This window comes from Alosa pseudoharengus, unplaced genomic scaffold, assembly GCF_046254945.1.
Source record: "Alosa pseudoharengus isolate Yale_2024_CS ecotype anadromous, Long Island Sound unplaced genomic scaffold, YU_APseudo_1.1 YU_APseudo_1.1_scf_3, whole genome shotgun sequence".
Classification (NCBI taxonomy): Eukaryota; Metazoa; Chordata; class Actinopteri; order Clupeiformes; family Clupeidae; genus Alosa; species Alosa pseudoharengus.
Window position 1 is genome coordinate 6,882,434 of NW_027468718.1, and position 72,089 is coordinate 6,954,522.

Genomic DNA, 72,089 nt, shown 5'->3' on the forward strand with positions numbered 1-72,089 from the left:
ACCACGAACGAGTTGTCATTAAGTTTTTGCGTTTGTAGCCTACAACTTTTAGGACGTGACGTGTCTTGGGCATTTAGCTTTATCATCATGTCAACATAGTTGTAACGTTATGCGCAATGCTCATCTAGGCTATGGATTTAAGTGGTTTAATTTTAAAAAGGGCAGCAAAAGTGGGATAAAGTGCAAACAATTCCTCCATAACTGTGGATTTAATCGTTTGATATGTGGATAACTTTCAGTGGTCTAAACACATAAAAGGTAAGATTTTGTTATCACAAAGCTAGCTGGTTCGTTAAAATTTAATATGGCGAAGCCTATTTACAGCCAACTTTGTACTTGCAACAGTGAAACTGAGTTTGTTGTTAACATTGTTGGCAGGGCCGGCGCTAGCCATTTGGTTGCCCTAAGCACAAATGCTTGGTGGTGCCCAACCCCCCCCCCCCACACACACACACACACACACACACACACCCCAACCAACCACCACCAAAGGAATAAAAACCATTCAGAATTTCTCAGTTAGTTTTTTATTTTTCTAATTGCAGTTTCACCAACAGATGTCGCCTTGGCCTAGTATGAACCTCTTGGAAATGACCGCATAGAACAACAACTAGTAAATTTATCTAAAGCTGCCTAATTTGGCAAAATCATATCATGTTCAGTTGCAGAGTTTTTCCAAAGTTCACCTTACCAAGAGTTGTTCCCAATCATCATTTCATTACGTTGTGAAAGTGTCACTTGTAGCGTTACTTTTTCACTACACAATTAGATCGTTTGATCATAATAACAAAAGCCAAAAAAGCGTCCTGAAATGCAAAGCAAACTAGGCTAATAGGCTAACCTTTTCCTGACTATATCTCTGATGCTAGCTAGCAACCTGAGGAAAAATTGCATTGCTAGTCTTACTGTATGCACCGATTGCTAACGTTAAAGTAAAGTGTTGAATTGCATTCAATAACCCATAATCCATATCCATATCCACAACGTAAAATAACTAGCTAGCCAGCATCAAATGATTTGCAATGTAGGCCTAACACTTGAACATGAACATGGCTAGTAGGAGCTTACGTTACAAAGTGTATTAACGGTAGTAGTATTACCTGGCATAGGCATGCATACACGCAAGGGCTACAAAACTTTTTTTTAATTTATTTAAACATTGTCTTAACTGCAAGTGAAGCGCGAGCATCATCCCGCTGTCTTCTTTTTCCTTTTATCCGCCCCGACTCTTAGTGCCTTTTCAAGGTGATGTCTACTGTCTGCCAAATTTGGGATTGAGGAATAATCGAACAGACCACTGGGAGGTGGGGGAGGGGGGCACCAGAGGGAGACTGGAGAGAGGGCTGCACAGGAGATTCACCTTTTTCTCGACTAATTTGGTCTAGGCCTATATTACTTTTGTATGGCTTTTGCATATTAACATGCTTTATACATATTTTATTTGTTATTAATACAAGTAGCCTATTGTGGTGATTTTTCACGACCCAGATTTATTGGTGCCCCCCAAGGCACTTGGTGCCCTACGCGCAGTGCTTGATGTGCGTGTGCGGAGCGCCGGCACTGATTGTTGGTAACGTAAACGTTTCTTCAGTTAGGAGAAGGACTGTTTTTTTTTTTATTTTGCATTCATTTTCATTGGCAAAAGCTAGCCTAATATGCATGAGAGAACCTAGATTTGAGGGAGCTGCAGCTGTTAGCATCAGCACACAAGGCTGAAGTTAGCACCACTTTCGTTTCCGCGGGGGAGACCACTTTCAGATCGCGGGGGAGTTAATTTTTCGTTCCACCTTAAATAATGCAATTTTCTACCTCGTCCACAAGGGGCCAGTGTTGACCGCAAATCCGCGATAACACAGGCATGTGCCTGTTGCAGATGAACAGGCATTGTTCACAGACGTTCAAAAGCCTGTATATCTTTTTTCTGTTGACTCCACTGCCGAATGTTTTGAGAAATGTTGCCTTTTGTGTTCTATTAAATAATTTGGTAATTTAGAGGGGGGGGGGGGGGGTTTGAAGTTTTTCTACAGTAAATGTATTCCCTACGGCCTACATGTCATTTTGCATCGGATTTTTCAACACATTCTAAAACTACACTCTCTCTTTCCAATGACACCCCTACTTGTGAAATTCTATGGTGGAAAATGGCATATTTAGCCCCTCTGAAAATATAATATGTATTTGTGAAATTGCAGAATTTCAGCACTTGAACAGGGACAGATATCCCATGAAGGATTTTGCAAGGGATATTTCACCACATTCTGAAACTACACTCTCCTCTTTCCAATGACACCCCACTTGTGAAATTCTATGGTGGAAAATTGCATATTTAGCCCCTCTGAAAATATAGTATATGTGAAATTGCAGAATTTCAACACTTGAACAGGGACAGATAGCCCATGAAGGATTTTGCAAGGGATCTTTCACCACATTCTGAAACTACACTTCCTCCCCTTTCCAATGACACCCCACTTGTGAAATTCTATGGTGGAAAATGCCCTTTTTTGCCCCTCTGAAAATACAGTATATATTTTGTGAAATTGCAGAATTTCAGCACTTGAACAGGGACAGATATCCCATGAAGGATTTTGCAAGGGATCTTTCACCACATTCGTAAACTACACTCTCTCCCCTTTCCAATGACAGCCCACTTGTGAAATTCTATGGTGGAAAATGCCCTTTTTTGCCCCTCTGAAAATATAATATGTATTTGTGAAATTGCAGAATTTCAGCACTTGAACAGGGATAAACATCCCATACTACATTTTGCATCGGATGTTTCACCACATTCTGAAACTACACCCTCTCCTCTTTCCAATGACACCCCCTATGTGAAATTATGTCGTGAAAAATGGCCCTTGAAAATAAAATATATTTGGGAAATTTAAGATTTTCAGCGCTAGATTTGGTTTAGACTTCCCATAATGCATTTGTCATGGGGAATTTATTTTGGCCTATTTTTCTGATTATACATTTTCAGCACTACATTTGGTCCCTATCACTTAAAAGTCAATTGCCACATTTCTGTCATTTTTGGGGCCATTCGTTTTTCTACCTTGTCTTATTGGGGGCCAAGCATTGAAGCTGCGTAGGGGCCCTATAGGGCTTGTAGGATTTGTTATTTTGCTTCTGTCTAGTGCCATAGGAGTCCATGGCAGCACATACAAATGTACATAGTAAAATGTTCAAACTTTGCACACTTATTCTACTCAGGCCACTGACCAATTTCACCAAGTTACTGCCCCCAAAACCTCAAATAACTAGGACCACCAACTGGTCAAAATCCATCAATCTTTTAACAGCATTAATGCAAATAGCTCTGCAATGCTTTGATCTATGAAGCTCAAACTTTATCAGTGGATTAAGGCAAAAGGTAAGGCCCCACCCATCAATTTACAAGACATTATCATGTGCACTGTAGCGCCACCAACAGACCAAGGTGAAAACTTTCCGAAAGCTTCACAGCTCTTGAATTTTGTCCATTTCTCTCTAAATTTGCAGCTCTGCAGCTATATTTGGGGGCCAAGCAGTTGAGCAGGAGCTGTCATGGCAACTCAGTTTTGTTACATTAGATGTATACACATCTTTCCACCATCAGGACAGTAAACTGTCATACTCTTCCTTCCTTTTGGCATTTGCATTTGCACACACCCTATTACCTGCTAGCCCTCTCATCACACTTACCCCAACCCCCCCCCCCCCACACACACACACACACACACACACACACCCACACTGATAAACCCTCTCCCCCTTACACCACATAACCTCTCATACCTATAGTTAGTTTTGATACGTTAAAAATTTGCTGAGATATGAGCTCATTTCCATAACTCTAGCACCCCCATAGTGGTAACAAGTCAACATAATATTGTATGTACATCCTCAGAATTTGGTCCCTAGCAGACATAGAGGAGTATACTGTAACCTCTTACATCACCAAGTGCATTGATGATGTGACCCACACAAAAGACATCATCACTCGGGCTAACTGGAAGCCATGGCTGACAGGGGATGTCCTCAGGCTGCTGAGGGCCAGAGACAAAGCCTACAGAGCTGGGGATGAAGCTGGCATGAGAACAGCGAGAGCCAACCTGTCCCGTGGCATCAAGGAAGCAAAAAAGGAATACACTCGCAAGATAACCAACCACTTCAAAGACAGAAGGAACGCACAAAGCCTATGGCAGGGCATTCAGGCCATCACAGACTACAAGCCCGCGCCACAGAGCTGTGAGAGCAACATCCCCCTCTGCTCAACAATCTGAACCGCTTCTTTGCTCGCTTTGAAGCACAAAACAGCACTTGCCCACAGAAGACCCCTCCCCCTCCACACGAGCAGCCCCTGTGCCTCTCTGCCGACAGCGTGAAGAGGACACGTGCTGCTATCAACACCCGTAAAGCAGCAGGCCCAGACAACATCCCAGGTCGTGCGCTGAAGGATTGCGCTGAGGAGCTTAAGGAAGTCTTCACAGACATCTTTAACACTTCCCTGAAGCAAGCCATCGTCCCATCATGTTTCAAAGCTGCCACCATCATACCTGTGCCGAAGAAAACTGCTCCATCCTGCTTCAATGATTACCGCCCTGTGGCACTGACACCCATCATCATGAAGTGCTTTGAGCGGCTTGTCATGGCACACATCAAATCCATTCTCCCCCCCACCCTGGACCCCTTCCAGTTTGCATACCGAGCTAAACGGTCCACAGAGGATGCAATCTGCTCTGCCCTCCACCCAGCCCTCACCCACCTGGAAAAAAGAGACTCATATGTGAGATTGCTGTTTATAGACTTCAGTTCTGCATTCAACACCATAATACCACAACAACTCATCTGCAAACTTGACAAACTGGGACTCACTACCTACCTCTGCAACTGGCTACTGGACTTCCTCTGTCAGAGGCCTCAAGTAGTACGTGTTGGCAACAACATCTCAAGCAGCATCACACTGAGCACGGGGGCCCCCCAAGACTGCGTGCTCAGTCCGCTGCTCTTCACCCTGCTGACGCATGACTGCACTGCAACCTACAGCACAACCACAAATACTGAAATGTGCTGACGACACAACTCTGGTGGGCCTCATCACCAAGGGCGATGAGACTCAATACAGAATGGAGGTCGACCTTCTGACCACGTGGTGCAGGGACAACAACCTCCTGCTGAACGTCAGCAAGACCAAGGAGATTGTTGTTGACTTCCGGAGAGGTCACACCCAACACCTGCCACTGACCATCGACGGTGCTGTGGTGGAGAGAGTGAGCAGCACCAAATTCCTGGGAGTGCACATCAGTGAAGACCTCTCCTGGACCACCAACACTGCATCACTGGCGAAGAAAGCTCAGCGCCGCCTGTACTTCCTGCGGAAACTCAGGCGAGCAAGTGCTCCACCAGCCATCATGACCACATTCTACCGAGGCACCATTGAGAGCATCCTCTCCAGCTGTATCGCTGTGTGGGGCGGAAGCTGCACTGAATACAACAGGAAAGCCCTGCAGCGCATAGTGAACACAGCTGGAAGGATTATTGGCGCTTCACTCCCCTCCCTGAAGGACATTTACACCTCCCACCTCATCCGCAAGGAGACCACAATTGTGAGTGATGCAAGTCACCCCGCTCACAATTTGTTTGATCCACTGCCCTCTGGGAAGAGGTACAGAAGCCTGCGCACCACCAGACTCACCAACAGCTTCATACACCAGGCTGTTAGGATGCTGAACTCTCTCCCCCCTCCACCCTCAGCCACATAACATCCTGGACTTTTGGACCCACAATGGCTGCCTTGCACTACTCCACTTGCACTACTCCACTTGTACACTTGCACACTTTGCAACTTGTTGTTGTCCTGTGTCCTGAAAACACTTCTGAACACACTGCTGCTGCTCTTACATAAACTTGCACCACTATGCCACTTCCATACTTAGGTCAAACAGAACTACCTCAGTCATTTATTTATTGGCCTGACTTTTGCACTATTATTATATTGACTGTCTACTTTATGCACAATTGCACAATTTCAACCCATTTTTTGCTGCTCTTATTTCTTCACTGTATGTGCCTTCTTATTTACTTTTTATATTGTTTAAATGGAATGTTATGTTTTGTCTGTGGACCTAATTGGTAAAATGTCTTGTCTCCACCGTGGGATAGTGGGAAACGTAATTTCGATCTCTTTGTATGTCTTGACATGTGAAGAAATTGACAATAAAGCAGACTTTGACTAGCTCTCACACCAAATATGCGTTAGCATACACAGCCCCATTCTCATCAATGGGACTGAGGTGGAGTGTGACACCAGCTTCGAGTATGATTCTATGTCTGCGTCACGACCCTGTATAACATCTGTGCTGTTCTTCTGAACATGGATAATGTAAGGCGCCAGTGTTGATATCACTTGTTGTTGTCTGTTTTGCGTCAACAGCCATTTGTGTCATAGATTAAGGTAGCCTGGATGATTCCTGACTTTGCCACTGTTACTGTATGAATATCTATGCTTTGCTGTATACTTAAACCCTGTATGATTCTCATGGATTTCATGTTTCACTTTGGTATGTAATATTTTACCAACAGCATCCCGGTGACAACCAACCAACTAAGCCAGCAAAGACCAGCTAAAATCAGCTTCCAGCATAAGCTGGTTTATAGCTGGGGGGTTTTTTTCAACAAAGTAACAGAGTACGGAAAGACCACATATGGATTAGCAATACATATATTAGATTTTTAATAAATGAATAGAACTTAACAAAATGGAGTGGAGTTGGATTTGGAAAATAAAAGTGTAAGCAATCAGTATAATGTGGTGCAGTGAATAATTTCAATTTCAACGTATATTTAATGTCACTTATAGAGCGCCAAAACATTACTCATGTCTCATGGCACTTAACAGAGTGTTAAACATTCAGAGTGTGCCTATAAGTAACAGGCACGAGGAAAAACTCCCTAGAATTGGAGATACATATAGGAAGAAACCTCGAGTGAATACAAGACTCAAGGGCCTGACCCATCTGCCTAGGGTCAGTTACAGGGCAGTAAGGTCTGTACTGTATACGTAATAAATGAATAGGTTAGTTAGGTGTACAGAATAGAACACAACAACCTGAGGTATGTTACAAAGAGGTAGGATGGTTACATAACCAGTATGATGTATGCATGAATCCTATTTAGTGTCAGAAAATTCAAATAGTCCAATGTAGGGCATGTGTTGTCCATAGGGATTAAGAATTGTCATACAGTATGTCAAGTACTGGGTAGCTAGGCTGCACGGGCCAGGAATCCAGACAAGGGGACTGCAATAGGCAATGGTAGGTGTTAGGGCCAGCTCGTTCCCAGACCGAAACATAAAGAGGGACACGGACAACAAGGTTCAAACCAAATATATTAATTTATTAAAGTAAAGCACAAGGTTACCAATAGCAAAATGTCTAGGGGGAAATGAATGGGAGTGGTGGCGTGCGTGTATAAGTGTATGGATGTATGGATGCAAAGAAGCTAGTGAAGTGGGCCTAAAGACAAAGAAAGAGAAAGAGAGGTAGAGTTACAAATGAGGGGAGAGAGCAAAGTGCAAGTGTGAGAGAATCAAAGTGAGTGCCTGCAAGAAGTAAGAAAAACGCCTAATCAGAAAGATAGGGAACCCCTTATATAGCCCCACCCTAACCATAGGTGTAATCAATGAGGGTATTAGCCCAACCAGGCCCAGCCCTTCCCATGCACTGACAGGAGAAGGCCTGAAGGGGCACAGGGTCATCACATAGGGCAGTCATAGGGATGGGACTTCAGGTGCGATGAGGGCCAAACACAAGGAATAGTTTCTCTCACAAGTGAGGTAAGAGGGAAGAAAGAGAGATAAATAGTAGGTATTACTATAAGTCATGATGGTTAGTATTAATAAGTATATCAATGTTATTATATAGTGTTATACTATAGAGACAAAAGGCAAGAGAGCGAGAGTTGAGAGAGAGAAGGAGAGAAGAGGGAGTTGAATGGCAAGACAAAGACAAGAGGTAAGGGGGGGAGTTGAGAGAGAGAAAGAAGAAGAGTTGTACGGCGTGACACATGAAAAGTCCATGACAGCGCTATGCTATGGCAGCATACCTAAGGCATGGTGAAGGGTAGTCAGCACCAGCGCAGGTATGGTCAGTTGCCACCATGACACGCATGACTAGGGCGCCAGTCACATGAGGACACAGCAGAGGTGGTCCATTCCAATAAAAACCCTGAGGTGGGTGAAGTTCCACACTACACAATACCTAACTATGGGAGGCACTAAAGATGTATGTGTTAAGTCTAGACTTGAAAATAGGGAGGGTGTCTGCTAATCAAATTGATGGAGAGAGTTAATTCCAGAGGAGGGGTGCGCTGTAGCAGAAAGCTCTGCCTCTACTGTTGGGATTACAAGTAATCAGGGTCGGACTGGGAACAAAATTCGGCCCTGGCAATTTTCTCCTGGACCGGCCCACTACTGGACCGACAACCCCCCCCCCCCCCCACATACACACACAAGCCCACCGATACCAAAATCCCCCCCTGACCCCCCCCTAAATAACAAACACACAGTATCATGCAGTATCACACAGTATCACAGTAGCAACACTTCATAAACTGAACCCAAACATTTAGATTTGGACCTATAGGTTATTATATAATCAGTATCATAATTTCTGTCAACTATGACGATCTCCATGCATGTTCTGTACCCTATATTTTTCATTTAGTCAAGCAGTGACATGTGGTTTAATCAGTGTTGGGCAAGTTACTTCAAAATCGTAATATATTATGTATTACTTAATACTGTCATTTCAAAGTAATTCATTACATTATAATATTACTGTCTCTGAATTGTAAGGCATTACACTACTATTGTATTACTTTTAAGTTACTTTTACCAAAATATCTGGAAATATGGATTTTGAATTCTAAATGCTGTTTATTATGCTCAATGCAGCTCATTGCACTTCTAATGGAGGGTGATGTGGTACAACATAATGACTGAGCTAGGCTTAAGGTTAACAACAGTAGAATGCAATAGGTGCAGTGATGGCTCATGATGCAATACAAGGAACAATCATAGCCAGAATTTTGTTAAAAGAAGACAAAAGGTCAAAGTCTGGTCAATTGTGATAGAAATGCTGTAACTTTAGGCTTAGGCCTACTCATTAAAATCAACAGAGAGCCCACTACCTGTATATTGTAACCCAAAACTTAAAGACATGTCAAGATAGGCTACACAGTGCAGCTACTGCATTTTTGTGCCCTAACTGGTGAAATACAGTATTAACCTAAGTATGTCATTATATGGCCAGCTATAAAGATGTAATCTGCCTGTTCCCAGGGATGGGTAGTATTTCTAAAACATGTAATATGTGTTTCAAATGTAAAATAGTATTTTGTCATTTGTATTTTATTGGGTTGAAGGAAATGGCTCTGTATTTTGTATCAAAATACTTTATTGATGTGTATTTTTGTATTTTAAAAATACTGCAAAATACTATATGTAAAATACACAAAAAAAGTAGATACTACAGACAGGTGTTATGAATAATTGGTAATTAGGCAACAATGGTTTATGTTTATCACAATCAGCTAATGTGAGAACAGCTGTGTTCAACACTTACAGCTTTTCAGTGACTGCTATTGCTGAAGCATCAGCTCTGGTCTGAAGCACTGGTGTGAAGTGGTACGCAAGTAAAGATGAGCAAGTTGACCTGTGCAAGTTCACATAAGGACACTGACAAGGGCAACCATGTCCCATTGTCTCCATGCCAATCTTTAACAGAAAAATGTCAGATATCTCAACCACAATGACATCAATAGATGGTAAGGTGTTGAGTGTGTTTGAATTCCCTTCCTTGTAGCATCCTTTACTGCATTCCACAGTGGGGAGAAGTTCACCTTGTTTAATTAAATAACAATTCTATTTCCTTATTAGCTGTATACTTGAGGTTGGAGATATTAAGGCACGTCAAGTCTCTCACATACTGGAACTTCAAGATACATAGCCGTACATAACCTGTGACGATATATGCTAGGCCTAAGTGACTGACCTATCTGGGTACGTTTGGAGATGCCTGACGAAATCAGACATTGTTGAATAGGCATAATTTATCCTGGTGCCACGCACCTTGCATGTAGCTGTTCGCTTATTTCCTCTGTGTACGAAGTTATTGTAACTGAAAGTAACGATAAAAGGCACAACTCCGGGCGGACTGCTTGTCGCCATGGTCAATGCATTTTTGTTCCAGTATGTGAGAGATGCACATTTTGCAAAATTAGGCTACCTTAGTTACTAACCTACCAGTTGATACTATTTACGTGCATCGACTCGCGATTGATTGTGCATCTAATGTAACACTCGGTGGAGAGACTTTCACTTTCCAAGTTCCACTTTCACTGTCGTTGTGAGCTAAAAGGCTACTATATGGGAAATACTTTGAAGTTCCAAAACATGAATATGTTTTCTTTAACCTGTGCTACACTTTTCCATCAAGTTGTGCGAAAATTGTAGGTACCCGGAGTTTTTTTTATGTTGACCAGCCAGCAGAGGGAGGGCACTTATATAGCCTATAGGCTACCATGCATGGACTCGTAGGCTATATTTCCCCACAAACCAAGCGGCTGCTTGGACCATAGACTGTATATATAGAACTGGACAGTGTGGTTGCATTCAGCAGTGTTCTATGGAATTGAAGCCGCCGAGGCGACGCCATCTTGGAAAATTTGCAACCAATTTGAAGTGCGGCTGCGCAGCAGAAGTTGAAGCATGCGCAGTGAAGAGGAGTCGCGGTCAGGCACGCCCACTTAGTTGTCACTCAGCGAGTTAAACACGCCCCTTGTCAAATGAAACCCGCCCCCTTCTCCTTTCCACAACGCAGGTCGACTCGGCGCCTGAAGGCTAGCTGGCTGGATGAATTTTGCGGCTGTGAGTTAGCTAAACAGTACAAACAACAATCGGTTTGTTCTTGTCTGGTAAGTGTTGCGTATTAACTGAAAAGTTTTTTTTGTCTATTGTTGTTCTTAAATACGTCTAAGAGAGCTTATTATGTTGATTATAGACTGTGACAATTTAGTATGGTGAATACTAATGAGCTAACAACAAAAATACGGACAGCGAATTACATGCTAACGTTAGCAGCTACATTAACGTTACCGTCAACGGGAGGCTAAGTTAGTCGTTGAAGTGAAGATTACCACACAGCTCCCGTAACAGTCGATGCATGATCTACTTGGTTTTATTAGTTGTTGCTGTTTTCAAATATCTCAATCTTAATGTATGCCATCTCAACATGGAGTAACCATTGACTGTACATGGGGATTAATAACACTAGACAGTCAGTAAAGTAGCAGCTATATGATGTGATAAAGCAACGGTATGATGTGATAAAGCAACGCAAGTTAACGTTAACGTAATGTGAAGCATGGACCTCATCAACCCATCATGTTAATGTAACTACTAGCCAGTTTGCCAGCGTTGCATTTTTTCTAACGTTAACGACAGACACCTCTGTTAGAGCTACTTCTGTGATGGTAGGTCGGTAGCATAGACTGTAAGAAATAGGTCGGTAGTTGTAGACCAAGTGAATGATCGATAAATGAAACGCCTGCATTAAACACTACGCCAAGAACCAGTCACTTCCCAGGGATATCGGTGAACATTTGAGAAAGACCTTAGTTTGTCATCTAACGTCCATGATCAGTCATACTGATAACGTTATTTTTCAAGCTGACGCAAGTTAATAACATTACCACCGCATATTTAAATGTGTAGTTAACATTAGGTAGGCTGTGAAGTTTGTTGCACACATATATTTAATTAATTGGTATTACTAGTGGTGTTGAGTGCCTGATTAGATGCTTTGCAATGTTGTAAAATTGTCTGACTAACTTTATTGTAACTTTCCTTTTTGCAGGTAAGATGGCTGAATGTACTGGAGGTGGCGGCAAGGTGGTCTCCATGGTCTACATTAGTCTGCAAGCAAGGGAATGCCTACGTGAAGTGGTTTGGCTGGGGTGGTCTGAGGTGGCATGTCCTCCTCCTTTCTCCAAGTCCCCTGACATCCATCTCCCTGACATCACCCACGGTCACTGGATCAACCTGAAGCCCCTTATACATGGGACATTGCACAGCACCACTACGTTCTGAAAACACATGACTTTCAATAACTTGCGTGGCACCAAGAAAGGTCTGCGGCTGCTCTGAACCTTCTGTTAATGTGACATCATTCATACTTGAGGCTGTACACATCCCTTTGTTTCTATTTTCTTTATTGATGTCACCCAAACTTCAACTTTCTGTATGCCCCTGAACTCACACAAATTGTAAATTGCAATGCGCCATTTAACCAGTGGTGTAGTCTAGTTAGTTAGTTGCAGTGGTGGGTATACTGTGAGCAACCCCAAATGTTATTGAATACGTATCCTTGCCTATTTTAAATGGGCATACTGAGATGATGATGCTTTTAAATGGGTTTACTGTGTAGTCCTGTGTATCACGTAGACTATACCATACCACGGTCATTTAACTGCCTTGATATTTAAGTCAGAGGCCATTGCTTAGTATTTAACTGTAGCCTACACAAAGATGTAGACGTTACAAGAATATTAATATCAGAATAATTATTGGTTGATACTAAATCAATATTGAATGTTTTTTTTAAATTTCTTTTGTGTGATATATCATTCAGAATGTTGCAACATGACTGGTCTTCAATCAGCCAAAGAGGACACATCGTAACTCCTCTCCTAGTTACTCTCCATTGGCTCCCTACAGTAGCCAGAATTAAATTTAAATCTCTCACTTTGGCCTATAGGACACTGACTGGATCTGCTCCTTGTTATTTTAATTCAATGATCAAGCTATACATCCCCAACCGCCCACTGCGGTCTTCTGATGAGCGTCTTTTGTGTCGACCAGTCTTAAACGCTAGGTCAAATTCAAGACTCTTTTCCTCAGTGGTTCCATGTTGGTAGAATGAGTTGCCCAGTGCTCTTCGTTCTTGTGATAGTTTTTGGTCTTTTAAGCACTTCTTATACATTATGGTTTGTATGCAGTAGTACTGTTTTATTTTCATTATAGGCTGTTGATTAATTTGACATTGTTTATTATTGATATTCTCCTTAATGTAGTCTTACCATGTTATTGTTATTATATTATTGATTGAATGGGCATTATTATTTATTATTGCTTTCCCCCCTCATTTTCATTGTTTATTTCATTAGGCTATTGATTGATCCCTGTTTTAAGTATTATATTGTTTTGTATTTGTTAAGGGTAACCATAACCATCATCATAATGTGGTATTTTCTTATGCACTTGAAACAAAGAATAAAAATGTTTCTTTAAACGTAGTACCACTTTAAACACATCACACACTGAACAGCAAAGTAGCTTCCTGATTATGTGTAAAATGTTTACGGAGTATCCTGATGTAGTAGGTCCATGTTCTCATATTTTTACAGCTGACATGAAGGCTGCAATATTACATTTTTGATTGAAAATGGAGCACCCTCTCTGACTAGCAAGCCTGTGGTTGAGGCATACGATTACAGACATATTGAGAGAGCCTATCAATGAGTTCTCACAGTTTTCAATTTAGACGTATTATTTTGAAATGATGTACGTCTACGGGAGGATTATACATCACTGGCAAGACCTGATCAAATCATACCAATGCAAAATGCTTCTCCAGCAGTGCAATCGCAGGTAACAACGATACCTTAACGCATTTTCAGATACCGCTGTTCTGAGCATACTAAGCATTTGTAACTTTGAATCCCTCCTCACGTTAAGCTATGGTCCAATAATGTGTTCACTAAAACACAAGTAACGTTATTTGTCGGGCTGATTCATAAATGGGCATACCGAGGTTGTCGACCTAGCAGGCTAGGTGGCGTTTATTGCCATTCGCAAAACTAGCAAGCAAGAGTTAACTATAATGAAACTTTGCTAAGCAAGAGTTAACGTTAATGAAACTTAACATCGCCTTCTCCAGTGACTTAAGTGTATTCAAATGAAGTTGCAACGATGATGGCGGCAATCACTGGTTACGTTAAACCATTTGAAACAAGTAGGACTGTAAATGATGGTGACTATGGCTAACGTCACTTCAATATAGCAGAGCCCTTTTACTTTACATATCAACTGGCTAATGCTAGCATGATGTAGCATGCTATGAGCTAATATACTTAGCATCTACGAAAGAACAGCACATATCTTTTTTCACAAAAGAATCTGTCACAACTAACAACGATGTCTCTCTCTTACAAACAACTACACAATGTATGACTATCAATTTTGTATTTAGTCAGACTGTGATAAGATATAGTCTAATGATAATAACAGCAACACTTATTTAGGTTAGATTATGTGTCGAAATCAGGTGTCGTTAAAATAAGTGAGCGATGACGTGGTAATGTCTGCAGCCTAGACGTTAAAACATAATGGACAAAGCGTCTTGTCTGCAGCCAGCCAGCTGTCAATCATAGGTGTAAACACGCCCTTTTTAGATTTGTTAATATAACATTAAAAAAAATTATTTCAGCGAGAAAAGAAAAATTGTGTGTATTGAAGCATCTTGAAAACTATTTTTTCGAATAAAAAGTTGTAGATACAAAAATAGTTTTAGGTGAGAAAAGTGACAAGGAAAGTTGGCTACTTGGCCATTGAAATACATGGGGATGGGCGGAGTTACACATTGTACTGCAACCAGCCACCAGGGGGCTCTGGACTAGCGCTCGCATCACTCTTAACAGACGGCACACTGTCCAGTTCTATATATACAGTCTATGGCTTGGACAAATCCACTTGAGGGGTGGGGCAGGGGGGCGCGATCGTAACACCCACTGAACCTGTCATGAAGAGGCCAAAATGATTGACCTGTCACCCCCCAATCCAAATGGATGCAACTACATTTATAGGCTAAGCCTAGGTCTACATGACGGGCCGCAAATAGGCTAAATAACTTTAAAAAAAAAAAAAATTCCCGGAGGTCACCGGCCCACATGTGGACCGGCCCACCGGGCATTTGCCCGGTTTTACAGATTACCAGTCCGAGCCTGCAAGTAATATTTTTAAGTCAATGAGACTTTTAACAGGTAGCCAGTGTAAAGATGCTAGGATGGGGGAAATGTGTTCATATTTTTTGGTCCTAGTGAGTGTGCGAGCAGCTGCATTTTGTAAGCTGTAAGTTCCTTAGACCGGTATTATTGCAGCCAGTGTATTCGCCTTATTCACCTGGCGGCCATTTTGAAAATTCGAACGCCGTTGAGGGGTACACAAACCCGGAAGTTTGACTCGGACGCATACGATTCAGCAGCACCAGCAATGGAAACTCCAGAATGGACCACCAAACTTTCATGTCTGCCCGAATTAACGATACAAAATGTGGAGCAGTGGGCCAGTACCGACTGCAACACCCCCCGGGTTGTGTTAATTAAGGGATACAGTATCGAAGGTTTTATCCACGACATTGAAGGTAAGAATGGACGCTAATTTGCCTCAATTTCTGCTAGCTTGGAGCAGCTAGGGGTAGTAAGCTTAGCTGTGATATGTTGACTGTCTGTACTATGTTAGATTTTATTTAACACTTAACATGTCTTTAATCGACAGTTAATAGGAGCCCATCACACATATTTGTGAGGGCTATGTATTTTCCCTCGGTGCAGAAAAATGAAGCACCTTACAACATAGCTATCAGGTTATCATAGTGCTAAGTGGACAAACTGCTCAGTTCGCATAGCAGTTAAACCAGCTTGCTAAATGTTCATTATGAGGTTATATCAACAATGTACCATTCCCTGTCTGACTGAAAATAACATGTCTATTTTATCTTATTAACATGTTATCTGTAGTTGATGTAATATCACATCAGCCTCATTGATATCTACTCAGATATCTTGTGTCAAATTAGCAAAGCCAGACAGGGCTAGGTGCATGTTGCTATTGCTTGTTGACAATGAATGACAGTTTAACTATTAGGTAAGTGATAAGGTAAGGTAAGTATTAACAATCATGTTAAGATAAGAGTTATACTCAGTTCTTGGAGCAGTGTATCTAGGGTTGTGGAAGGTTCTTCAAAATGTAATTAGTTTACAAATCACTTGTCTGTTTAAAATTGACATAGGATGAAATCCATACTGTTCAATCTTAATATGAGCTTTTCCACAACCCAGACTTTTTTGTACAATGAGTGTCCAAGATATTAGGTATCTTTCAAGTTGTGTTCGCAAGTATCACATCTGTAAACAACCTACCACTACCAGCATGTAGCTGTAATATTTTCATGGCAGATTATTTCAATGCCAGATGTACCTAATTCACTGCACACTCAGTGTATGTGCGTGTGTATATATATATATACACACATGTATATGCCATATATTTGTAAATAGCAAATCTGAAGAGTCAAGTGTCTAAAGTTTGATTATCTTGGAGCTGTCACTTGAGCAGCCATTGATAAGGGAGACGCAGTGCAACTACTTCTATGTACAGGGTTACTTACAAACCTAGACCATTGTGCCTATCAATGTTTTTTGAACGGCCTGTTTTCTGATGTTCTGGTTCCTTTTCCATGCTTACAGTTTACAGGCAGGCCTTTTTACATTATTCCCCATACCAACTTCTATGTACAAAATTACCTTTACAAACCTAGACCAGTGTGCCCATCAATGTTTTTTGAACGGCCTGTTTTCTAATGTTCTAGTTCCTTTTCCATGCTTACAGTACACAGGCAGGCCTTTTTACATTATTCCCCATACCAACTTATATGTACAAAGTTACCTTTACAAACTTAGACCAGTGTGCCTATCAATGTTTTTTTTATGGTGTCTGATGTTCTTGTTCCGGTATATTAAATTATAAAGTTATGAAGGACATCATCCATGTGTAATACAATTGTACTTTATTCTTTAGATAGATAGACATCCAGTAGCTTATACATACACACACACACGTAAACAATCAAATCACTCACAGGTATGTAAAAGTAAAGAGCATGAGAAGTGATTATACGGTCTGACAGGTACTGATCCTCCTGTGATACATTGACCATGATAATGTGCTATGGTAACAATACAAGTTCGCATATTGTATAGATTTGTAAAGATGAACAATAATATTGATTAAGGTTTTGTATTCATAAAGATGAACAATAATGGTGGTTAAGGTTTTGTATAGCTTCATAAAGATGAACAATACTGATGGTAAAGTATGTGTATAGATTAATAAAGATGAACAATAATGGTGGTTAAGGTTTTGTAGATTCGTAAGATGAACAATAATGATGGTAAAGTATTTGTATAGATTAGTGAAGATGAACAATAATGATGGTAAAGGTTTTGTATAGATTCATAAAGATGAACAATAATGATCCCACCATATTTTCTGCAGTAGGTTTATGGGCCATAAACACAGCTTTAAATGTATCATAATCTGGGAATCCTGTATGAAATCTGTTTATAGTCACCTTGAAAATTTGAAATCAAAAACTGTTTTTGTTGAAGCTCTAAAATGAAAAGTTCTTGATCACCGATGGTCTTGCGGGCTTCCCCAAGTTGATCTTGAAGTGAGGGAGGCAGTGCAGCATATTCATGGTCTGGGTGTGGAGGGGGTGTCTTCATTGGAAGTATAAGAGAAACATATTGATGGACACATTAGGTCTTTTACAAGGATATTCATGCTCAATTCATGTAACCAATTACACCATGTTGATCATCGAGATCCATGGAAACATTACTGGAAAACATCAACAGAGAAATACTGTCACTACACAGTTAATAAATGCATTACAAACTAGTACAACTAACGAATTCATCTAAACAACACTCCTCTCTGGTTTGACAGAACTCCATGCAAACACAGTTGGCACAGCTCCCTGTTTCAGCTTGGTCATGCCAGTCTTGCTTTTCACAAGGCAGTCTGGGAGTAAATGCTCCGAGCACACTTGTGTATGTGTTTATCTGCATCAGCAAATAAAATGTAATCATATAAGCATTTTTACATGTATAATTTTATTGATCAGACTCAATGTGACTCCTGTACATCCTCGTAGCTAGGAAAATTGATGTGACGTGTTCCCTAGGTTAGCTTGTGACTAGAAGCTAACAAGGTCACTCAGAATATGCTTATACTAGTGAATCTGTGGTGATAGATTTTAATAACATACTACTAATTTTGGACTAGGCTGTATATTTCAACAACCTGTCTCTCTGCCTTAATCTATCTATTAAAACGTGCTAGTTCTAGCTAGCTGCTAGCGATACAAGCTAGTTATGGAGACTGCTCAGCCTTACAGCACCAGACATATAATAAAATGTACCTTAAAATTACGACCATGATCCCTTCTGGTGTTTATTATCCATTGTCGACGTAGTCCCCGCTCCGGGCCCACGACCGCAAAGGGGGCCCACTTTTGGCCAAATCTATCTTGATTAATTGTTATATTTACCAATGCTTATTTGTACTAAAATGTTAGGGCTACTAAAGATGCCACTGGTCCGTAGAGTGCGCTCACAATGGGAGTTCGTCTGTCATGCTGCAGATTAAATAGCCGCACTCTCCCTCTCGCTACACTGTTGCGTTTTAAAAGCGAAACTGATGCCACAACCGGTCTGGGTTGAATGCAGGAATGAATGTTCAGCGCATCTACCCCTCCACGCGCAACAAAACATTGAAAGGCTTAATATTTGTCCGTTTCCCGGTTTCGTTCATGCATTGGCCACCTAAAAAGTAGCCTAGTACAAAATGCAATATACAACAATAACGCCTAATAGCCTAACGACCTATTCATTTGGACAACTTTATACGACCCTAAGGGTAAAGTTACCTTTAGTTTTGTTCTAGTTTACCGTTTTGTATGGCTTTAAACAGCGTTCGCGCTTTAACATCAGTAAACATTATAATGGTAACGTTTTGAAAAGCATTTGCCTACCTTGTTCATCTGAAATAACTCCTCTAGTTTTGCTGCCTCCATCCTTTGCTACCTCCACCCTTTCATTGTTTCCAAAAAACGTTTTATATCCATGATAGCCTTGAAGTCTTGAGTTAGTGAATTAGCTTAACATTGTGTGTTGATAACTGGCAACCATAGTAAAAGAAAGCAAGTAGCCTAGCCCACAACTTTTGTAATTGCTGCGTGCATAGGCTATTATTCCCTCTCCTGCTCAAACAACATTAAAGTTGATTTTGACAACGTGTTTACAAATTTTAAAGAAAATTGTAAATAGCCTATTGGCGAGCAGTTAATGGGATACTGCACAGTTGTGAAGCAGTTGGGAAGTTATGGTGGGCTAACTTTGTGTGAACACACACGGGAAATTCTCTCTCATTGAGTTGCCTGATAATACGCACAGCTGCACCGATGCATAAACTAAACGATAGACTAGGTCATCAGGACATAAACAAAATGCCTCAGCCTCTAATAAGCACAATATGAAGTGGGCTAAATAAAAACATGATGTTGGAATAAACACCGACAGTATAGGGGCCCACTAAAGATCGTCGCACCCCCTATAGTGAAGCATTAGCTCCGCCCCTGGACCACACCTTTGTTAAGATAGCTGCCATTGAGAAAACTTCAGAAATTACATCCTCGAAACTGACCGAGCTCGCTTCCACCGTGCAAAAGCTGGTCTTAAATGTCAGCGAACATGATGTTAAGATAAACGCAATGGAGCGAGAAATTGGGAAATTGAGAGATGAAAATTCTACATTAAAAGCCAATTTAGCAGATTCTCAGCGCTACACAAGAAAGTGGTCGCTCAAACTGCATGGTCTGAAGGAGGATGATCGTGAAGATGTTTGGGCACGTACCATTGAGGTCCTACAAAACGTCACACCGAGTATGAAAGCCAAACTTGAGGATGTAGTTGATATCATTCACCGGGTTGGCAGAAAGAATCCTAAAGCGAAATCGCCACGTTCAATTATAGTACTGTTCTCCATGCGCCGTCACCGAGACCTCATCTGGAAGGAAGCCAAAAACAACGCTTACCTGGTTTCTAAAGTTCTACGCATCTCTGACGCGCTTTCTCCGGAAGATCAGGCTGCCAGAGATCTGCTCTGGCCCTTTGTCCAAAAGGCGAGGTTGGAAGGGAAAAAGGCTTCATTTCGAGGTCCATTTGCATTCGTGGAGGGGAGAAGAATTAATTTGGATGGCTCTTATGCAGACGACTCAAGAGGATTGGCCCAGAAGCCAAGTTAATGGATCATCAGCACATATGGCGTTGCATTCCGTAGGTGAAGTTTTTTAGGCTAAGTCTAATCTCACTTCCTATCCTTTCTGATCCTTTTTGTACTTTTACTTATTATTATCATTTCATATGGTTCTTAAGTTTAATTCTTTAATTTAAGCATCTTTAAATGTCAGGGGAATTCGTGACAATATTAAACGGAAAGCACTTTTTCTTTATTGTAAACACTCTGATGCATGTATAATATTCTGCCAAGAGACTCATTCTATTGACTCAGATGTTAAGTTCTGGAAGTCCCAATGGGGGGGCTCTGCTTACTTCAGCCATGGGACCACTCACTCTGCTGGAGTTTTGATACTGTTGCACAAGTTCAGAGGGGTTGTGATGGACTCATTTACCTCAGAGGATGGTCGATGGATAATCTTGATTCTCAAAGTGGACAATGTTTTTTTTGTTGTTTGCAACGTTTATGGGTATAACTCTGTTTCTCAAAATCGAATCTTATTCGCGGAAATAACTAAGTTGGTGCAGGAGAACTCCTCCAAATACAGTGACCCATACATTATTATTTCAGGAGATTTCAATGAGTGTCTGGATGATTCAGTGGATAGATACCCCTCTCGCCCCAGGTTACATAGTATTAATAGCAATATTACAGATCTTTGCACAAATTTGTCTGTTGTTGATGCATGGCGTTTTCTTAATCCTGGAAAGGTGGATTTTACATGGGCTAATAAGGCTATGACTTTGCGTTCTAGAATTGACATTGTGCTAATCTCCGCCACTGCTTTGCCTTATGTTAAAGACATTATACATAAACCTTCTCCTTTGTCAGACCATAAACTTGTTAAACTGATATTGGAAGATGCCAGAGTATCTAATCAAAGAGGCTACTGGAAATTTAACAATACACTCCTTAAAGATAAGCTGTTTAATTCTCGAATTCGTGAGTTAGTTGGAGAACAGTTAGATGACTCTTCTGACACAGACATTAAACGTCAGTGGGAATTCTTTAAATATAAAGTCAGAATTGCAGCTATAAAAAGGAGTAAAGAGTTAAAAAGAAATAAAGCCCAAACTGAGTTGAATCTCATTGCTAAACTCAACATGCTCCAGCAGAAGGCACAAATGACTGAGGAGGATGTGAAGGAGTTAGCCTTTATCCAAACAGAACTTGATGAGCACTATTTGGAATTAGCGAAAGGTGCATATATCAGATCAAGGGTTAAATGGATGGAGGAAGGTGAAAGGAACTCTAGCTACTTTTCCGCACTTGAAAAGAGGAATGCCCAAAGGAACTCTGTTACAGCTTTAAATATTAATGGTAGCTATTGTGCTGATCCTAAACAAATCTCAGAACATGTCACTCAGTTCTATACTGAGCTCTATCAATCTAAACATACAGACATTGAAAGCTTTCTTGAAACAGTTAGAGGGAAAACACCTTTAATAGGACGTGAGTTTAGAGATTTATGTGACTCTACCCTATCTACCTGTGAAATTAAAAAGGCTGTTATGGCAATGAAAAAGGGTAAGTTGCCAGGTATAGATGGACTCACCACAGAGTTTTTTGTACATTTCTGGGATTTGCTTGAAAAACATCTCTGTGCCTTGATTAATAAATGTATTTCTGATAAAGAAATGACAGACACTATGAAACAAGGCATCATAACACTTATTCCCAAACCGGGTAAAGATAGTTTAATGATTGATAATTGGAGACCAATCAGCCTTCTTACTATTGAGTATAAGATAATAGCAAGTGCTTATGCAAACAGATTAAAACAAGGTCTAGACTTTATTATACATGAATCACAAACTGGGTTTATGAAAAATCGACACATTAGTAACAACATTAGACTTATTCTTGATTTAGTAGATTATGCTCACTTAGTTGGAATAGATAGTCTCATACTTTTCCTGGATTTTTATAAAGCATTTGATACCGTTGAACACAATTTTCTTTTTGAAACACTCCGAGTTTTTGGTTTTGGCGACAGTTTTATTAATGTGGTACAAATGTTTTATAATAATATAAATAGTCTAGTTATTCTTGGAAATAACACTTCACAAAGATTCAGTATCAGTCGTGGAGTGCGACAGGGGTGTCCATTTTCTCCTTTTTTATTTTTGATGGTTGTTGAGTTACTCTCTATAAGCATACGTGAAGAAAACAGTATCTCAGGGATTGACATTTTTGGTAAACAGTTGAAAATTTCTCAATTGGCTGATGACACCACCTTATTTTGAAAAATAAGGATGAAGTTCCTAAAGTCATTGCTTTAGTGGAAGAATTTTCAAAGGCCTCTGGTTTAACGATTAATTTGAACAAATGTGATTTGCTACCCTTACACAGAATGACAGAGACTTCTATCTGTAACATAGCTGTGCGGTCTGTAGTGAAGTATTTGGGTATACATATCACTAATAACAATATTGAAAGGCAAAATCTTAATTTTTCCTCCAGGTTAAAAATGGCTAAAATGAAACTGAATAGTTGGTTAATAAGAGATGTGTCCATTTTTGGACGAGTTCTACTGTCCAAAGCTGAAGGGTTATCACGTTTTGTTTATCCCTCTCTCTGTCTTTTTGTTAATGATTTTGTTTGCAAAGAGATAAATAAGTTATTCTTTAATTTCATTTGGAAGAACAGAACAGCTAAACTCAAAAAAGGGATAATCACTAACTGTAAAGGAGAGGGTGGACTTGAGGCAGTGAACTTTATTGACCTGAATTATTCCTTTAAAGTGAACTGGATTAAGAGGCTTTTGTGTAGTCCTCTCTCTATTTGGAACTTTATTCCGCATAATGTCTTTAGCATGGTTGGTGGTATACATTTCCTGCTACAATGTGATTACTCGATACCCAAACTTCCAATTAAGTTGTCCAAATTTCACCAACAAGCACTGCTATCTTGGAAAATCTGCTACCTGCACAATTTCTCCCCACATTGTGCCTTTCTTTGGAATAACTGTAAGATCATCAGCAAGAACAAATCTATCTTTCTTCAAAACTGGTATGAAAAGGGTATCAATCTTATTGTGGACTTGTTAGATGGCAAAGGGGATGTGCTGTCTTATGAACAATTCATGGCTCAACATTGTTTCCCTCTACCTTTCAAACAATATAAGTTGGTAACAAAGGCTATCCCTTCTGGCTTGTTACAGCTACTTAAAAGTCATCTTTGTTATAATGCAATTAATATTTCTCTCTCTACACTTTCTCTAAATGGCGTTCCAATTACTGACAAGAAGTGCAGTAACAAACATATTCGAGTTGTGCTTCAGGAAAGAAATAAGATCTCTCCTAGGGGGAAGTTCTTCTGGGGTGCAATAATTGGGCCCATTAACTGGCGTAAGTCCTGGTTAACTCCCTTTAAGTACTGCATAAGTAACAAAGTCAAAGAAGTGCACTTTAAAATCTTGCACACAATATATCCAGTACATTTTCTTGTTTCTAAATATTGTGATACTGACGATATATGTACATTTTGTAAGGGTCATAGCGAAACTTTGACACATTTGTTTTACAGTTGTCAGAGAGTATAAGAAGTACTTAGTTTCAATTATCACTAATTAAAAAGTGACAGGTGGGCGGGACTTCCGGTTAATGAAGGTCAAAGGTCTTTGATTTCCGGTGAGGGCGGGACATCCGGTCTTTGAACTAGTCATCAATTGAGTCTGACAGGTTGTTTGAATGTGGCGGGTTGCTTTTGGTAGGAGTCATGTGTCTGGGGGAGGGGGCTGTGTGTGTGTGTGTGTGTGTGTGTGTGTGTGTGTGTGTGTGTGTGTATGTGTGGTGTGTGTATGTGTGTGTGTGTGTGTGTGTGTGTGTGTGTGTGTGTGTCTGTGTGTGTGTGTGTGTCCAGGGGTGGGGGCGGTACACGGATGTGCTGGTAATGGGGGAGCGTGTGTCCAGGGTGGGGGTGTACCGGGGGTGTGTGTGTGTGTGTGTGTGTGTGTGTGTGTCTGTGTGCACGGGTGTGTGTGTGTGTGTCCAGGGGTGGGGGCGGTACACGGATGTGCTGGTAATGGGGGAGCGTGTGTCCAGGGTGGGGTGTACCGGGGTGTGTGTGTGTGTTTCAGTGTGTGTGTGTGTGTGTGCATGGGTGTGTGTGTGTGTCCAGGGGTGGGGGCGGTACACGGATGCGTTGGTAATGGGTGAGCGTGTGTCCAAGGGTGGGGGTGTACACGAATGTGTTGGTCATGGCTGTGGTGTGTCCTGTAGGGGGATGTCATGGGAGTGTCATGCGCGAGCAATTATGAGCGGCGCTGTTAGGGAGAATAAAAGCGGTGTAAAAGTATGGGTAAAGATAGCAAAGTAAAAATGGCTAGTTTATCAACTCCTGAAAATGCGGGTCCTAGTAGCGAGCGGCTAAGTGGTGCCCCTAAGAGAAAAAGCTCTGAAAATATTATTTCTCGCACGCAGGAGCCACCCCCGGCGCGGTTATGCGGCCGTGTGAGTTGGGAGGGTAAAGCTTTGTGTTACAAATTTCTGTTTCAGCTGGGCCAGCTGTGTCTCTACACGGAGGACGTGGAACTGGGTACTGAGCCTTTGGAGAGCAAGCTGCTGCTGAAATCATCGGATTGGAAAACGTGTCAAGAGATTGTACGGTGTGCATTGGCGGGTCGAGTAGGCCGCTCTGAGGCGGTGGGATCTGTGTGGCAAACTAGCCCCCAGGACCGTGTGAAAGTATATGTGCGCTGTTTCTGTACCGTGAGAGACGGAGAGGGTTCTTATGTGGTGGTCTCCAGGCAGGCGGGCGACGAGCTGGATAGGGCCCCGTTCTCCGACAGCATCCGGGTACCTCTGAATGTTTGGCAAGAAATGGTGGATCAACATAGTGACCATATTCAAGAATTATTTGCGAAAAGTCGCATTCTACGCAGTGTGGTGAAAATCAGTCGGTGTATTCTGCAGGATGGTGAAGAAGACTTGTGATACTATGAGCCCCCCCTCCTTAACCCCTCCCACACTCCAGCTACCGTATATAAGAACTCAGGGCCTTAAGAAAAACCAACTCATTATCCATCAACGGCAACCTCTACAGAGAACTCCCGCCATGGCCGACCCTGAAGTGTATAAGAACAGGCCTGACTATCTGCATATGGTGTGGCCGGTGAACCAGCGGATGATCGATACCGTCAAAGCTTACGTCCTGCCAATTGCGGATGTGGTGACGCGGCGCCGTCTGAAAGATCACTGTCAGGGGTGTGCCATACAACATCCTAGTCAGAGGCGTCATGAATGTCTGCAGGACCCCCCTCTTTATTACTTTTACAACAATTTCGAAGACCTGGTCATGAAGCTGTGGACCCCCTCCTTCCTGTCTAATCTGATGCGTCAACTAGGGAAGCGGGGCATGAAACCTCACGAGTCCAGAGTACGGGGTATGGCCGAATGTATTCTCAATGATCTAAAGGAGGCCCCGCTTATTGCCGAAAGGATCTTTGAGGATCTGGAGACTCTGGGTAAAACCGTTCCTGACATCGAAGAGCTAGGTAGCACCGCCGTGCGTATGTGGACTGTGGCCAGAGAGAGGGTTCTGAAGCATGAGGAAAACACCGCTCAGTATTGCAAACTCCACAGTGCCCGCTGCCTAATACAGAGCAAGGACATCGTGAAGAACAGTGCAGAGGTCTCGGACAAAGAAAATTCACCGCCTGTTCTGAAAATTGTGCATGAGGAGGAGGTGGAGACGGAGGAGGGGGAGATCTCCAGTCAGGACATTGTTGGCACCCTGGAGTATTAAACATGGGTTGCCTACTGTCTGCCATTTTCCACTTGGCTTTTAGCCGGTTCGTGGTGGGGCGTTTAATTCGCCTATTGAAAATGTGTTTAGCCCAGGAAACGAATGACGGCGCCGTGTACTCTGTCGGTGACTGTTCTGAGTCAGACTCGGCTAATGCGCAACGTCTCAGGCTTTTGCTGGCCGACGCGAGACATCGCTTGGAGTCAGAGGAGTGGAGGGGGCATGTGTCAAAAATGGTGGAGAGGCGGGGTGTTGTTTTGGAGAGTGCCTTTGATGTATTACTGGACCATTTAACCAATTTTAACCAAGGGCATCTGTTGTGTTTATATGTCCTAATTGTAGATGTGACCCAGGCGCAATTAAAATCAGGGGCTGCTACCTCTGATGATGTGGATAAACTGATTCATCATATTCATGCCTATCTGATTGAGAACCATAGGTCCCAAGGTGTATTTATACAATTAGCTGGTTCTGTAATGTTTGGGTTCTAGCTGCTGCTTTTTAAAATGATGACGTTTTTCATTTTTACTCTTTAACTAATATCAAATGACTATGTTTGTATCTATACTTAAATGATTTATTATATATGTAACGTGTATATAACCCTGTATGTTTTTCACTAACACCAAAAAAAAAAATAATAAAAAAAATATATGTTAAACTAATGACACGCCTCCTTACATTCATATGTATCAGCGTTGCAATAAAATCATTATACAGCGGTCATGGACGGGGGAGGTGGTAAGGGAAAAAAGCCCCAGCGGCTAACCCTCAGATTAATGAGTCAAACATATTACACGCCGGGCGACAGCGGGGCCTACGGCGGTAAAGAGCGTCTGCAAAATGCTTTGGAAGCAAAACTCGGGCATAAAGTGGATGGGCAGCGAGTGGCCCACTGGCTAGCTGAACAAGATGCTTATACATTACACAGACCTGCGCGCCTCAAGTTCCCTCGCAACAGAGTGTTTGCGCCTCGACCGCTCTACCAGTTCCAGGCAGATCTCTGCGATATGCAAAGCTTAAAAACTGAAAACGACGGCGTACGCTATATGCTGACCGTGATTGACGTGTTTTCCAAACGTGCCTACGCGCGCACTTTAAAAACTAAAACAGGGGCTGAAGTGACAGCCACCTTTGATGATGTTTTACAGCAGTCTGGGATACCTGCTAAATTACAAACTGATGATGGTAAAGAGTTTTTTAATAAGGATTTCCAAAAACTGACTGCCCGTTACAATATCAAACATTTCAGCACCGCCAGCGATCTAAAAGCTTCAGTAGTGGAAAGGTTTAACCTGACTCTCAAAAGTCGCATGTGGCGATATTTCACAGCGAAAAACACCCGTCGCTACATCGACGTTCTACCTGATCTTCTCCATAGCTATAATCACAGTTTTCACTCCAGTATAGGTATGAGACCCGTTGACGTGAAGCCTGAAAACACTCTCGAGGTATTTCAAACGCTGTATGGTGTGGACAGGGAGCCTGTTAAAAAAACAAAGTTTAAATTCCTCCGGGGTGACACCGTGCGTCTGTCTAAATTAAGGGGCGTGTTTGATAAACGCTACGAACAGACGTTCACCTCCGAGCTATTTACTGTCAAGGAGAGACACGAGCGCCAGCCTCCGGTGTATAAAATCCAGGATTTTGACGGTGAAGAGATCAAAGGTACTTTTTACGAGCCAGAGCTGCAGAAAGTCACGGTGGGGACCAACAAAGTGTTTTACGTGGATAAAGTTCTACAGACCACCACCAGGGGTGGAAAACGTTATTGCTTTGTAAAATGGCAAAACTGGCCTGACAAATTCAATTCGTGGATTCTAGCCAAAGAGCTCAAGGACGTAGGGTAAAAATACATTGTGAAGGGCGAGTTATGGGTGAAGAATATGACGGATTTTATTTAACATTACCCTCCAACAGTAGCCAGGGCACTTACCCAAACAATACGAGCTCCAACTATGTGGTGCACCTTGCTCAGCCTATTGACCTGGCCTCTGGACGCTGGGATGCGGCTTTGTGCGAGTTGAGTTATCCGCGAACTTGGAGATTAATTGAAAATGACGCGCGATGGATAAATGTCACGTTTATTCCTAATCCTAAAATACCTAATGTGGAGCATGTAACAAAGAGGATCCACATCACCTCCGGTCATTACAGAGACATCCCTAGCTTAGTGCGTGAAATTAACTCTACCTTTGAGAAGCAGACGTTGACTATTAGACTCGTCTACTGCCCGATAAAAAATAAAATTCATTTCAGAGGCAATGACGACCTATTCCTGGAACTCTCCACCACCTTGAGACATATTCTCGGGTTGCAAGACTTGGGACTTATCAGCACAGGCGGGGTCGACGCGCCCTATCCCGCGGATATAAGAGGCGGAATGTACAACTTGTATGTGTACAGCGACGTTGTACATAGTCATAGAGTCGGTGACACTTTTGCCCCTCTCCTCAGAACAGTAGAAATTAAAGGCCAGCCGCATGATATCGTCAACATTCAATACGATCGCCCGCACTACATGCCCGTCAGCCAGTCACATATAGAGAACATCAGAATTGAGTTGAAAAACGATCAGAATAAATTCATCAACTTTACTTATGGTAAGGTCATAGTTAAATTACACTTCAGACCGGCCAAGACATCTCTACGCCTGCCGACGCTTTGAAGCAGAACATCATCCAGCTCCGGTCGCCGGCCTCAACCTCCCCTTTACAACATGGAGTATGATCCGAAACGACTGATTCCTTATTACGTGTCACAAGCAGGAGGTGATCTGCCCGGATTCTCAGGGTCTAGTGTACAGTATGGCTACGGATTGGGGTCCACCTTAGCTAGAATGTTTCGTTTCTTTGTACCTCTGGCTAAAAAGGGGTTCGCGATGGCGCGCCCTCATTTAAAACAGGCGGCTACAAGCATTGCCTCAGATCTGACATCTGCGGCCATAAAGCGTATGACAGCCGGGCCGCGACCTGAGACTCAAGAGGGGCGTGGACTACTGACCCTGGCACGCTCTAGACGCCCCCCTGGTCAACGTATCCGTACCCTCCTTAAAAAAAAACGACAGATGTCAAAAAGCCGCAGAACCAGACGCCGAGGTACACGTCAGCCCGCTGCTCGTAAAACTCGAGGGAGGAAAAAATCCAGACGAGATATCTTCTAAAAGATGGCTTTCAGCGTGGGTCATGAATGCACCAGGTCTGATCTCGACCTATTTGCTCCCCCGCTGACACAGTTGTCTGTGGAAGCCACGAGTTATGTAGAAATAGCCCCTCTCGCCGCCCTCACTCATAATGGACCCCTGGAGTTTTTTTGCCCGGGTGACGGTTCAAAATACTTAGATCTTAATAACACACTTATTTACCTGCGTATGAAAATTACAGAACAGGATGATACGCCGATAGATAATACGGACAATGCGGGTTTAATTAACTACCCTCTCAACACCATATTTTCGCAGTGCGACGTGACTTTGGGGGATCGATTAATCAGTCACACAAGCGCAACTTACGCCTATCGCTGTATTCTCGATTGCTTGCTTAATTATGCGCCTTCCTCATTACAAGGACAGTTTACAGCAGGTATGTTTTACAAAGATACAGCCGGCGAAATGGATGCCACTCGCTCCCCAGCCGGTCCTAATTTGGGGCTCAATGCGCGTGCGCAAATCAGCCGCGACAGTCGGGAGTTTGAGCTGATGGGACCCTTGCATTGTGACATGTTCTTTAGCGACAGACTTTTGTTGAATGCGGTGGATTTGAGAATCAAATTGACTAGGGCCAAAGATGAGTTTTGTCTTATGGCACCTGCCCAGTCTACCTACAAACTGCACATCCTGGCCGCCAGCATTTTTGTCAAGAAAGTCACCGTTTCCCCGGCCGTACGTCTGGGTCACGAAGCGGCGTTGTTAAAGGCGAATGCTCTGTACCCCTTTACACGCACTGTGGTGAAAAGTTACTCACTACCTCAGGGGAGCCGTGTTTGCAATCAAGAGAACCTATTTTTAGGTACATTGCCCCGACGTTTAGTCTTATGCCTAACCGATAATCGAGGATTCACGGGGAGTTACACGCATAATGCATTTAATTTTATACATGCGAATTGTGAATACCTGGCTTTAAGCTTGGATGGGCGTCAGATACCTGCAAAGCCCTTCCAACCCAACTTTGACCAGAACATTTGCACTCGTGAATTCTACAATCTCATTCTGTCTACGGGTCGCCATCTGAAAGACCACAGCCTCAGCATTGATCTTGGAGAATTCTCGCGCGGATATGCGTTATTTGCGTTTAATTTGGATTCGGACGATGACAATAATGGTGCAGTTCTTTCACCACCCGCAAAGGGGAGCCTAAGACTAGAAATGAGATTCCGACAACCCCTTGCAGATACTCTGACCCTGATCGCTTACGCCTGTTTTGATTCAGTGTTGGAAATTAACGCCAGAAGGCAAGTGCTGGTGGACTTTTATTAGCTTAAAAAGTATATGAACATGAACACCCTTGAAATAGAAGCTTTATTGAGACCTCTCTTAGGATCTCATTTTCTCTGTGTCTTCGCCTGTGACATGTTACCTGACCAGCATCGACGCTCAGGACCCCGCTGTTTGGTGGTAAATACCCACCCGAGTTCTCAAGGGGGTGAACACTGGCTGGCTCTGATCATCGAGTCCCGGGAGAAGGCCGAATTTTATGATAGCTTCGGATATCCTCCCCACTATGTTCACTATCCCGAAACCATTACCCCCTTTTTATTGAAACATGCTCGAGAAATCCACTACAACACGCGTCAAGTTCAAGACATAGGGTCCCAAGCTTGCGGTCAACATTGTGTATTTTACTTATCTCAAAGAATGAGAGGCGTGCCTATGGCCGATGTGCTGGACATGTATTCTGCAGACCCGCTTAAAAATGACATTATGGTTCACAAATTTGTCAACCGCTATCAACGGTGTCTAAGGACAGCGGGGGCTAAACCTGCAGGCCAAAATGCCTGCTCTCTCCTTAGGTTTAAAGAATGTCATAATTGTTAATGCATGATGTTATAAAAATAGACTAGAATGAAACTCAGGGGGATGTGACGTTGAGCTACGTTTTTTAGAAATAGTTGCCAACCTGGGGGTCTTTGCCCCGCCATGCTTTTGTTGGAGACTGTCAAGTGTCTAATGAGATCTACCATGTGTGAGCCCGCCACTGCGTGGCCATGGTCTATAAATTCCCCTGTAGGGGTCCATGCCGGGCCTCCGACCCCCCCAGTGTCCTGTAGTTTAGCCAAAATGGACCTGGCTTTTGTATTTAAACGCTGGGGCAGGTGAGCCAACACGTCGGCTATAATTTTGTCTTGAGGCTCAACCGTTGTTACCTCTTCAGCCGGATCGCTAGGTACACCGTCAGACAGGGTAAGCTTAATTTCCTGCTGGCCCTGAAAGCCTTGCTTTTGAATATTCATATACCTATGAAGCAATTGGTTGTACAGTTTAAGTTTATCGTGGAGGTCCAGGTCCGTGCGGTTTAAAATCTCGCGCATGCGCTCGTCCAGAGTCCCCATAACAGACTGTCGGAGTATTTCGCTCTCAGGTCTGTGAGTCGGCGGTTGTAACCTTTTCATGTCAGCGTCTGAAACTAGAAACATTTTCTGACCATCTCTCATCTCCGTTTCTCTCTCTCTCTATTTCCTCGAGGGGAATAGCAAGCTTGTCAGGAAAGGTAGAGCAACGCTTAGTAAAGGCACTAGAAAACCGCCTGTCTGCAAGACCAATTTCTTTTTTTTTTTCAGCCCAACGTGTTTGTCCGATAACACCTTAATGAACTTTTTATTTTGTTTTAGTTTCTTAAACAGAGAGGTGTTGAGGGGTATGTTGCCTTTCAGCGTATTAAGTGCTATTTCACATAAGGCACGCAAAGCATCCGATGAACAGTGTGCCAACAGCTCTTTACGCTCCCGAGGCTTAGCGGTGATTAAGGCGTGTAAAAAAGTTTCTTTTAATCCGTGAAGACATGGCCGCTTACTCGGAGGGCACGTAAACCACTGGTGTCTCCCCCGTGGTAATACCTGAACGCAGACGTAGTTTATCTGGACAAGTTTGAGTCAAATCAACCAATAAATACCCGTAGGGTTTTCCCGTTGCGTCTTCATAGGCCTGTAAAAAGAAAGACTTTTTGCGAGGAAACATCTGGCTGGCTAGAACGCTTATCTGCAGTTTGTCACGTGGGTTTTTGAACAGGAACATGTACTGTGTGTTCAGACTGAGAGTCCTGGAATGTTTACCCTGATGAAAGACATTTTGAACCAGATAAAACACAGATATTAACCGATGATGAGCGTACTCCGTGAACAATTTGAAAACCTCGGGGTGGTCCCCCGCAGTCATTAGAACATCGTCTAAAATCAACAAGTGATGTCGGCCTGGTGGGAATAATTTGTCATCATTCAGAGAGTCCGGGATGTTTTTCACAAATGTAATGTTTATTTTTTGCTTCAACACGCGATACATGGGTTGAAAAGAAGAATATATCCATACAATGTTGTCAGGTTTCTGAGACAATACCCGTTCACAGTTTTCCAAAACAGTTTTCATGAGATAAGTTTTCCCACTCTGACTCGGTCCTACAACCAGCGCTGAAAACGGTAACTTGAGGCGTAAATCATAATTCACTTCAATATCTGCTCCCCAAGACATCCTAGATAATTCCTGCAGGTCTCCTGAATATCCTCAGAAAATAGTTAATATCCAAAGGGTAGAGTGGAGTAATCAGGCATCAGACGTCTTTTATCGTACACTACTGAAAATCTTTTTTCGAGTGTTTGGGTATGCAGCGTGAAACTCCTTTTATTGCGAGTGATGCGCCGTTGTAGCGTGTGTATGGAGCGGAGTCTCTGAGGATCGCGCACATATGCCTCCACCATCTCACAGACAGAGTCCAAATTAATTCTCTGACAATTTTCGAAATTTTTAGTGATGCCCTTAACTTTAAGCACCACCCTGCCCGAATTAGTTCGGAAGGCATAAGATTTTGGCCCCGAACTCACCCATTCACTGATGAATTCGCCCGCCTGTAATTCATTAGTCAATCCCCCCAGGTAAGACGACAACTCTAGACCCTCCTCGGATTGGCTGCTTCGGTATACTACAGAATCAGTATCATGATAAAATACACGATCCTGAAGCTTATGCAAATATTTGTAGAGTTCTAAGCGGCCGTAGGCGGTGGTAAAACTGCCTATGATGACATTAGCTTTAGCGGGAGGGTTGACATATTTAGAGGTACGGCGCCACTGTACCAGAGCCACATCCTCATTTAAGAAACTGAACTCGGTCACCTCAAACTGATCTGAAAAAAGATACTGGAAAAAATCTTCGGCTTTGCTAGCAAAACTGGTCTGCACTAAATCAGGTCTTAAACTTAATCTGCCCCATGCAGAATTGCAGAGCTGCTTAGCCAGCGAACGCTTGGCTGCATTGTATTGAATTTTCTCGGGGCTTAAAGACACCCCCTGGTGTCGTTTATAGTCTGCCACATACTGCTGTTGCAGCGCGGGCGAAGTAGCCCAGTCAGGGTAGCCCGAGGCTTCCTGCTTGCTTTTCACAAAAGAAAGAATGTAGTCTTTGAACAGCTCAGAGCTTCTCTCTGGAAAATGCCACACCTCAAATATTTTGACCACTCGGTAGCCCATATCTAGGGCTTTAGTCAATTCAGCAGTCACCCAGATACCCGTGAGGGACCTATCTGCCTCCGAGTGTTGGCAAGAACGGTCTTGTACATTCAACTCAGCGCAAGTGCGGCATAGCGTGAACATGAGTTTACCGGTACTTGTTTTATAGGGTAGAACAGGAAAGAAAAGCCCTCGGGGTGGATACACTGTAGCTTGAATTAAGCCAAAGTATTGGCGAGGGTCCTCAAAGTTTTCCCGAATAATCACGGGGTGGCCTATAGGATAATCAAAGTAGGCGTTAACGTAGGGATACAATGATGTGACATCGACATATTCCAAGCGCTCGCCCGGCCTGGCTGTGTAGCGTAGACATATAGCCGAGGTTCGACCGCCATAAAGAGAACTGCGAGGGGAGAATGGCGGCGGTAATTCTAGCCGCTTTAGAAAATCTGCCACGTCGGCCTGCTTACACATCTCTCGCCAGGAGTGTTCCCAAATAAATTCAACGCGGCAACCGTGGATAGATCTCAAAGCTTCAAGTTTTACCAACGTACGTTGGTACATAGTACCGAATGGGATTTTGGTGAGGGGGCATATGTCTTGAGCTCTGAAACACTCGGGGCAGGCATGATAAAAGCAACCCAGGAATTCGTAACAGACCCTCTCCCCACTCTGCACTGAAAACCCGTCCACAAAATATTGGCCTATTTTAACCTCTCCGCCATTTAAGGCGTGACGAATAACCACCCTCTGTGATTCACACAGATAAAGAAGCCATTGTATGGAACTGTGCGAGAAGCTCTTGCTTTGCCTGCTGTAATTGTCTGCCGGGGGTATGGCTAGAGTATTAGCAGGTAGGAAATTTGTACGCAAGATTTTTAGACAGAGGGAAGACAGGGTGGTGCATGAGAAGGGGTCTACCCCCGTTTCAGCTAGAGTTTCCTCCCTAAAGCGCATCATTCCCGCTTTCAGTATAGAAACGTCATTATCACAGTAAAATCTCAATTCCTTACGGAAATCAAACGTCTGATGTTTCACACCTTCGTACCATTCAAAGAATTTAAGCCTCTCTGATTCCTGCATCTGGTCTACACCGTAAGCACTCGGTTCGGGGTAAGGTCCTACATATGTCATCTTACTCAAAGATGAAAAATAATGCGGAAAATAACCTTTCGCAGAATCACTCACCCCCATTGCTTTCGGTATGTCACTTAATTTCATAGTGAGGAAAGAGAGGCTGTCGATGTAGGTCTGTCTATTAGCTCCATCATACATTCTAATTAATTTTGCTCCGGTCATGATGAGTTCAGGGGTCACGCCTTGGGACACCATATGATTCAATATCAGATAGTGATCGAAACCTCGGGCGTTATGCGCCAGAAAGGTGTAGTTTCTGAATTTGGGGCGACGAAAATGCTTGAGAAACTCGGCCACACACTCTCTGCCTGAAGCCCTAAACCATACGTTACCACAGGTCAGAGCACTGACATAAATGGGTATGTGTAGACCCCCCTGGTCTTGGCATGTTTCAAAATCGTAGAAAATCAGTTTACACGGGGCTTTGCCAGAGGGCATTATAGGCTGTATGAAGCATTGGTGCGCGCGGAGTTCAGCCTCAGTCATAGGTCGCTCAGAACCATCATCATCATTGCTTACGGTCAACTTTTCAGCGCAAGTTTGACAAGCCCTAGTCATGCACTTATGCGCCGCTCCGGTTGTGCTGTACACAAAACCACAATCGCTACATTTCTTGTGGAGGGCACAATTGGATAGGAAGGGTGCACGACTAGTTTGAGGTTCCTGGTGGCGTGCGAAACAGGCGTCAGAACGACAACACCTGTTACATAGCCGGCAGTACCGCGGCGTCACCCACTGACAAGAGGTATCGCAGCAGGTAGAACATGTCATAGCGCAAGCGTGAGCCCCGGGTCTTTGGTAGCCTTTGAGACAGTACGCACAGAAGTGGACACAACCTAAAAACCCCGTGACGGACTTAACCCCGTAGTAGTGGGCCTTAAATAGAAAAAAATAGTGCGTAGTCCTAGGGACATGCGGGGTCTGATGGGTACGAAAATGCTCTAGGTCGTTAGTGCCCTCCGTTCTAAAGAAAACAACAATGTTACATTGCAAGTGACGCTCAAACAAGACAATGTCGGCGAAAGTAACGCCCTGGTCACTGGCCAGCCCTACTGCAGCGTGAAGCTCACTCCCCTTCACAAAAGCTTCTCTGTCACATATGTCAGGATACATCAAATGCGCTAGACACACGCTGAAACACATGTTATTTGTTTCGTTGTGCACTATAAAGAGATGACGGGCCTTTTTATCTATGATGTCTTCTAAAAACACATCGCACAGTTTCCGCTTCATACCTCCATTTGGAGGGGAAACGATAGTGGCCACCAGGGTAAATGAGTTTGACCTCACTAGTAGCTCTGCATTAGACTGGACCAGTCTATCTAACATGTCATACAGGTCAGAAAAATCTTGCATATCACCTCTCAAAAGTACTGCTGGTGCGGCTGTCGAATCATCAATCTCAAGTCTAACTTGAATTACGTCGCCGTTATTGACTAAAGGTATTAATCTCTCGATTAAACCATCTAAACCAGAGATCACCCGTATGTAAAATTGGGCAAAGTCGGGAACGTCCTGTTGAGGTAACGGTACGACATAACGTTGTTCCCTAGCGTTAAATTTAGTCAGGTGTCGGTCAGATGATAACACCAATTCAGCACTCTCTACGTTATTTTTGGGATCATTTCCCCCGGCCCCCGTCTGGTCTGAAGAGTCCCTATGCATAGAACTGGTGCCTTCCAAAGGGTCTGTTTGGGCATGATGTAGGTCGGTCGATTCTTGTAGGTGCTCTAAGATAACGCTGTCTGAGGGCGACCAACACTCTCGATAAAAATCATCTGATGCCTGGAGTAATAAGCTATCGGATGGTGACCATGCATCTTGACTATGTAATAAGCTATCGGCTGGTGACCATGCCTCTTGACTATTCACCTCTACCTCTCGCTGGTCACGGGGTAAAATTACACTTGGCGGAGGCGGTCCCGAAGGGTTTAAAGTTTGTATTTCATCTATGACGCGTCTATAATTTTCAGGGATATTAGCTAAGTCAATGTCCTGATCCATTTTCAACGCTGGTTGTAGACCCAATATACATGCGTGCACTAAGTACAATAAAACCCAAAACAATCAAACTAAACAAACAAACAAACAAACAATCCGCTGACCATACATTTTTTCAAATCAGATCAAATCTCCGCACAGCGGCAGCACCCCGCGCCCCCTCCATATAGTCACCAATACAATCTCGGGACACTTGCATAATATCACGTATTTGATTTTCAACAAAGTAATCAAAGTACTGGTGTAAATGATTTAAAGCCGAACACAATTCGAAATACACGTGGGGGTCTCTCACACTTAAACGAATAGTGTTCCAAACACCATAGGTCAGTCGTTGGAGCTCAGCATGAGTTCTGAATGATAACGCGTACAGTACCGTCTCGTTCATTAATGACAGCGTCTCCTGTATGGCACCCCACGCGGCTCGGGGGGAGGCGGGGCTGTTTGGTGGGACTCCTCTGGGGGCTCCACGTTCGGGCCTGGGCACACCACGTTCGGGTCTGGGGACCCCCCGTACGGGTATGGTTCTGGGGCCACGTTCGGCTCGGGGGACTTCACGGTCTCCAGGTTCTAAAGAGCAAGCGTAGAAAAAGATACAAAATGACAATTTATCTCTCTCTCTCTCTCTCTCTCTCTCTCTCTCTCTCTCTTTCTCCACACACACGCACACATAGACCCTACCTCCCCCTCTCCTGCAGGCCAGCAGACATACAACCTCCCCCTTCCCCCTCTCTCCAGCAGGCAAACAGAGACACCCGCCTACTACACTCTTTCAAGCGCCCCTCGCATGTCCCGACCCTACGTCATACAACATCATATTCTAAAGGGGAAAAAGCAAATATTTACACTACCGCAATGGCGAAGGTTGGTGTTGATCGCACCCGTTATTAACAATAGCGGGAGGTCCCGGGATCAAGACCCGGTTGCGGTAACCTTTTATCTTTTTTTTTTTTTTACTTGAGAAATTTTTAAAACATTTTAAAAATTTTAGATTGGAAAAACTTGAAAAAAATGTACAACATTTTTAACTTGTAATCTTTATAAACGTCCGCGCCTCGGCCTCACCGCACCCCCCACACACATACACACTCACAAACGCTCTCTCCCATAATATTGTGTAGGTACATACCTTCGCCCCCACTTTCGTGAGGGGTAGTTGGCCTGTACAGCTCTGCATCAGAGTCTTTTAAACAGAAGAAAAAACTAATTTAGCACCGCATAAAACAAAACATTATCACACCTCCAAATTATACGCAGGAAGAACTATAGCCTACCTTGGTACAAGCTCAGGGTTGGAGAATTCGGACGACCCCTCTGGACAACATCGGGATCTTCTATACATAACAAAAAAAAAACAAAACACATGAATAATGCCCGTAGACATTCTACACTGTCCCTAGCAAAGTAGATAAGCAACTACGTACCGGGGTAAAAGCTTGGGCTCGGGGATGCAGGGCTGTAGTTGTCACCGCTAAGGCCGCTGTCAGGTGAGGTACTTCGGATTTGCAGGAACTAAAACAAAAACCATTTTTTCAGATACCATGACATGTTTATGGCAGAAATGAAATGTGTGAAATCAAAATGGGCAAGCTTGATCTTCTACTTACCCTTAGATATTCCAGCTCATACTAACAAGACAAACAAAAAAAACATGTATTAAATCAGAGATAAATCAACGAAATAGTAGAAAATGAAAAAAAAAATACAATTTACATACTTGCCTGGTCAGGTTGCTCTGCCATGATGAATCTCTTCACAAAACCCTCTGCTGTATGACGATTCACGGCGATAGATGATGTCAGTTATGACTATGTCCAGACCCCCAAAGTTTTATACCTCATTTCACCCCCATCCCAAATTTTGGCAAAAAAGATGCATTGTTCTAGGTCATTAGGCACACCAGCTTAGGTATTAGACACGCTTACCCCTGAACATTACATTTATGATTTATTTTTTATTCTAGTTCACAGAAATATGAAAGAAGGTTCTGGACAGGATCAGATCATTCATTTCATTCACATTCAGTTTAATCATCCTAAAAACATAAACATAACTAAACATTCCAACCTTTCTCCTTCTCACTCTCAAGCATGCATGCACACACACACACACACACACACACACACATCCACACTCACAACCTACGCCCTCAGGGCCCTGGAGCCGTGACATTAGACACGCTTACCCCTGAACCTTAAAGTTCAGCTTAAATGTAGGATTTATGTTTTATTTTAGTTCACAGCCACATGACTGAAACCTTTTTAGACTCTTGGCATCATCACCTCCTTGATTCTTTTATTCAGGTTCATATCACTAAAACTTGAAGCATACATACAGTCATACAAACCCCCTCCTCTCTCTCTTACCCCTCTCTCAGACACACATACACACACACACACACACACACAGACAGCACCCTCCCCCAGGCACATGACTCCTACCAAAAGCACCCCCGCCAAATTCAAAGGCACCCATACTCAACAGATACTTATACTGTTGCCTATAGCTTTCTCTTGTGTCTTTTCTTAATGATTTCTCTTAATGTTTTCTCTTAGGGGCACCACTTAGCCGCTCGCTACTAGGACCCGCATTTTCAGGAGTTGATAAACTAGCCATTTTTACTTTGCTATCTTTACCCATACTTTTACACCGCTTTTATTCTCCCTAACAGCGCCGCTCATAATTGCTCGCGCATGACACTCCCATGACATCCCCCTACAGGACACACCACAGCCATGACCAACACATTCGTGTACACCCCCACCCTTGGACACACGCTCACCCATTACCAACGCATCCGTGTACCGCCCCCACCCCTGGACACACACACACACCCATGCACACACACACACACACACTGAAACACACACACACCCCGGTACACCCCACCCTGGACACACGCTCCCCCATTACCAGCACATCCGTGTACCGCCCCCACCCCTGGACACACACACACACACCCGTGCACACAGACACACACACACACACACACACACACACACACCCCCGGTACACCCCCACCCTGGACACACGCTCCCCCATTACCAGCACATCCGTGTACCGCCCCCACCCCTGGACACACACACACACACAGACACACACACACACACACACACACACACACACACACACACACACATACACACACCACACATACACACACACACACACACACACACACACACACACACACACACACACACACACACACACACACACAGCCCCCTCCCCCAGACACATGACTCCTACCAAAAGCAACCCGCCACATTCAAACAACCTGTCAGACTCAATTGATGACTAGTTCAAAGACCGGATGTCCCGCCCTCACCGGAAATCAAAGACCTTTGACCTTCATTAACCGGAAGTCCCGCCCACCTGTCACTTTTTAATTAGTGATAATTGAAACTAAGTACTTCTTATACTCTCTGTTGTCCAATAACTACTAAGTTATGGGCAGACATTGTGAGCCACTGGTTCTCAGGGAAATACCCTAATCTTCAATTTTCTTTGAAAGATGTCTTTATGTACTATGAAAATAAGGAAGACACTAGCTTAGAATTTATTTGTAATTTTGTTATTTTGATGACAAAGTTTTATATACACAAGCAAAAATTTGCTTTAGCCACCCCAAATGTACAACAATTTAGCGCTGAACTTGAGTCCTTTCTTGAAATTGTTAAAAGATTGGATAACAAAAAAGCTACAACATTGCTTAAACATTACAATAATGTGCTTGTTAATTAATTGTCTTTTTCCTTTCCCTGTTTTTCTTTTCTCTTCTTTTTTTTTTTTTTTACTTATTAATTGTTTTGTGCATCTTGTAATTTTATTTTGTATAATTGTAACCGTACCTTTCACTTTTGTATGATCAGTTTCTTAAATGAGGATCTTCAGTTGTATATTTGTATTATGTCTTTAATAAAATGGAAAAAAAAAAAAAAAAAAGACGTTCGAGGTGAATAAGGCGAATAGAGCATTGCAATAGTCTATCCTTGAAGTGACAAAACTGTGGATTCATTTTTCAGTGTCTGGTAAGGATAAGGACTTCCTTATCTTTCAAATGTTCCTTAAGTGGTAAAATGACATTTTGGTGATTATTTATTGATAGGTCCTGGTCAATTATAACTGATAGATTTTTAGCACTTGTGGATGAGGTCAGTGGAAGATCACTATACGTAGCCTGTGATGAGGATAGGATATGCCTCATCTTTTTAGGACCAAAAACCATCCGAGTTCAAAAGCAGGATGTTTTGTTGTATATATATGTGTGTGTTTTTATATCTCTTATACATGTAACATACATACAAGTTTGTTTAACAGGGTTAGTTAATCGAGCTTTATGGAAAGGTATAATTGTGTATCATCTGCATAACAATGGAAATTAATGCCATGCCATGTTTTCAAATTTCAGAACCTAGGAGAAGCATATAATGGGAAAATAACTGGGATCCAATGAGCCTTGAGGCACTCAATATTTCATCATAGTCTGGGTATATGGTTCATTATGGACCTGTACAAATTATTAACGGTTAAAAAGGTATGGTATAAACCAAGCAAGTGCTGAGTCTTTGATGCCTATGGAATGTTCAAGCCTATGAAGTAGTATGTCATGGTCTATGGTGTCAAAGGCAGCGCTGAGGTCCAGGAGGATCAGTATTGATACATATCCATTATCAGCAGCAATGAGGAGGTCATTAAAAACTTTAACTAAGGCTGATTCAGTACTATGGTGAGCTCGAAAGCCAGACTGGTATAATTCCTGGATTTTGTTCATATGTAAGAAGGCACAGATTTGTTTGGACTCTATTTTTTCAAGTATTTTTGACATGAAAGGGAGATTAGATATAGGTCTATCGTTAGCCAGCTTGTAAGGATCAAGACTAGGTGACACACTAAGCTAAAACAAAATCCAAAACGGTGCTGTAGAGACGGAGCGGAAGTGGTTGACAACCCGGTCTCCATTGAAGCGCTTTTAAAAGCCCTGACTAGGAAATAATTAGCGTGCCTCCAAACACCTCCACCCAGCTCACCTGTAGGAGAGAGAGACGCAACACAGACAGGAGGAGGAGCCAGGCAAGGCTGTCACAATATCTGTCTATATGGTTCATACTGACTTTCCATATTTATTGAAATGTTCTTATAATATATTCCGTTAATACTCTACATAAGAAAGCAATATAATAATAATATGATATTTGGAGTATAATGTCAGGAAACATTTCAGATTTTATTCTTTCAATGATGCACAAGAACATCAAAGGAGAGACACATGTTTGTGTCATCCCAGCAAGGGTTTCACCAGAATTCTAGCCACATCCCTTACCTATTTGCTGCAGGCAAGAGGGGGGAGGCTCTTGTTGTTAGGATCCTGTCTTGTCTTGTTTTCCCGTTATGTCTGCTCCTCTTGTGTCTTCCTGTTTGCTTTGTTTACTTTCTGTGTCTTGTGCCATGTGCTCCTTTGTTTGTTTGCCATAAGCGCTTTCAGACATACGTGTAAGACCGGAGGTTCTGCCGATGTTAAACGGTGGGGCCGTATATCTGAACGACATAACCGGTCATATGGAAGTCCGAATTCACCCGGTGTTTATACTACCCCCGACCTAGTATTTCTTCCGGACATTATGTAAATGTGCTGTGTCTGAACGAGGAGTAGAACATTCGGTTAAAATCACACCTAGTGAGAGGGCGTGTTGGTGACGTTTCTTTCATGCGTCCATGTGGTTAGATCTGACTTAAATGCCAGTGTTATGATGGAGTGGCATAGTGCTGTCCAGAAAATCTCCAACCTGGAAAGATGCAGACATCACGGAGCTACTGTCCATGAGGGCATACAACATTTTGATAGAACACCTGAAAGGAACGTTAGAGACACGTTAGGCTACAACTGCATGGCAAGGAGAAACGAATTCAGAAGACTGAATCATCATAAGCAGAAGGCGCTGAAAAGGCAGTAGCCTATAGCGACGTCGTTGACGACAATAACAGGAGTATTTAATAAATTGTTAGCCAACACGGTTTTCTGTTCATTGATAGCCTTCATGACCTGCTGAGCTCGCTGATATTTGCTGAGCATATATGCCTAGAGAAAATGAAAACGAAGAAAACCCAACTTTGTTCCAAGCTCCTTACGTAAATGCTACACATGGGGAGAGGATGCTTTTGGAAAAAATAAACCATGAAAAAACGAACAACTTCACTGTTATTAATGTTAGTATTTTGTTTGTTGCTTAAAAACGTTGTATGATCTTGAAGTCTTGAGTTAGCCTACTGAATTGGCTGGTAGCCTACCATAAAGTTTGTGCATGCTCTCTCTCTCCAACGCAAACCAGATTTGGGGTTCTATAGCCTAGCTAATTCTGGTACATAACGTTGAAAACAGATAAATGTGTTTATTTGAAGCACACATACAAATACTGTAGGCTAGGTAAATTTCAAGTGCCCACTTACGTGACTAGCCTACTTCAAGTATTAGCCTTTGCACAATAGATTTCTTTTTCTTTAGCCTACATAATGATAGGCTATATTTTGTAAACAAGAAGCAGCTGTGACAGGCAGCGGCCGCATATAATCTGCGTCATGTCTCAGCATCTTGTGAACTCTACAAGCCCCCACCCCTCACTCGACAACCACACGGAGATTCTGTAATGTGCGTGTATGTCGTTCACACATACGTCCGTGTAAGGTCAGTATTAGGTCCGCAGTTTAGCATCATATCTGAATCATCCGAATTCAGTCTGACGAATTGTGGCCGCTCTATTAGGTAGTCTGCAATCCAGGATACCAGTTGAGCATCCACAATCATCTGCAGGAGTTTTTCACCCAGTCTGAGGGGTTGGATGGTGTTAAAAGCACTGGAGAAGTCAAGGAACATGATACTCACAGCACTCTTCCCCTTGTCCAGAGGAGGGGGGATGAGGGGTATTTGGTGGCTGTAGACTGGTGGCTGGTGAACAGCGTTAGCGTAGTCGCATTGTTCATGATCACTTTGTGGGGGAGGGGTGCATCAGCCTTTGATGGTGGAGGTGCACGTTGCACTGAGAGTGAGGGGTGAGGTGTGAACCGGCAGGCAAGCAAGCAAGAGCAGTGTCTGAATTTAGTTGACTTTGTACTCTGCACAATGACAATAAAGTTGAGTCTAATCTAATCTATCCCTAGTGGCCAAACATCACCAGCATTATTGTGTGTCCATGAACCAAGTCTGGTTTCGGTACGAGAAAGCATTGCCAAGATATGAGCTCATTTCCTGTAACTTTAGTACCTCCTAGTGGTCCAAGGTCACCAAATATATTGTGTGTCGTCGGGATGGGGTCCTAAGTCCATATACCAAGTTTGGTTTCGGTACGCAAAAGCATTGCTGATATATGAGCCTACATCCTGTGATTATAGCGCCCCCACAGTGGTAAAAAGACTCCACATTATTGTGTGTTCTTAGGATGGGAAAACATATAAACACAGTGGGTGCCTTGCAGCTTCGATGCTTGGCCCCCAATAATAGGAAAATGTACAAACACAATGGGTGCCTACATTGCATGGTCCCGAATAATAGGAAAGCGTAAATATAGAATTGGGCTTTGCTACTGGCCCAAATAAGAAAAGGTAGAAACAGTAATGATGCTTCGCAGCTTCACTGCTTGGCCCCCCATCAGAATAATAGCTTGTGGATTTTTAAATTAAAAAAGCCTATTTTCTTGGATGGAATTGCTCATGGGGGATGTCATTGGAAGAGGACACACTCAACTATTCATCTAGGGTGGAATTGTTTGCAAAAAATCAGTCTTGACCAATAGGGACCAATTTTAGTGTATAAAAACTGCAAAAATGTTTTTTTATACACTAAAAATGAGAGAAATAGGCAATGGGAGTTCTAATCGAAAAAAAAGCCATTTTATGTGATGGGGTTTTCACATGGGGGTTGTCATTGGAATGTGTGTAGCTGTTCAAGTGCTGAAAATCTGCAATTTCACAAAATACATACTATATTTTCGAAGGGCCAAAAAGGCCATTTTCCACCATAGAATTTCACAAGTGGGGTGTCATTGGAAAGAGGAGATAGCGTAGTTTCAGAATGTGGTGAAATATCCCTTGCAAAATCCTTCATGGGATATCTGTCCCTGTTCAAGTGCTGAAAATCTGCAATTTCACAAAATACATACTATATTTTCGAATGGCCAAAAAGGCCATTTTCCACCATAGAATTTCACAAGTGGGGTGTCATTGGAAAGAGGAGATAGTGTAGTTTCAGAATGTGGTGAAATATCCCTTGCAAAATCCTTCATGGGATATCTGTCCCTGTTCAAGTGCTGAAAATCTGCAATTTCCACAAATACATACTTCATTTTCAGAGGGGCTAAATATGGCATTTTCCACCATAGAATTTCACAAGTGGGGTGTCATTGGAAAGAGGAGGAAGTGTAGTTTTAGAATGTGGTGAAAGATCCCTTGCAAAATCCTTCATGGGCTATCTGTCCCTGTTCAAGTGTGGAAATTCTGCAATTTCACAAAATATATACTGTATTTTCAGAGGGGCAAAAAAGGGCATTTTCCACCATAGAATTTCACAAGTGGGGTGTCATTGGAAAGGGGAGAGAGTGTAGTTTCAGAATGTGGTGAAACATCCCTTGCAAAATCCTTCATGGGCTATCTGTCCCTGTTCAAGTGCTGAAAATCTGCAATTTCAACAAATACATTCTACATTTTCAGAGGGGCTAAATATGGCATTTTCCACCATATAATTTCACAAGTGGGGTGTCATTGGAAAGGGGAGAGACTGTAGTTTTAGAATGTGGTGAAATATCCCTTGCAAAATCCTTCATGGGCTATCTGTCCCTGTTCAAGTGCTGAAATTCTGCAATTTCACAAAATATATACTGTATTTTCAGAGGGGGAAAAAAGTGCATTTTCCACCATAGAATTTCACAAGTGGGGTGTCATTGGAAAGAGGAGAGAGTGTAGTTTCAGAATGTGGTGAAATATCCCTTGCAAAATCCTTCATGGGATATCTGTCCCTGTTCAAGTGCTGAAATTCTGCAATTTCACAAATACATATTATATTTTCAGAGGGGCTAAATATGCCATTTTCCACCTAATATGGTGGTAATTAGCCTAGGCTATTTAGTAATGTCATTTAAGCGTTCAAATTGCCAATCATTTTTGATAATTAAAAGCTGGCAAAGAATTTGCCTCTAAATGGCTAAGATCTATAAATGGGTAAGCATGGTGGTGTCCAGTAAGCGACCAACTAGGCCTATGGCAGTGATCCAACGTGTCCTGGTGTTGAATCAAAAACCAAATTATTTAATAGAACACAAAAGGCAACATTTCTCAAAACATTCGGCAGTGGAGTCAACAGAAAAAAGATATACAGGCTTTTGAACGTCTGTGAACAATGCCTGTTCATCTGCAACAGGCACATGCCTGTGTTATCGCGGATTTGCGGTCAACACTGGTCCCTTGTGGACGAGGTAGAAAATTGCATTATTTAAGGTGGAACGGAAAATTAACTCCCCCGCGATCTGAAAGTGGTCTCCCCCGCGGAAACGAAAGTGGTGCTAACTTCAGCCACAGCACGGTGAATGACAAACGATGACAAAATGCTGTTCATGTTTATGAGTTCATAGCCTGGTTATTTATCGAAGGACTTACATGTCACGTTTTATATTTTATTATGATCACTCGCATTACCATGGAGTTACTTAATAGGTAGGCCTAATGCTACGGTTAACTTAAGAATGCCCACTATTACACTGGAGATGTTAAAAAACGTTTAAACTTTTTTTATTCTCCCGCGACGATAGGCTAGGCTTGGCTAGGTAATTCGCTCATTAGCTCAGATCAGTGACTACCAGAGGAAACGCGGGGTAGAAAACTCAAACAAGTAATGTTAGACTAGCTGTGTTACAGTTTCTCGTTGCAAAATCAAAATTTCACAGGAGCTCCATGCGCTTTTGTAGGCTACACGCAGTCTCAAAAACACTGTTTACAGCTTTTCGAGTCACTGTACGAGGTCATTTATTTTATATAGCAATAATTTAGATACACTTATGGGGTGGGTGCAATTGCGTTTTCTAAAGAATCTCCCGTCTTGATTTTGTACAGAAATTAATATTAAGTGACACGTAAAAGGGCGGAATAGCAGGCTAAGATATAAGGTCTGGAATTTAATTTAATGTTGTTGTAATGGTAGGATAACTACATAGTTTACACAATAATTACACTGTGTTATAAATATTGTATATCAATGCATTTATTGACTGTCAATTACCCAAAATCGTGGCTCTGTCTATCATTGAACAGTAGCCTATAATGTATTCTAATCCATTGTCAATCACTTCCGGGAACTAGTTGAGGTTTACACAAACCACGTGACCAACGGAATTTTGAACACCCATTGTCGCAACTCTACCTTTATATGGCTCTGCCCTGGACATTTCAACTCAGACTCAGCACAGTTAATAATAAATCACTTTTTTGCAGTACCATGTCCCTTACATGACATGGCCCAGTGTCCTTGTAACATGCATGCAGCAAACCTAGATATGAATGTGATTTCCACATTTCTTTCAAGAAGACATGTAAACCACAAAGACCCGTAACGAGGGGTCTGGAATGTTGGTTACCTAGCAACCAAGACGCTGTCTATTGAAAAGGGAACTATTTTTTGATGCGTAAGAACGATGTCGAAATTAACATTTTTAAACAATAATGGGGTGTTTTCAGATTATTTAGTTTGTGGTAGAATTGTTGTATAAAAGCAATATAGCACTCGTGATCGTGGGATTGGTCATGGATATTCCCACGGCTGTTGTTGCCTGCGCCACTCGGCCTCCGGCCTCATGGCTACGGCCGAACAACACCCGTGGGAATATCCATGACCAACCCCACTCTCACTCGTGCTATATTGCTTAATTACTAAGCACCAGGCGGTAAGCTCTCTCTTAGCGTTGTTTGAGCTCTCAAGACGCTAGTCGATGCCACTGCAGCAGTCTTTAGAAATCAGCGCAGCGCAGTACAAGTCAAACTATGGTAGGCCGACAGTATGTTGACAATGTTGTGGCTCAATGATGATTTTATGTTATGGACATTTTAATACTAATAATAAAATATGTTCGCAATGGATGCAGGCCTATTTATGAAGTTTACTTTATTTGGTATCAGAACTAATATGGTGGTAATTAGCCTAGGCTATTTAGTAATGTCATTAAAGCGTTCAAATTGCCAATCATTTTTGATAATTAAAAGCTGGCAAAGAATTTGCCTCTAAATGGCTAAGATCTATAAATGGGTAAGCATGGTGGTGTCCAGTAAGCGACCAACTAGGCCTATGGCAGTGATCCAACGTGTCCTGGTGTTGAATCAAAAACGGCGCCGGTCGCGGAGCCGTGTAGTCCATGTCACTCCATAGCTCTTTTTTGCTGCTGTTGCACAAGTTATTCCGAAAGCTGGAAAACTGTGTCACCTTGTGCAAGCTCACCTCGTCCAGCAAAACGTCAAGTTCCTCTGACGAGAAGCTTGGTGCCCTTTTTTATGTTGCTTCCCCACCATACTGTATCTAAATCTCTCTCTGTTCATTGTAGATAGGTTGCTTTTTATTGAAAACATTAACCAATGGCAATCTTTTTTTTAATTTGAACCTTGAACTTCCCCTGGGGATCAATAAAGTATCTATCTATCTAAGTCCACATGGCAGTCCAGTTATTGTCCTCAGATGACAGCACACCAGTCTAGAGCTCCTGACCCCACCTCAGTCCTCCCTGGGGATTAATTGGACAAAAGCTGGAGAATGGAAGGGTGCCCCGTGTGGAATCCTGGCCCACGGTCTCCATCTCAGTCCGCTGTGGTAGGCTAGAAATAGGCAGGGGCAAAAGTGTTTGAGCGTCGATAATGCTATGCACAGCAATCCTCCCACTGCTTAGGCACATTTGAGATAGAAGACGTTTATTATAATCACAGCATACGTGAAAAGCACAACATCTAATGCCCGCTACCCCCACTAAATGGCTACTGAAGGTAGCGAAACTTGTATCAAGCACCAGTGTGAAAGGTAAACTTCATTCACAGCAACCAATATAAGCACTGCAAGTAAAAGGCTAAGAATCAGCTGCTACTCGTTACAGCAGAACATGCAGGGAAGTCGCTACGACCGTAGTTCAGCAACTAACACATCAGCTAAGTACAATTTAGTCCAGGGGTGTGGCGCGAGTGCGCAGTCACGAGAGAGGGGAGGAGAAGCAATAGAAGGGAGAACAAAGACAACGGACGCCACAGGGCTGGATCAAACATTTAAAAGTGTTCTCTTCTCAGGCAATACGGTCGACCTGCAGGGGAACCCTGAGGTACAGAAGGGCTACTTAACTCGGCGAGGGGTGAACGATTTCACCCCTCCATCATCTCTCAGAGCCGTGATCACAAGGGGATTATCCCAGGCTTCGTAGCGTTCGTGGCTCGTAGTGCTCGTAGCTCGTAGCGTTCGTGGCTCGTAGTAGTCGTAGCTCGTAGCGTTCGTGGCTCGTAGCGTTCGTGGCCCGTAGTGGTCGTAGCTCGTAGCGTTCGTGGCTCGTAGTGGTCGTAGCTCGTAGTAGTCGTAGCTCGTAGCGGGCGTAGCTCGTAGAGCCCAGGCAGCAACACTTCACACTAGCCTCCATAAGATCCGTTTCCACGGTCCGCGGCTTAGCCGCTGTGGGCGACACGTCTTGTCCCCTTCCAGGCCTCTCGTGCACTGAAAGCCTATGGTTTAAAAACCCAAGCCCACAACACATGCACCAGTCACCACCACCACATTTGCCCGCTACACACCTGTAAAAGCCCGGTTATACTCGACGCACCCGACCTGTAGCGCGACAATGTGACGTCACAGAAGCGCCGTAACCATTTATACTCGCGCGTCGTGGTCACGACACTAGTTGCAATATTCTCCTGAACAGAGGTGTCGCTGTTGTGAAAAGACTAACGTTAACTACTTACACAGCAGAAGAAGCTGCAGTAAGAAACACCAGTAGCTAGCCTCTGTGATGGTACTTCAGACTTTGGTTGCTACTATTCACAACTACCATCATCATTATCATGTAGTTTCCAAGGTGTGTGCACAGGTAGATAAATAGATAGATAGATGGATATATAGATAGGTACTTTATCCTCCCGAGGGAAATTTTAATAATTTAAACAGTTTAGTTAGCTGGCTAGCTAGCTAGCAGCTGGCTGAGTTTGTGTAATTTCCTGAAGTGGAAAGAGATTTTGTTCAGGCCTTAATAGATATCCTTTATTTGAAAATAAATCGTTTCTATTCTTTCCTCTTAATTCCATGTGTTGCAACTCTCACTGGTAACTTTGTTAACTTATCCAGCAAACTATTAAAAATTCACGACTGTAACAAAACACTGCAACTGGCTTGCCCTCGAACTAGTCCATCATCCTGTTTCCGCCTGGTCGCGCTCGTCTGAAAAAAAATGAGTGGTGCGCTACCGTGTGCTACACGGCCAAAACCCTGGCGCGCCAGCGAGATCTACGTCATTTTGACGTCACGTTTTCGCGCTACCGGTCCGGTGCGGCGAGTATAACGAGGCCTTAAGTCATTAAAAACAATCACCCTGCTAGGGAGCGGCCATCTTTGTGTTCCCCCAAAAGTGTCCCCCACGGAAGCTCAGTGCCAACCCACACTCAATTCCTCCCACACTGTTCCTTCCCCACTTAGTCACCCTGTGACACACACTTAGGAACATAAACAACTTTGGTAAGATATATCTTTTGAGTCTTCTTAGCGCGCAAAGAGTGATCGTATTGGGGAACCGGCCCCAGATCATTTGCAGCAAAATTGAATTGTATGGGACCGCGGACTGAGAAAAAAATAATTTGGTGTGATCAATTAGACATAGCCCAGTCAGCACACATACATCTCCAAGACGCTTTGAAAAGATCTGAACAGCTTAATTACATCGCGTTCCATTTAGAACGTCTTATTTGACTGTTAATTGCATTTCACTGTCAATGTGTGTCGTAGTGCTACATCTACTGGAGATCTTAATGTCTAAAATACGATCGCGTTCCATTTAGAACATCTTATTTTGATCTTACAAACGGCGACGTCAAGACACATTTGAGTTATACATCTGGAACTATGTTCCAGCATGTAGAACTCAATAGAACGCTTATGAGCGCTCATGCAATGTGTGCGTCCCTGCAGCAAGTGAAACTGGAGGTAACGTGGGTTAGAAGCAACAATAGTTTAAACAACAACGTGGCTTCTTCTAACTATCAATGGAAAAACCATAGAAACTGCTAATCATAATCTTTAAATTGACATTAATTAAGCTGGCTATAGTGTTAATTTTGTCACCTATTTTTAATTTAGTCTTAGTCTTAGTCTTGTGATGAAATGCCTTTTTTAGTCTTTGTTATATTTAGTCATTCAAATATCATTTTTGTTAGTCAAGTTTTAGTCGACTAAAAGTCTCGTCATTTTAGTCTAGTTTTAGTCAAAAGAAAACTAAAGGTATCTTAGTCTTAGTCAGTTTTTTTTAACAAATTATTTCTGATTACCATTTGAGTCAAATAGTGTTTCACACATCTCAATTTAACAATATTGTGTGTCCACAGGGCTACTCGTCTGTTATAATTACTCATTCTGATTTTTTGTCAGTCAGTATGTTTACATGCACAGGTAAGTCGAGCTACTATGTTCCAGCTCGTTAGCAGTTATAGCTCGGCTGGGATTTGACCATAGACAGTAAAAGATTTGACTGGACCACTGTCATATTCGTAGACCAGTGTTTCTCAAAGTGTGGTCCGGGGATCACTGGTGGTCCGCAAGCTATCCCAAGTAGTCCGCGAGCAGACGTGGTAAAATATAATATAGATGAGTTGTTTGCAATATTGAACCAACTTGTATGTAAAAACAGTTCTGCAACACTGTCTATGTAAGATATGCCAGTTTAAATCATACAGTATGAATCCACACAATAAGCAAAGTGCAAAGACAATAAGCAAGGTGGTTCAGTGAGTAGGCCTATTGTGTAGACCAGTGTTTCTCAAACTTTTTCAGACAAAGGACCACTTATCCAATAAAAAAAACCGTCACAGACTACCTAGCTAAAAAAAGAGTAGTACCTACTTCAAAAGTATATTACACAATAGGCCTACTCACTGAACCACCTTGCTTATTGTCTTTGCACCTTGCTTATTGTGTCAGATGATTAATATGATTTAAACTGGCATAGCTTACATAGGCAATATTGCAGAACTGTTTGGATTTACATACAAGTTGGTTCAATATTGCATCTATACTATATTTTACTACCTCTGCTCGCGGACCACTTGGGATAGCTTGCGGACCACCAGTGGTCCCCGGACCACACTTTGAGAAACACTGGTGTAGACTAATTATAGGCTACTGTTGAAGTAGGTCTAATCTTTTTTTTTTTTAGCTAGGGTTAGTTAAGTGGTCCTGAAACTGAAAAAGTTTGAGAAACACTGTCATAGGCCAAAGTATTACTGTAATGTTTTACCCCGCCTTGCTAGATGGCGATATGCGCCCAAACACAACACAATCCCCAAACAGACTCTCCATCTTAGCCATAGCTAACTTGCTAGCGAACTTTCCATATTAGCTTACTTGCTAGCAAACTTTGCATCATCAGTCTAACTAGTTAAATTGTTGACATTACATGATGAACATTTTCGTATGGACATTCTGGGGGATGTTCATTTGTATGAGAGAAGCTTCAACTTCTGGGTATGTAGCATTGTGGCATAAAGCTTAGGTAGTTAGCTTGCTAACTCTGGCAGAAATCTCCAGTGTTCTTGTTCCATGTAGTTTCGTGTTACAGACACAGGGTTGCAGCAACAGCACGTAGACTAGCCTACAGGAAAGCTGTTGCATGAACTCATTCGGAATATTTTGAAAACGTAACAGCTAGATATTCTGTCTTCTCATTTTGTAGACGAAAATGAAGAGAGATTTTATCTTAGTTTTTATTTCATGCAAAACATTTTAGTCTCGTCTTTTTTCGTCAACAATAATGCATCTTTAGATAGTCTTAGTCAGTGTTTCAGGACATTACTGCTGTCTCGTCATTGTCTCGTCTTAGTCATGAAAAAAAAGGTCGTTGACGAACATATTTCCTCTCGTCTCGTCTGACGAAATTAACACTAGCTGGCTACAGTATAACACAATTTATTTATTCCCTTTGCATATGTTTGGGTAGACTTCAAACATTTCTGAATTTGAGCTTACAGCTGTCACTATTCTGTGTCCTTTACATTTATTTAATAGGTATTAGTGATACCTCGAAATTAGGCTGCTGTCTGTTAGGCAATTTATTCTAGCCTGCTAACCCATATGCACAAAACATAATTTCTGAAATGATTTCTTGATTTATAACATAAGATATGTCTCCATGTAGGGTAGTGTCAAATAGTGAAGTGATAGCAGGTAGATCATGTAGGCCTACATGTCACATGAGCCACACATAGGCGCTGCTTCTTCTATCCCTCCCAAACTGCATTAAAATGGTGTGCAATTTTTTCGGGGGAGAAACTCCCGGACACCAATATAGTCCACACCCCTCTCAGAAAATACTTACAACATCCCTGTAGGGAGTTATTTATCATTTGGCCAGATTGTTTTATTTTCCTATCCCACAACCCCCACACTTTTAAAAAGCTTGATACGCCTCTGCTAAGCACAAGTATTATTCGCAAGGCAGCCGTCCAAGTCATCTTCTTGCCCTGACTCTTAAACATCAGGGGCCGTATTCACAAAGAATTTTAAGGCTAAAAGTAGCTCCTAAGTGGCGAATTTAGGAGCAACTCCTAAAAATAATGGCCGTGTCACTCCTAACTTTAGGACTCCTAATTTTTTTCACTAAAAGTAATTCACGAAGCATTTTAGACCTAAAAGTAGCACCTAAGTCTGGGACAGCTTAAAAGAACTCAAGAGGACTCCTAACTCACTAAGACCTATTCACAAACAGCTTTTTGCAGCATTTCACGTCGCGATGTTTTGAAATGCGTATGCGGCAACAGGAGCTTCCAATCGCGAGGGAACAATTTTGCATTGTAGGCATAAAAGGGATGCAATAACGCCACCAACAACAACCAAAACTATTCATTGTCAACATGTAAATTAAACGTTTCATTGTGAATCAAATTCAAATGTTCTCCTCTTTGCAAACGTAGGCATATGGTGACAGATTAATTTAATAATGTTGCAAAGATACTGCATCAATCCGTAGGCTACCAGGCTATTTGTTTTGTCTTACTCTTTATTCATTTAGGCTAGGCCTTTTTATTCAGTTATTCATCATCTTCCGTCCTTCGCACTACTTGTGTAGTGCACGCATTCTCAGACCTGTCACCTGTCACTCATCATCGTAAGGGAGGTGTTTGGAATTATTCCCGCGTTACAATCATCAGCCAATCAAGGTGGTCACTTCAGTCAAGCTCGTGCATGAGTAATGACGTCATCCATAGCAACGAAGACTCACTCTTAGTTTAGGAGTTGGCATTTTTCCTTACTAAAAGTAGGTCTGAAAGGCGTTGTGAATAACTTTTAAGAGAAAACTTCTAGCTAAAACCTTTTAGTGCGATTTAGGAGTACTCCTAGTGGTAAGATAAAAGGCTTTGTGAATACGGCCCCAGGAGAAGAGCCGAACAATAGCATCCATAAAAAGAGATCAAGGAGACACTGTGACAACTACTCTAGATATAAATGAGTCTTTCGCATCCTTTTTTGCAAAACTGTACGCGATTGTCAGCCATCTGAGAAGGATTATACAAATTTCTTTGACAACCTGAATATTCCTACCCTTTCCATAGAAGATGCAGAACAACTTGACTTGCCTATCTCACTAGAAGAATTACATCTGGGACTAGGAAGTATGAAGAGAGGGCGTTCTCCAGGCCTTGATGGATTGCCGGTTGAGCTTTATTCAGCTTTATGGGAGATTGTAGGTCCTTTATGGCTGAATTCTATACATTTTGCTATTGAACAAGGGTATTTCCACAAAGACCTTAACACTGCACTTATTTCAATCATCCCCAAACCAGACAAAGACCCTTCTGAATGTGCAAGCTACCGGCCAATATCACTTATTAATGCTGACCTTAAAATTTATTCCCACGTATTAGCCCGCAGACTAGAGTCAGTATTGCCAGATCTAATACATCCAGACCAAACAGGATTCATGAAGGGCCGGTTGGCTGCAGACAACATTAGGCGACTGATTCACATTTTAGGTGAAGCACAGAAGATTCCCTCTTCTTGTGGCCTTCTCTTTCTTGATGCAGAGAAGGCCTTTGATAGGCTTGAATGGCAATATCTATGGCGTGTCCTTAAAGAATTTAAGTTTGGTCCTAAGTTTATAAAAATTATTCAGGTGTTGTATGCGAACCCTTCTGCTAGAGTCTGTATAGGAGGTGTAATTTCAAATTTGTTTACTATAAACCGTGGTATAAGACAGGGCTGCCCCTTGTCCCCTTTAATATTTAATCTCTCTATAGAACCTCTTGCGCAGTATATTCGTAACTGTATATCTATTTCTCCTATTCAAATTGGCTCTTCTATTCACACAGTGTCAATGTATGCAGACGAGATGCAGATGGTCTGCTCTCCCTGCATCTGTCCCGTCTCGCATAGCAGGTGTAAAAATGAATATTTTACCATGCATTAATTTCATCTCCTCTATGCTGCCACTATCTCCGCCGAAGGATTACTGGTCCAAGGTTGACTCACTACTCACTATAATATATAATATAATATATATGGAATGGGAGACGACCACGTATAAAACGGACCACACTACAACATAACAAACTAGAAGGAGGCTGGGCACTTCCTAACTTTAAATACTATCACTGGTCATTTACCTTGCGCCCACTGAAGCAGTGGTTAGATCCAAATTCTATATCACCATGGCAGACAGTAGAGCAAGACATAATTGCTCCCATTAGGCTTTTTATTAAGGAGGAGTTTTTGTTTTCTGGTCTCTCCATTAAACATTGTACATTGAGGTATGGCCCAGTATTGACATACATGCTTCAAACATTTAGAAAAGTTGAGAAACTTGTGGGGTTTACATCGAAATGGCATAAATCATCTCCTGTTTGGCGTAATAACAATCTATTGTCTGGAAATAAACCATTCACTCAAGGTTTATGGGCAGAGAAGGGTATATGGGTCATTGGAGACTTAAATGGTAGTCACTCTTTGCTACAGTGGGTCCCAGTTAAGAATTGACACTTCATTCACCATCAAGGTGATTCATGCAGCTGGGTGAAATGTAAGTACAACTGCAGCCGCTTGGGGGCAGCATAGTCCGCTGTGGCGTTCCACAGTCGAACCGGACGGAGCATTCGACAGCAAGGGCTGTGATTGGCCGAGTTTTCAGTGCGTTTCTCTGTGTTTTTAGCAGCCCCTGCAACATGCTAGTCCACTGTAGCCTATAAGTAGTGATGGCGAACTGAAGCTTTCTGAACCAGTGAAGCTTTCAATCCAATTGTTTCGAAAAAAGGTTCAGTGCTCGAAGCTTCAGAACTCTATGAGGACCTCTGCTGGTGAAAGTTAAGGATAGCATTGTGTCACGAAGTGTTTCAGACATTAGCCATGAATGTCTTTGAGTCGAAGATGAATAATAAATGTTGAGCATGAATTAATGGATAAATAAATAATGTCATAAATAGGCCTAACTAAGCCTGTTTTGTACCCTGCATAAATACAAATGTAATTGCCTTCTCTACAAAAACAATAAATGTAGTATTTTGGCTGTGAACATTTCTTGTATTCATAAACAAATACATCAATTTAGAAGGGAGATGAATAAAGAATGGGCATGCACATTGCACACACATTTCTGTGATTATATTGAGTACGTAGCCTAGGCCAATTGCAATCTGGGTTGTAACTGCGATTCAGTCCTGCACATGGCTGGACTCGAACCCGCGAAACAGACGCACCTTAGAATGGGAGTCGAGCATGCTGATAATTGAGCTAAAAGCCCGGGCTATAAGCTTTCGTGTCAGCAGCACTATTGAGTCTGTTGGCTCTCCTTCTTCAACAACCCACAACGGCGCCCCCCGTGTCGCGCAACTTTAATGCTTTGAATTAAATTTCGAAGCAGTCACGTGGGTGTGTGTGAAACGAAGCTTCGGACGTCACTGATCACGTGATTATCACAAAACGAATCAAGCTCCGATACAAAGCTTCACTCCAAATTGGTTCATGTCTTCGATACACGATTCGAAGCAGGGGGTTCACGGGTAACATCACTACCTATAAGCTTTGTACATAATGTTAAACATAGTTTTGGATTCAGTGGCAAGATGTCTTGATTGTACAATGCCTGTCTCTAAGTAATGTTTTAAAATGAGAGCTTCGTCAGCTGGCAAACGGCTACTTTGTCGGCAGTCATGAGAAGTTCGCTTGCTAAGAGAACATAAATATGCTGCCCAGAAACCTCGTGAATAGTTCTGATTTGTTTTACTACACTAACGAGGTTAAATATAGCCTTTGCCTATAGCATCTCCTTAATGTTAACAAAATGACAGCATTCATATGACAAAGGAAAACAAATTCGGTCACTCAAGACTGTGCCACAGAAACCAGTGTAGGCTACAGTCCTACCCAATAGGCCTACTCGAAGCAGATAGCGTTGTCTGACGGTCGAGTGGGTTAATGCGTGTATTTCCAGAACAGGTCTGCAACTTTCAGGCAGTTCTGAGTTCGAATCTAGGCAGGAGCAGAGCCATATAAAGGCCTATTGTTATCATTTTTTGCAAGGTGTTGCTCCTGGCAATACTTGTTTATAAGACGTTTGGTGATTAATTGATAGCTGTTTTTGGGACACGTTAAACGTTCTTTATAATGAGCGCATACGGGCAGTAAAACGACTGTTACGCGCTGTTACAACTGTAGGCTACAATGATTGCAACACAAAAATATGCGCGTGTTAGTTTTGTGATGTTTTGCACTTTTGCCTCATGTGTTTTCAGGTTTAAGGGCTTTTTTGGCAAGATTGACCTTGGTTAGACTCTGCATATGTTATTTCTCCGTATGGAAAATAAAGTCAATTTTCGACACACGTGTGTTATTAGTTCAATAACAAGTGTTCCTTGTTAAAACATGTGACTAGTGAAACTCAAATGATTTTAGAAATATTTAGCCTAGGCCAAAAAGTGTTAGAGAGAAGGAGAGACGCCGGTGCAGCTCAGATGTCTTCTTAATTTTCTTTATTCTTTAGTAAAAGGTGCAGAACATTATTAAACTTTGACTAACGTTTCGATGTTCGTTAGTCAAAAACATCGACACATCGAAACGTTAGTCAAAGTTTAATAATGTTCTGCACCTTTTACTAAAGAATAAAGAAAATTAAGAAGACATCTGAGCTGCACCAGCGTCTCTCCTCTCTAAAATATCTGTCCTCAGAGGCGCACCTTGTCAACAGGCAAACCAGGCAACTGCTTGGAGCCCCGAGCCGCTAGGGGGCCCCGACCTGGTCTCAGCGCGTTTGCCGGTGGGTCAAGCGAGAATTTCGTCCATAGAGATTGAATGATGTATTTTGCGTGCTCCTGCCCTGTTGTACAAACAGTAGGCTACATCTGTACATATGTAGGCCCTATGCTATGGCCTTATGAACAGCGGATCTGTGTTCAAAAAAGTTCAAAGAATCTGCACATATTTAGGCAACTGTGGTAAATGTCAATTGAGGGTGCAGTGATGACGGATCAACATCGGATTTTGGCATTTAGCCTACTCAATGAAGCTATAGTAGGCTAATGTTAATTGGCAGAAAGATTGAACATGGTTTGCTACATCTATACGACAGTAAACTTCAGCTAGCTAGCGGCAGTTACAACTAGTGAGATGGTTAACGTTATGTTTGTATTAGGGCTGTCAGCCATAACATGTTGATCGCGATTTGTTAGATTGCCCGATTGACGCAAAGTGCGTCAAAAAACACACCCTTTCTTCTTTGTTACATTGCTCCGGAACTGTTCATTGCAGCGAGATAAAAACTTTTATTGTGTGACAGAGCAGAAGTGGGGCTTTCCAACGAGACTACGCACGTGTCTGTACGATCAAGTATGAAAATAAAAGAAAATCATGAAATTAAATCAAATTGCATCATATTTACAGTCTATACTTCTCTGCGTTCACCTGCACACACATTACTATCGTTTGAATTACTCGCAAACCCGTGATCGCATAGATATGGCAAGCATATCAGATTAAAGAGGAGACACAGGGCTATCCACTAGTACCATGAATATCGATCCTTTTGACTTATAAAAACAGACGAAGTAACTGCAAAATAATGTCATGTACACAAACCAACGCTGCACACCCATTACTCTTGTTTGAATTACTCGCGGACCCGTGATCGGATAGATATGCCACGTACGTCAGATGAAAGAGGATCATTTGATATCAAGTACATCCTTCTGGGTTATAAAACAGACGAAGTGACAGCAAAATAACTGAAAATAACAAAATAACTTCATATAGCTGGACTTACCCCACGTTTACGATTTTTTTGTCTGTTTTTGTGGCAAAGCATGTTTATAATCCAACGCTATCGTGTGTTTCTCTATGGCAAAGCATGTTCATAATTCGTTTTTGAGATCCTAGCAAATTCCTGCATGGCATCCAATTCAAGGCTCACATTGCATCCCAATTTGTTCAACAAAGAAACCCCTTTTTTGCCTCTACTTTGTTCATGGCAATGCAGTAAAAAGATGTTGTAGAGAATCATTATGAGTGCATACACCATGCACTCAAAATTATATTTTGTGAGATACATGTCAAAATATAAGAATTTTTATAATACGCTTTTTGTATTTTTATTATTTAACATAATAACCTAATAGTAATATAACATAATGGTGATAGCACTTGTCGGTAGGGCCCCCTTGGAATTTTTGCTTGGGGCCCCCACAGACCCTAGAATCGCCTCTGTCTGTCCTGGCCTGGTTGCACCGGATTGTCGCCAAACGACAGAAGTGCGGAGAACCCTCCTTTGTCTACCAAAAAGTGTACACAGCCCGTTACCATATAGCCTATCGAGTGCCTTAACAGACAGGCTCTGCTCTTGGGTTTGGCCTCACAGCGAACTCAACCCTCTTGTTGCTTGCAGTTTGTTAAATAAAGCGATGCAGATTACATTATTTATTTCTGATTAATTGCGTCTTTTGATGTCTTTTGCAACATCTGCTTGTCAACAATTGCTGGTGTAGGCCTACAGGCTATAATCAATTAGGGACTGTTCGTTATTTATTTAAGGGGCTACCGGAGGAGTTTTGGGAGCGTTAGTCAAAAAAAACGTGACCCTCCCTCGCCAGCAAGAAATGTTTCTATGACCCTCCAAAGTGATTGAGAAAAAACGCATGACCCTCCCCAGTCCCAACAATTTATTGATGCCTTCTGTAGGCTACTGGGTCAATTCTACGACATTCTACGACAGTTGGGCATGAATCATTGTGCTGAACGGTATTTGTCAATGAGCAGAAACACACACGACATTCAAACTGTTAATAAGATGTGCACTATGGAAACTGGTCTGTAGGCTAACATTGGACAAATAAATGACACTGACTCGACATATCCTGACTCTGAAAAAACATTGTCTTGCTTTGCCGCAAACTCAGCAATGAAATCATAGGCCAGTTTTCAGGTAGCATAACGTCTTTTTCAATTCATAGAAGGGAGAGCCCAGTCTCTCCTGTGACATAGGTGCGCAAATAGTTTTTAATAGCCTGCAACTTCGAAAAGCTTCACCCGATGCCAGTCACTGATCGCAATTTCAAATTTCGGGAAGCTTCGTTCAATCTTTTTAAGTTTTAAGTGCAGTAGGCCCCTATCTGCCCCCTTTGGAATTATATCTCAAGCCTATAAGGTCCAGTGCCTTATGTCCTGTGATTCGGACGTGCTCAAAAAGAAAAGAAAAAAACACTTTATAATATGAGGAGCAATATGAGTCTGAACTCCGTGTCATTCAGACTCAACCCTCTTGTTGCTTTTATGTCTTTTTCGTTGTCGTTTGAACGTCGGCAAGCAGGCATGTTGCGGTTGCAATTTAAGTGATATTTCTACAGTAGGCCTACAACATGCAACATGCTTGTTAGGCTGGGCTACTGTCTTGTACAGGTAAATGTTCAACAATTGCTGGTGTGCAGGCTATAATCAATTAGCTAAATCATTTGTCCAGCTGTTTAAAAACAAATTTGTGCTACATTCAAACGCAAAAGGTGCTTTGATATCTTCTCATCTATTGTTTGAACGTCGGCAAGCAGGTATGCTGCGGTTGCAATGAATGAGGATAATTGTTTTTATCTGCAGATTTATTTTTTTCATTATTTTGAATATGACTCGCTCCAGTTTCAACAGCATGTCTACTTTTTCCACACGCATCTAAGTTCTAACACACATCCCCAGGGGCGCAGGAGATATTTTGAAAGTGAGGGGGACCAAATTGTGAACACAAACCCATAGTGAGATCAGATTTCCAGATATCGGATTGCCACCTCTGGCCCACTTTCGACCATCATATTTTAAACTTGCCAGAATATTAAGATAATACCATTGATTGTTTTCAAACAATTGTTTTCACTACTTGGGCCAATGGTAGAATACTGGTCACTACTTGGGCTAATGGTAGAAAAAAGCAACATGGGATGTTGATATTTTATGAAGCCATGAATGAATCATCATGCCTATGATCCAAACATAGACTACATGATCAAATAGCCTAGTTAGGCCTACTTAAATTGTCTGGTATAAACCAAATCAACTCTTCACTGTGTGTTTGCAGTTAATATTTATGCAACTTTAGAACTTAACAAGTGTTGGCTTAACAAGTTACCAGTCCAGAACACACAGAAAATTGCAACAGAAAGTTGCCTTTATAATCAACTATTTGTTCCAACAGCATTTAAACAAAGCATTTATAAAATTGAAAAATGTTTTACATAAGAAGTAAAATAAAATACTGTTACTGTAGTGACTGTATCACATTATCCCAAGCTTCAAAGAGCTCCCCACGTCTGTGACAGGCACACGTGACACCGCTAAATTCTCAGCTTGTTTATACCCCACACTGAACGCATAAGAACGCTAGGCCCATCACTCTGGGGTGTGGTATCCTACTCTCTGGGATTTATGCACCAAGGTAACTGAAGTATCCAATTTGTGTCTTGAAATTATGTTTGAAATAAATGTCTTAGAACAAAAACGTTGATAGACCTGTATTTTATAGTTAGGCTAGTGAAAACGAGTTTATAAGTAGGCTAGTTGAGTTTGTTATCATAAACATAACGTCATGTTGAGCAGGAGGAATTGAGCACTAGGCTACCATAAATCCTCAAATTATGCCCGGGATTGATTCTATTTATAGCAGGACAAATAAAGGCAGGTTCCCATATACAAGACGGGGTAACAATTGCCTACCATACCAACAATTGCCATCAGTCCACTAGAAGACATTGTTCGATTTAAGTCAATGAAATAACCTCTTCTTAATATTTTATTATATGTTGTATTGTATTGTATTATGTTGGTTGGATTAATAGCCTACGGTTGGCAAAGAAAAGTCGTTTTCCTACCATGGGTCTCCAGCACGTTCTCAAGCTCATTCTTTTGCCGCCCCTTTCGAGCTAATTGCCAGAGGCTGAAGCCTACTACATTTAAACACAATTGTTGCGACTCAAGGCATTCCAGCCTACGAATTTAAATTTTTAAAAAAAAGCTAAATCATTCATAACTAAACAATAACTCAATTTAGGCTACTTGGCTACGCAAAAAGGTTTCCATTACAGCACAACCCCTATTCAATGAAGGGCTGCCTTGTCTCGCAATAAACAGCAGTGGAAATCCCAACACTTTTTTTAACTGCATGAAACTTAACAGTGAACCATCAAATATCTTCCAGATTTCAGTGCCCATCAGTCCCAACATTTAGCAATATAATCAAACAGTCCAAAAGTAAATTAAATCCCAAACCAAACCGAAAATGCTTTTGATAGCCTACGGGTATGCATGCCGCTCCAAACTAAATGCATGTCTAAAGCCTGCCTCGAATACCAGCCTGCCTCAAATAAAGATGATGATAAATGATTTATGCTAAGCAAGTAGCCTGGATTATTTTATGATTGTTAGTAGACAAACTGGCTTCAGATATCCAACAGAGTGAATATGAGATTGTGCAGTCTTACAGTACTGTAGATGGCTGTGGTTAGTGATGTGATGCTGTTAATGGGGAGTTTTACATAGTTAGCGCAAATCCTATATGTTATTATTTATTTAGCGTACCTATAAGGCTTTTTTTCCTTATCAAAAGTGAGGGGGACGACGGCTGTCTCTTCAGCACTGCGTGGGACATATCCCCCACGTCCCCCGTGCCTCCTGCGCCCCTGCACATCCCCTCTCGCCAGGCACGTGCAGAGAAGGGGGGCTACAGGGGCTCTAGCACCTGCCCTTTTGCCCCTTTGATGTCAAGTGCCCTTTTGACAAGACCCGTTTTTTACTTTTTAAAATGTGTAATACTTCCGCTAGTTCCAACGTGAATAATCGCTAAAATGTCTCATTAATAGTTTGTGAAATTAGAAATTTACAAAAATAACAATTTTCTGTGTTAATTGAAATGCCTTGCGGCCACCAGTCCGTGACGTCATACATTCAGTGAACTCTCAGAAGGTGCACGCAGGCACAGTGCTGCAGGGGACGTTTGGGAGCACGGTAAGGTCACTTGGCAGTTAGCCTATCTGAACATACAATAGTATTCAGCTTAGAGATAGAGAATAAAATGTTTAAAGTGGTTTCATGTTTAATGAAGTAGGCTATCAAACCCGTTTTACCCGGGTCATGGTCCATCCATTTCAATAACCTGGGAGCTTCGAAAATCTAAAGCTCTAAGGCTGAACGTTCATAACATATTATGTTTAGGTTACTATGTTATAGTAGCTTAGTAGACCTAGTTCATAAAACAGAGTAGGCAAACCTTTCCTAAATCGTCATAAGCCGACGACATAGGCTACTGTAGTTGTTTCACTAACCCAATTCCACACGTCGTTCTCTGTTTACAGTAGACTACATTACGCGTCATTTCACTCAGTGGCAACGCGCACAGCACGTGAATCTGCAAGACACCAGCTTGCTAATGGTGGTAGTTCACGGTGATAAACATTAAAATTATAGCCTGACAAGCCAGACTAGGCAATAACATATTTGCTGCCGCTAGGCTATTAAAATTAGCTTTGAACTTAATCAATAAGATGAAAGATGTTTTATTTTGATATAATTTGCATGTAGCCTATGTATTCTCTATTAGGTTGTAATCAAAATTAAGTTTTAAATAAAGTTAACACGTTTTCTGAAAATTTTGTTCCATGTGCCCTTTTTTAAAATTTGAGCCCCAGCCCCTTCAAAGGTCTCTGCACGCCCCTGCCTCTCGCTTTCTCTCTTTCCATCCCTGCACACGGGGCTTTCTTAAAGGAGCTGCACCATTTTACAACAATTGCATCTACATTTTCATATTAGAATGTTTTGTCTGTTTAAGTGTAGGCCTAAGCTTAAACTACCGTGATCAATTTATGTTCCCGTGCCCCCGCTGAAAGTCTCATGCGCTTATCGTTACACTATCAAATCTATAAGTAACCGTGACAAATAGGGTATAAGATATATAAACTCACGCTATTGTATTATCATATATGTAATGGCTCACTGCGCCATGGAAGCAGTTAAGTCAAGTCGCATCAAAAATAGTAGTGGCAGAACTCCCAAGTGACACCTTGTGGTTGTTTGTGTCAACTGCAGTTTGTGCCATTTCTGCTGAGAAAATGGGGTGCGTGATTCATGAAGGAACCCGTCCAAACAACTGGGACTCACTGTAAGCTTTAATGATTTGGTTTCACTTTATGGTATCCCTAGACATTCCTTATTCTTTTACTTCAGACTTAGGTCAGCATTTTTTAATGCTCACAAGGTTGTTTGGGGCTCAGAGATGAAAGAGCATCCTGTAGTCAGTTGGATACATGTGGCCCCTAAAACCATTGTCTCTTTTCTGTATGCCAGGCTTCTCTCATATTTGTCTCCTAAGCCTAGTACATTGGCATGGGATCGTTCAGTGGCACTCAGAGGTAGAGAAATAGACTGGGAAGCAAGCTGGGATAACATGTGTAGCTCCTCTCACAATCCTAATCATCAGTTTATTCATATGAAGATATCTCATAGAGCTTATCTTACTCCTAGAGTCAGACACAATTGGTCAAGCTCCACATCCATTTTGTATTTTGTGCTCACAAAATGCTTTGGGGACTTTTATGCATATAATGTGGGACTGCCCTAAGATTTATGATTTTTGGAATAAGGTGTTACAGTCATTGTCTGATCTCATTGATATTCAGCTTTCTATGGATCCTGTCTTACACCTTCTCAATGATGACTCTAAACTTGAATGCATGAATGAAAGGTCTACAAAAAATTGGTTAGCTGGTCTAACAGCAGCCAAAAAGATCATTGTTCAAGTTTGGGTTCCACCCCACAACCTAGCCCATAAGCATTGGCTGAATACATTCTTAGAGATTATTTTTCTTGAACTTTCTTCTGCCAAGATTAATGACGCTGCTCCTCGGACAATACAAACATGGAGCAATGGAATTGCCAGAGTTCGAGACATTTTACTGGAGAGAAACTAAGTGGACTGTTCTATACTGACTGTGCTACACTGATAGTTGTGTTGTATCCCATGTGGTAGGGGTGGGAGGGGGGTGGGGGTATGTTTGGGTTTGTGCATCTGTATTGTAACAATGCCTTTCATATATGTTGTTACCCACCAATACAATAAAAAGTGAGTACAAAAAAAAAAGATTTTATTTATTTATTTAAACTTTTAATTATTTATTTCATATTTAATTTATTGATTTCATATTTCATTTATTTATTTAATTTTGGCACAAAAAACATTCCATAGCCTACAGGCCATAAATAGCAAATGGAAGTTCAATAGGTTATATCTATAGAACACACGGTCATACAAAGGTCTATCACAACATTAGATGATAATATATGTGCTACTATAGATTTATAACAACTTTGGGTGCTGAGATATCATGCAAAACATGAGTACCTTGTCTCACCCCCCACAGCACAGACAATCTCTACTCTTTAAAAACAGCCCCTACAAGATTCTTAGCAATTCTGACCTTTTGACGATCAAAACTATCTCAGCAACAGAAACTGCCCAAAACAGCCGCTACAAGATTCTTGGCAATTCTGACCTTTTAACGATCAAAACTATCTCAGCAACAGAGACATGACACTGCCCCAACTGGTCCTTGACAATTCAAGAACTTCAGTGCATTCTCCTCCAAGCACTTTGGGATGCCTGGAGCCATAGTGCTCAATGTCAATTAGCCATTCTAAGCTGTTACACACCCCAAAGCTGTTTTGTCATTCAAAATAGGGTATTGGTCTTCACAACTGAACGTAAATGCCCGCCCCCCTTTTACAATGTCCAGTCATGTGTTATACCAATATAATAACTGTAATTAAACAAAATTGGTTAGTGTTCTTTCATCATGGTCATGCGATCATTGAGGGCAAACTTTTTTACCATTATGAGTGCACCATCTGTGTACTTGCAGCACACTTTGTTGTCATAATTATCAGTGTGAATGCACACATGTGAATGAATACACAGTGCTAGTGACTAACCAAAGGATTTACATATTATTATTGTGTATGAAAAATATTACATTAAAAAAGAAAAATGGTTGTACTTTTGATTTTTGAGTACTTATGTACTTATGTTTTTCTCTACTTCAACTCAATTAACATTTTGTTTCTCCTTCATCGTTCACTTGTATTCGAGTAATATTTGACAAGGTGTATCTGTACTTTCACTTAAGTAAAGGAATTGCGGGTTACTTCGTTAACCTCTGCTATTGGTTTTACCAAAAATATTTAGCAGTTTTTTTTAAACTACAAAAATATACACCTTTAAAGTTTTTTGACACAAAATACAAAGCCATTTTCTTCAACAAAAATAAAATACAAATGACAAAATACTATTTTGTATTTGAAATAATTATTTTGAATCAGAAATACTGGCTGCAGCAACTCGACCTAGGAAGCACGATTTTTTTGTGTTTTGTTATGTCAATTTTGATCCAATTTGACCGCTTTGCTATGTTGCCCACCCAAAACTACCAGCCCACCCAAATGTAGTAGCCTAGGCTAAAACCAGCCCTGGGCCCCGTTTCCCAATAACGATGGAGACACACACTTACGAGGGTTTTCTACAATTCATGTAGAATGTTTCTGTTTCCCGAACATGCTCGACATCGTGAACGTGCGTGCACTGCTCTTAAGACGCTCTTAAGGGGAGCTGTCCACGTCAATAGTTCTGAAATATCCTCTAATTTGATGATGGTCAGGTGACTGCACGTCACAGCTAGGCCTACCGTTTCAACTCCGGATCTACACATTAATTCACAGCAATACGAAAATAGAAAAACTTTGACAAGCATCCCAAGTAGGCTATATACTGTAGTGAATGGCGTTTACTGGCCACGACGGCTACGCCCCCACCATGTGGATTAATTGCAGTAGGCTGCAGGTGAGGTGGGACACCTGTGGCTTTTTGGGAGCGTGTGATTGTTGCTGTTAAGGGGGAGATAAAGAGAGGCTGAATTTGGACACGAAGAGAGTCTCGGCGTGTTGATTAGTGTGGCCGGACGGGGGCATTCCGCAGCACACCAGACATTGTGGATTACTTGCAAACATTGTGGATTACTTGCGAACACTGTGGATACTTGCGGACTCTGGATTATCTCTGGACACTTACGGTCAGTCGCATAAAGCTCCAGGCTGGAGCTGCTGTACGGACTAAACCAGTGCTTTCCTATCATAGGACCCTGTGACAAGCGTGACTTATTTTTGTGGAAAAAATGTGCCGGACTGGGCTGCAGTCATATTTGGTACCGCTCTGCGGTACATCTAGTTAGCTCAATATTAGCTTCTTAGCTCTTTAGCTCTTGCTGTCTGCTTAACTTAGCTTAGCTTAGTTGGTTTTAGAGGTATCTTGACATTGCCTTTACTGCTTTAATCTAGATAGTCTCTAGAGGCCTCTTATGTATTTTATTTTACATTTGTTTAGGTTTATGGCTGTAAAGCTATTCAGTTGATTGGAGATTTTGGGAATACAACAGTGCACACTGCACAGTTGTCACAGATAAACAAAGACGCAGTTGTCACAATTAGGGCTGTATTTTCGGTCACCAGCGCATGGCGTAAAGTTCGTTATTCACCGGCGCGAAGTTGAATTCGTTATTTTGCACCTTTATTTTTTAAGCATTGCGCCCAGGGGTGTGGCAATTAACAACCTAGGGAGGGACCTGGCGCATTGTCTAAAAATCGCTATCATACACCACCTAAACCTGGTCAGAAGTCAATGGCGAGTTGTTCATATGCTATTTTAAGAGCGCATGTCAACAGTCATATTGGCAGGTGCACGCACCATCCTTCTATCATTCATGAACGCACACCAGCGCACGTCCATGCAAAGCATTACAAATTGCACGATTACAATGGGAAACATAATTAGAATAAAGATATTACGAAATACTGTACATCTATACTATTCACCATCATTTGCAAATTGGTAATGACGGTTAAAAGTGATTAGGGGAGAGGCGAGAGACATGTATGGAGCACAGCTGAAGACTCACTGTCACGAGATATATGCAACTCCTCTGCAGGATAAACGTTGTTTTATTCAGTCATTTGAGCAACATTAGGGTAAGTGTTGCTTTTTCCAGCCTATGTTTTCGATGGTAACCCATTGTCAGTCAATAGTGAAAGTAACTGCATATAACTGTCTTGTCGTTGACTGACTCCTTGGTGAAGTTAGTTTCACTTTGCCAATGAGTTCAAATAATAGACGAGTGCAAATGTGTGAAGGCTATGCTAGGTTTTAGTAAAGCATGGTTTAAGAATGACTATTCCATACGGTCTCGCAAGCAGCCTCCTTCAAATGCGCCGTTGAATGCCAAAATACCGATGCATTTATTTGACATATCGCGCGTTGCGCCGTTAAAGGGAATGACAGATGTCATTCTCATTGGTTTAAAATGATGTTACGCCCCAAACACACCCATATGACTGATTAAAAGACCTAGGAACACCTTGTTACACCATGCGCTCCACTTTTGAGAACGAAACCCCTCCCAATGTGAACTGGACATCCTACTAAATTTGAATAGACTTTTGACGAGTGACGATGCACTTTAGAATGTCATGATAGGGCCCTTAAAGTGTATGTCAGGTTAAAAAACATTTTTGACAAATGAAGGGACATGAAGCATAATAGTAGTGAGTAGTGATTTTTCTTGAAAAATCAACTTTAAATACAATAGAACAATATTTACAGTTATTTTTATAACTGAATATATGAACATTCCAGACACAGTGATGACCTCATAAGAGGGAGTCCAGCAAAGTTGAGCATAGGGGAGAATGGGTTTTAACTGCATTTTCTTTTACACTGATAAGGCCAAAAATGTCCTCTATGACATACCAGTGGTTCATAAGCATGAGCCTGACTAGCAGGGACAAAGTAAAGACGAATAGGCTACAAAATTTAGGTAAATCATGCACTGAAAAAAGTGATTTTGACATGTAGTAATTTTTTCTTAAATGAAACTGTATTTATATACTCAATTTGTTTGTGTTTTGCAAAAACTCATTTCAGATAAGTAATATCTGCAAGAAAAAAAGGGGTTTGCTTCAGATTTGTTTGTGTTTTACAAAAAACTAATTTCAGTTAAGTAATATCTGCAAGAAAAAAAGGGGTTTGCTTCAGAGGCGGTGCTGCGCATGCGTTTATTTGGCTGCCAATAGTTGATTGTCCTCCATTTTGCAAACGGTTCCGTTGGCTTGAAGAGATCTGCACTTGAAATCTTCGCTTTTGACTTTTAACGGTAAGTGGTATATTATTAAACGTCATTTGACAGTCAGTTTACCATTAGAAATTTGGAGTGTCTTTAATTGCCTTATTTGACACGATAGAGCTGTTTTCTTGAATATTTAAGAAATCGTCTAGCAAGCTAGCTAAAGTTAACTTTACCTAGCAGTTCTACTCCAATATAATGTTAACTGGGCTATCAAGTTCATCTTAAAGTTTACTTTTATTACCTCCTCAACGTAATTGATTGAATAACTTCAAAATGAATATATACCTTAATGTTAGACAATTTAGGTCGTTGAAACTCAGTGGACCCATTAAAGTTTGTACAATTAACATTAGCTGCTAACTGAATTGGAACACAGATCTTGCCTGAAATATGGTTGACCTTAACGTTGCTAGTTAGCTAACCGAACACCAGCAGACCAAACACGTTTTCACCGACCCCTGTGGAGTCAACTGACACTTAACTTGAGCAATGCCGAGTTTGCAAAATACATTTGTTTGGAGACTCAGAATGCAGGCCAAGGTACATGTAAAAAGGAAAGAAATAGGACGCATGTTTTGTGAGTGATTAGGTCAGGTCATAACTCGGACAATGTTGGCCAAAAGCCACATTTACGCTAGGTTTAGAAACGTGTTTATTTATTCTGTCAGTAATGGAGTACCACTATTTTCTCAATAATGTCATCGCCAGCGCTGAATATGCATGGTGGTGGTGGTGGAATTTCTCAAACTCAACAGCAGTGCAAGATCTGGACAGGCTGATGCTACGCACCTGTTAAGCAGATATTGGTTGAACATTTTATTTGTTCCATGGTGTTGAAATTCGAAATGTTTTCCCTTCAAGGGGACAGTCAGACCAACAAGCAGGGCTGTGTAGCTATTGTTGGTAGATTGTAAGATAATGTGTCAAATGTCAATTAAATGAAGTGTCAAAATCGTTTGATTAACTAGTACCATTTGTGTATGTATTAAATAAGTATATTTCATAAATGTATACTTTATATTTATATTATAAATGTGTTTCTATCCTCTTTAGTTACAGGTATTGAGAAATGTCCTTGCTTGATGACTGGATCAGGAAATGCCTGTGATGCTTGGGTATTCAGGCAAGCTACAGGTCAAAGATGCGTAACCTTGGATGTCCAGTGACCGCCGTTTTCCAGAAGAAGGTCATAAGTTCCAGAAGAAGGTTTAAAGGACATAAAATGACCAAACATTTGAGGATTTTGCAAGGTGTAAGTTTGTATTACTATTATTGTTTACTTCTCTTACATATTACATACAATGATCACATTGGATCTGTTTCTGCTATTTGCAACTGCCATCACTTATAGTCACCCTACTCACACACTGCTCTTATGTTCCTTATTACAACATAGCGACAGATAGAGGCATTATAATTTTGTGTCTAACTGTAACTGGACTCCTCAGGGTTGATACGACTACATGAGTCGTCATACATTTACCCACTCACTCATTTTCCCGTTGCTCACATTGTTCCTTCCCCAACTGGTACACTCACTTATTAGCCTGATGTCGTTATACTCAATTACTGTCAGAATTTAAGTCTGGCGCTGCTTCGTTGGGACGTGATTATGGGGTGTGTTTCAACCAATACAGGGGAAAGAAATGCTTGCCAAATGCCTGTTATCTGTTGCAAAGCACTCTGAACTGAATCTTCCGTATTAAAAGTGCTTTATAAATAGAGGTTATTATTATTTAGAGTATTGATTGTATTTTCACAAAATAATTAATATCCCTGTATCTGAACAGACAGAGACTGTACATCTGAGGAGGGAGGCAGCCATCAAGACCCCGTGCCTTTATTTTGGTGAAGATAATGATTCTCTCATACATGTACATGGTAAGTAACACTAACCAAGGGCATGTTGAAATTGCAATTAAAATTGCATTTTTATGCCAATTTTTAAGCCAAAAACCTTTAAGCCAGCTCCCAGCTCGTACCTTTTCTCAAGCGTCAACCTAAAGCAGCTTTTTGAATTTTGTACAGGATATCCATGGCAAGGAGGTGTCAAGAGAAAACCACCCCTTGGAACATGAGGACATCGGCATAGTTGAGGATGGAGGCATCATTTTGGAGGAACCTTGGTCTGTTGCACAAGGCTGTGCAGTGAAGCCAGAGACTTTCTAATGAGGAGACACAGCACTCAAAAAATCCTCCAATCATGTGTTGTGAACTCGGTGCTGGAGTAAGGTTGGTGTCGTGAAGCCTTGCGCACGCGCATTTCTGCCAAATAGGATGCCCGATGAGTGCCAAAAAAGCATTGCATTATGGCTGCCGAGTGCAGGGACTTGCCTAAAAGGACTTTGGTGAAGCTAGGGGTCATATACACATTGAATCAATGTTGAACTCTTCAATACTATTACAAATTCATGCAAAAAGTTGTCATTCAGATGGATGGTGA

General features: G+C 41.9%; 2 long non-coding RNA genes across 2 annotated transcripts; one reads left to right on the top strand and one right to left on the bottom strand.

Moving 5' to 3' along the window:
• The first annotated feature begins 11,060 nt into the window (after positions 1-11,060).
• Positions 11,061-13,328, top strand: LOC143100104 (uncharacterized). The gene is made up of 2 exons (XR_012981836.1): positions 11,061-12,167; positions 12,669-13,328. It is a non-coding gene; the product is annotated as an uncharacterized LOC143100104 (long non-coding RNA).
• A 24,551-nt stretch (positions 13,329-37,879) lies between these two features.
• Positions 37,880-38,455, bottom strand: LOC143099582 (uncharacterized). Its single transcript, XR_012981676.1, has 4 exons — positions 38,323-38,455; positions 38,140-38,227; positions 37,990-38,049; positions 37,880-37,898 (listed from the first exon to the last, which is right to left on the bottom strand). It is a non-coding gene; the product is annotated as an uncharacterized LOC143099582 (long non-coding RNA).
• Positions 38,456-72,089: the final 33,634 nt, after the last annotated feature.